Source organism: Gossypium hirsutum, chromosome A07, assembly GCF_007990345.1.
Source record: "Gossypium hirsutum isolate 1008001.06 chromosome A07, Gossypium_hirsutum_v2.1, whole genome shotgun sequence".
Taxonomy (NCBI): domain Eukaryota; kingdom Viridiplantae; phylum Streptophyta; class Magnoliopsida; order Malvales; family Malvaceae; genus Gossypium; species Gossypium hirsutum.
Window position 1 is genome coordinate 67585683 of NC_053430.1, and position 72089 is coordinate 67657771.

Below are 72089 nucleotides of genomic sequence, written 5' to 3' on the forward strand. Positions count from 1 at the left end.
GATGAGTGAAGACTCGAACATGAGTGTTGTTGTTGCAGGCGAGGAGGCTTCTTCGTCGGGGAAAGGGAGAGGGAGAGGTAAAGGGCGAGGACGAGGACGAGGGAGGAGGGGCTTGGATATTGATCTCAATCAGCCCAAAACCAGTTTTTTGTTGGATCTAAATGAACCTCCACCACCAGAGCAGGATGATGATGATGACTATGACGATGATGATGATGATGGTGCTGCTGCAGATGAGGACGATAAAAATTAAATGCATGACTTTTCGTGGTGTTGCAAAACAAATGTGATCGCTGCTAGTTATTTTCTTTTCTTTTTAATTTTAATAAGTGTCTGCAATTTCGTCAATTCGCTATATGATGCAAAATCAAAGTTTAGAGTCTGAATTTCGTGTTATCCAATGTTAATTTTCTTTTTCCTCCGGACAACATTAATAATCTTGCAACAACGTTTTTTCATTTTGGTCCTTTGCTAATGCATGAATGAGAAATGTATCTTTCTTGCAAGGAGTTGCTTATATGTGTGTTTATATACTATAAAAAATCAAATTGGCTTGCCAGCTTTGTTAAAGTGGGTAGATATTGAGTACTCTGATTATTTATTAGAATTGGTATGTGTTTGTAGCAAGTTGAATGTGTTGTTTGGCTAGCCTGACCTTTAATGCCTAGATTTAAGTATATATATATGTTGGGGATCGACCTGATTAAACAACAAACAAGTAAAAATAGTTGAAGAATTTGAGAAATTGAACATACAAATTTAACGTGAAAAAACCCCTCTAAAGAGGATAAAAAACTGCGGGCAAAGATAATGACAAAAGAACGAAAAGTATAAAAAATAAAGATAAAAAACTAAACCCCGAGAACAAAGAACCCTCAAATCAAAATGTAAACATGGGTGTATTTTTGAAGGTTGTAAACGAGCTTATTTATAGGCTAAATTCATAGGTCAAATAATAATAATATAATCTAGACTAATCAGAGTTTGATTGAAACAAATAAATAGAGTTTAATTAGAAGATTACTTCTCAAATTTAACTGAAATAGAAGTCATACTTAACAAATCTCCACCTTGACTCATATTTCCATAACGCCATCTTTGCCAAAGCCAGCTATGGGCTATCTTGAACTATGCAGGGAATTATCTGAGTCGAATCTGTGCTTAGAAACTAGAAGACTTCTAGCCTTCGACTTGTACACTGTCAAATCAAAACTAACTCGGGTCTAATTTTCACGAATATAGTGCCTTAACTTTTCAAAACCTGCATCCAAGAGAGAACCTCTCTTCAACGAAATAATCATACATTTTTCCCTCATGTGACCAAGTTGCCTCCGCTCCAAACGAGTTGACTTCGACTCCATAATGGACGAGGGACGTCCGATTTCACCGGTCACTGTAAAACCTTCCAAAATATAAAGACTACCAGTTTTTTTACATTTTAACAAAATGAGAGCTCCATGAGATACTTTAATGTTGTTCGAATCGATGTTCATTCTACATCCTTTCAAGTCTAAAATACTCAAGGAGATGAGATTCTTTCATAAATCAAGTACATACCTGACATCTGAGAGTGTCCTAATCGTCCCATCATGCATCCTAATTTTAACAGTACCAATACAAATTACCTGACTGGATGAATCGTTTCCTATGCACACAACTCCACCTTCAACTAAATTGTATGTGGAGAACAATTCTCTATTGGGACACATGTAGAAAGAATATCCCGAATCTAGGATCCACTCGAACGTAAGCTTGGAGTTATCCCTTGTTGAAACTAACAAGAAATCATCACCGCTTTCATCGACCAAATTAGCACTAGCTACATCTTCCTCGTTACTCTCAGCAACTCTTTTATTTCGCAGTTTATAACAATCTGCTTTGACATTACCTAACTTTTTACAATAGCGGCACCTTTTGTCTCGTTTGTTTGATGTTACCAAAACGAAAGCTTGCCTATCTGCCTTGCTATCTAAACCAAACTCATTGTCGAGTTTGTCTTTATTCAACAAATGACCCTTCACATTTTCGAATGAGAGTTTGTCTCTACCATAAATTAAGGTCTCCCTGAAAGACTTGTGTAAAGAGGGTAAAGAGCACAATAATAGCATAGTCTGATCTTCATCATCAATCTAAACCTCAACGTTCTTTAAATTATTTAAAAGAGTAATGAATTGACTGATGTGATCTCTAAGAAGCTCACATTCGTTCATGCAAAACGTAAATATACGTTGTTTCAACACTAAACGGTTAGCCAAAGACTTAGTTGCATAAAGAGTTTCTAACTTTTTCCACAATGCAGATTAGGTCTTCTCCATCAATTCCTCCTACAATACCATATTTGTGAGGCACAACTAGATTGCAGATAAGGCCTTTTCATCAAGCTCTTCTCATTCTGTTTGATTTAGATTCTCATGCTTTTTCCCAGTAACAACCTTTTTTAAGCCAGTTTGAACTAGAATTGCCATCATCCGAACTTGCCACAAATTAAAATTCATCTCACCATCAGACTTTTCAATTTCAAACCTTGTTGCTATCATCTCTAAATGGGCTGATCTATAAAAATTAAACTAGCTCTGATACCACTTGTTGGGGATCGATCCATTAAACAACGAACAAGTAAAAATAATGGAAGAAATTAAGAAATTGAATACGCAAATTTAACGTGAAAATCCCCTCCAAAGAGGATAAAAAACCACAGGCAAAAATAATTTTACTATAATGGCAAAAGAACGAAGAGTACAAAAGATGGAGATAAAAAACTAAACCCCGAAAACAAAAAACCCTCAAAACATAAGCATAAAATCTCTAAATGTATTATGAGTTCTAATCTCTAATAGATGTATTTTCTAAGGTTGTAAAAGAGTCTATTTATAGGCTAAATTCATGGGTCAAATAATAATAAAATAATCTAGACTAATCAGAGTTTGTTTGATACAAATAAACAGAGTTTAACTAGAAGATTATTTCTCAAATTTTACTAAAATAGGAGTCATACTAAATAATATATATAGGTCTCATTTGGATTTTAGTTAATCCAGATGAAATAGATTGTTTTTTCCTTTCAATCCTTATATCTTTTATTTAGTTTTGGGTGACAACATTTCAACACAATTACTTCATCATTGTAATTACTTCTTATTTTTGATTGAAGTCATTAAGTTGAGTCAACAATAATAAAAATACATTTGTCGTTGATACCTTAATACTTAAATGTAATAATTTTTAAAATCTAAATATCATTACTATGTACGTTCAAATTTTAGCTTGATCACTTCATTTCATGTCTAATTTTTCATTAAATTCCTTGAATTCTATCAATAATCAAATCACTTTTGCTGTTTATATATGTATAATACTTACATGCCATCTTTTTATTTGAATATCCTTACTTTGTTTATTCATAGCTCGGCGTGTTATTCCATCGCACCTTTTAATTTTTGTTGAATTCATTAAGTCCAATAAATAATTTGAAACTTTTATCGTTTGTACCTTCAGTTATTATAACACTGACATGTGATCTTTGTTGCCTAAATATCTTTACTTTATGCATTCAAATTTCAACGCGATTACTCTATCACACCTCTTATTTGTTATTGAATTCATTGAGTCGAATCAATAATCAGATAACTTTTATCGTTTATATCTTCATTTATATAACACTTACATGTGATTTTTTTATCTAAGTATTTTTGTCATTTATACCTTAATTTATTATAACATTTACATGTGATCATTGAGTCACATCAATAATCAGATAACTTTTATCGTTTATATCTTCATTTATTATAACACTTATGTGTGATTTTTTTATCTGAACATTATTTTTGTTTATACCTTAATTTCTTATAACATTTATATGTGATATTTTTACCTAATTATCCTTACTTTATGCATTCACATTTATTGTCGGAGCAATCTACAATTTCATTTGCACATATAATAAACAAGTTATACAAGTTATAAGGTTTCAAAATTTAATAAATGCATTATTAAGTAAATTACAGGTTATAAACGAGCTTATGAAAGCTCTTATGAAACACTGATGTTAATTGAAGGACTAAAACGTAAAGTTTTTCAAAATGCAGAGGTGATGTTGCGACCATGAGCGAGACATGTCAGGACTATTATTTTTGGTGCCCTAAATATAGTACATTCATTTGTACATTTGTAATTTTTTCAAACAATTTGGTTATTAAAATTATTCATAAATTACATTAATATCATTTGTATGATGTCCTCACATGGTTTTTGTATGTAAAGAAAAATAGAAGCAAATATTAGCTCACTGGTTGGCTAATGTTTAACTAATACTAAGCGGTATTACGTCACCAAATTGTAATACGGAAACACCCTCGACCGATAGGTCAATGTTGGTTATGTGAGGCAGAGGTTCATATGTCATGTATCACGGATATGGATCCAGAGCATTGTCCAAGTCGTTAACGTCAAACCCGCAAGGTCCTGGCTCTGTTGGAACCAGCTTTGACTCGAAAAATAATGCCACCTTCGAACCATCAAGTCTGTACTGCTGGATTGGCTAAGGGTCTGACTCCTCTCCGTCAAATGCATTCGTTGTCCCTTGTTCCTCACATGTATCTTCTTCATCGGTCACATCTTTTTCCTTATCTACATCTTTTTCCTCAGCCGCATATTCTTCCTCATCTGTGCCTTCATTGTCCCCTTCTAATAAGGGGTTCGATGTACCCTCATCAGTCCTTGTGGAAAGAAGTAAGTCATTGGTTCTTCTATAACCCATATGCCGCTAAAATCTGCACTAGTTTAGTGTCTTGTGTACGTCGATGAACCCCCAATATAAGTGCTTTCAGCCCATGGCAGCGAGCCTACATAGAAGTTAAAATCAAACGCACTAATTGAATGTCGAGCCCGAATGTCAAGATTAGGGTTATGCTCATACCCTGGCTAATACTGGCTCCTGAATTTTAGATTCATGCAGGAGACTGACAAGTGTCTACCCATAGATGTTTCGTGGATATCATAGTAGGAGATTTATAACAAGCTAGTGAATCCAATGCACAACCGTATAATGGGACTTTCTACTTCAACTCCAGTTCCAACATTCGCCGCAATGGTGGCCAAAGATGGGCTAAATCCATCAACCTCAGCAAACTCGACATATAACTCAATTATAACATTTCCGCTTGAGACATGCGATGATATAACCATCTTGAGCTGGAGATCATCATTCACTTCAAATAGGTCATACCTATAGTGATCAATGGAAGCAAGATATCTACATTGCAACCTCGAAATTCTTCCCTGGGTTGATCCTCCGACTTTTTTCCTAATTCTAGTTTGTATCTCACACAATTGAATGGTATGATTGAACATCAATTCCATGGACTGTGCTCCTACAAATGCCACCCCGACCTCTATATTACATATTTGATTGTTGTAGTAAATAATGGATTTCACTTGTTGACTCATTTCAATATAGGTCACGAATTAGATTAATACCAAAAAAAATATTAGAGGGTTGTTAGAAGAAGTACACACAAGTTTCGAGACTCAACAGTTCAATTTTTTATATTAATTTGTTGCGTATCTAAGTTATGTAAAGTATGTGTCGTTAATAGGAAAATAAGCCAATGAGAGAGGGAATACATGCATCAATATTCGTTTATGAATACACGCATTCGCCGAACAAGGATAATGAAATGCAAAGTATTATTCGAAAGTGTGTTCCTGAATTTATATAATTTCATCAAAATAGTGCTTCCAATAGTATTTGGCGCCTCAAAACATGCATCAATTATACAAAAATGTTCTCTGGGGTAACTGCTTTTAATTTTCAGTAGAAAAAATGTTAGAGAAAGCTCACCCAGTTGGGTGTGTTTTCTCTAGCATTTTTCTTTAAAAGTACATGCCTGTCCAATTTTTCAACTGTTTTTAAGCACGTTTTGAATATATTCCTAAAAGACGCTAGTCATGCAACGCGTTTTGGGCTGCGGGAAATTTTTACTTTGAAATCCAACCCTTCCTCTACGCCTAAAAAAGAGGTCTTCCACTTCATGCTTCATTGTTCCTCAAAAATCTTCTCCCACAGCCTCTTCATCTTTCATCTATAAACACTTCTTGGTGTTAAAAATTATGTCGCTAAAATTTTTTTGTTGATGTTTGAGGTATTATTGAGTCATTGATGATGTGACATTGCTTCGAGCCACACACATTTCATATATCATGCTAAGATGGGACCATTACCTCTGAAGTCTATCCTAGGAAAGTCGAGTTACGAGGTGATTTTGCTTTGTACGGTCACGAGTGATAGTATATGTAGAGGTCTCAACCGATGGTAGTTATGCAATCATAGATTGAGGTATAATGGGGAAGCCAGTTGCTGGTAGTTATGCGGCCATGAATTCAAACTTTTTGAAAAACTGAAAATGTTGCCTTATAAATAACATACGGAAGTTTGAGGGCATAATCATAAGGGAAATTTATGGGTCTTCTTGCTATAATCGACATAATTTTTTTCTTCATCTCTAAGCAACCAATATCTTTAACCTTCCTTCTTATCCAAAGTCGACACCATTGTGGACGCAAGACTCTTAGGCTTGAAGCGACTATTTCGGTGGAGTAAAGGTAATGCTCCTTTCGGGCTGACAGTGGTTTCCATTATTAAACAACTCATTAATAACTACAACCGCTATCGTTGCGACTCGAGTTTGACATCTACTTTCATCAAAACATCTGCTCGCCCTCTGAGAGTCCTCTTGTGTCCACCAAGGTGTCAACCTTCGGATAATAATGAAAGGTTAAAGATATCGACTACGTGGAAATAAAGGAAAAAATTATGTTTATTACACCGGAAATCCATCCGCTTTTCCCTATGATTATGGTCTCAATCTTTTGTATGGTATATATAAGGCATCATTTGTGGGGTATCCAAAAAGCTTGAACTTGTGACCGTGTAACGACCATCAACTGGCCCCTGATTATACTTGAACCCGTGATCGCATCACGGTCACTGACTGGGACCTCCACTTGGACTTCGACCCCTGATCTTATCTAGCACAATCACCTCGAAACCATATTTCCCCAAAATGGGTTTCTGATGTGATAGTTCTATCCTGCCACGACATATGAAATGTATGTGTTATAAGACGCATTATCACATCCCCAACTCCTCAAAACTACCTTTGAAATTTTCTGGTTTCAATCGAAAACTCCAAACCTTTTTTAAGAAACTCTAAACTCAAAAACCTTAAACCTAAAAGTATTAAAATCTTAAACCTAAAAACATTAAAAACCCTAACCTTAGGAGAGAGAAACAGAAAGCACGTCCAACTGGATGCACTTTCCATTTCTTTCTCTAAAAACAACCTACTTCCCTAAATTTAAAAAACCAGCTTATAAACCTAATTTAAAAAACGACATAATTACCTAATTTAGTCGAAGATATGAGATGATAACTTCCAAACTCAGGATGCAATAATGGTCTCATCATCTTGTATATGTCTAATGGCTGTGGCTGTGCTTGAATTGGGAATACTTGAAAGAAATATATAATTGAAATTAGTCCGACTTCATTTTGTTGCCATTGGTTTTTCTTTTTAATTGTCATTTTGTTGCATTTGCATTGGTATTGGTTATCCCTAAAACCACGAAAACAGGATAAGCTCATCTCACCTATGGCCTTCAAACTTTATATATTATTTTCTTTTTATTGCATTTTCACTTTTGTCAATTAATTTAAATTTTAAGGCAGACAAAACGGGTATATTAATCACAACACAAACAGATTCACTCTATCTCCTATTTCTCTCCTCATGGATCCTTACAAGGTACAAACTACTAACTTTATCCATTTGTTAAGCTTGCTATTGTTGTTGTTACTCCACTTTTTGGCACTTTTTGGTGGATTATATCTAACAAAATTACCCCTTCTTCATTGCTGAATCTCATTTTCCTTTGTTTCTATGTCTTCTAATTTTGCTAGGAACATTTATCTCAGTGGTTGAAACTTTAGAACAAAATTATTGACTTACGTTTTATATAATAGTGAATTGTGTTCTAGTTTTCATTACTCGTACCAGATCGACCTGCCTTGGAGGTAAGATTGGATTAGTATTTGTCTTTTTGAGGTTGTATTGTGTATCAATTTACGAACAAAGTCCACTAGTTTATCTTCTATAATCATTATTTATCTTCTTATAAGAGCTATTTTTTGACGCAGCATCGTCCTTCAAGTGCCTTTAATTCCCCATTCTGGACCACCAATTCTGGTGCACCAGTTTGGAACAATAACTCATCGCTCACTGTCGGAGCAAGAGGTAATTAATATGATACTTGGTGTGTGCCTATATCATGTTTGTTCATTGTAGCATTTTTCACAAAACCTGGAGGTGCTAATTTTGATAGAGAACGCATTCCAGAACGTGTAGTTCATGCTAGAGGAGCAAGTGCAAAAGGGTTCTTTGAGGTCACTCATGACATATCTCATCTCACATGTGCTGATTTCCTTCGTGGTCCTGGAGTCCAGACACCACTTATTGTTAGATTTTCCACTGTTATCCATGAACGTGGTAGTCCCTAAACTCTGCGAGACCCTTGAGGTTTCGCCGTGAAATTCTACACTCGAGAGGTAATATTGGACCTTACAGCAGCATATTAACATTGTTAGTTTTTTTTATCCATGCTTGTTCTTCTTGAACCAGGGTAATTTTGATCTAGTAGGGAACAATTTCCCAGTGTTTTTCATCCGTGATGGAATGAAGTTCCCTGATATGGTGCATGCCCTTAAACCGAGCCCGAAGTCCCATATTCAGGAAAACTGGAGAATTCTGGACTTCTTCTCGCACCATCCGGAAAGCTTGCATATGTTCACCTTCCTGTTTGATGATATAGGTATTCTCCAGGATTACAGGCACATGGATGGCTCTGGGGTTCATACCTATACACTAATCAACAAGACTGGGAAGGAACATTATGTTAAGTTCCATTGGAAACCTACTTGTGGGGTTAAAAACCTGTTGGAGGATGAGGCCATAACAGTTGGTGGAGCTAATCACAGCCATGCCACACAAGATCTCTCTGACTCCATTGCAGCAGGGAACTATCCTGAGTGGAAGCTCTTCATTCAGGTGATGGATCCCGCTGACGAGGATAGGTTTGATTTTGACCCGCTTGATGTAACTAAGACCTGGCCGGAAGACATCTTGCCATTGCAGCCGGTGGGTCAAATGGTTCTAAGCAAAAACATAGATAACTTCTTTGCTGAGAACGAGCAGTTAGCCTTCTGCCCTTCCATCATTGTCCCCGGTATATATTAATCGGATGATAAGTTGCTCCAAACAAGGATCTTCTCCTATTCCGACACTCAGAGGCACCACCTAGGACCCAATTATCTGCAGCTTCCAGCAAATGCTCCTAAATGTGTTTATCACAATAATCACCATGAAGGTTTTATGAATTTCATGCACAGAGATGAGGAGGTAGTTATGACATGTTAAGTCCATGATGGGCAACCATTTAATTGATGCATTGTGGCCTTTGATTTTTTTTTTTCTCTTTAGGTGAACTACTTCTCTTCAAGGTTTGATCCAGCGCGCCATGCTGAGAAGTACCCTATCCCTACTGCCATTTGTAGCGGCAAGAGAGACAAGGTTTGGTTCTTGTGTGTGTGGGTGATGTTGATAATAATCAGTTTATGGTTTCTCAACTATTGTATTGTCACAGTGCATTATTGAGAAGGAGAACAACTTTAAGCAGCCCGGGGAAAGATACAGATCCTTTGCACCAGACAGGTCTTCTTTTTTATTTGGAGAGGAAATGTGAAATTGCTTCATTTCTTTATACATTCATTGACATGTAGATTATAATGCCATTTTGGTTGTGTCTCAGGCAAGAACGCTTTGTTAAACGCTGGATTGAGGCCTTGTCTGATCCAAGGGTCACATATGAGATCCGCAGCATTTGGGTCTCATACTGGTCGCAGGTGGGACTCTCATCCTTCGATCTTTTTATTATTTTATACAAACACCCACAACATGCTAATTATCTTTCGCCTTCATAATAATCATGATAATCGTCTTTGTGTGGCTACAGACTGACAAATCTTTGGGTCAGAAACTGAGTTGTCGCCTCAGTGTGAGACCAAGTTATTGATGAAAAGGGGAGTCCCAAAATGTGATGCATTTGCAAGTAGTGAACTAGTTCTGTATCCCCTGAATAAGAACACAAAATAATATAGCAATTATTCACGTCGAGAGTGTAATAAGACGCATCACTATGTTACTGTATTTATGCATTCTCAAGGATTCGAGAGAACCGCAGACCATCACCTCTTCGAAATGCTAATATTGGAAGTGCCAACCATTTCATTTACAGTAATTCCACAGGATGCGAAAGTGTTAAATACTTAAATAACCTCATAACTGCCCCTGCTACTCTTTTTCATACTTCGCGGGGAAATTGTTTTTTTTACTGTTACATCAGACCTGTATAAGTAGCAAAAAATCCGACCAAAATACAACTAGTAAAAGATTGATACAACACATGTTTATACATGGGAAACCAAGTCAAAATCCGTAAACCACAATGTCCTCTCAAATCCCTTTCCTTTTTTCTTCACCACTTCAAATACATCATTTGATAACGGCATCCTCCAATCACTTAACCACAGTCTTGGAAAAGGACCTGGATTGTTAGATGCTCCATTAGGTAGAGATTATATTCCATTCAGTAAATCTTTATGTCTCCGGAGAAGCATCACCATCAACCTCAGGATTCTCTAAGGATGTCTCCGGAAAGAATTCTTCCTCAGGGTAAATCTCCTGAAATATCTATCATATTCCACAACCAGTAATACATTCCAATCAGCAATAAGAAATGTTAAAACATCTGTAATTCAGTACAGTTAACGTTTCAATTAACTTCGATGCTACATTTGGTTGGAGTATTATTTTTTTCACATGTTTTAGTCATTAGTTAGCTATAAACTAATTACAATTGGTAACTTTTAGCCACTCATATGACTTGTTTATAGCAAAGAGAAGGAAAACTTTTCACTTACATTGAAGAGGACTTTTTTTACTCATCTTTCTAATTGCATGTTTAAATTTGTACTAATTCTTCTTTATTTTATGTCTAACTATTTTAGAACATATGTGTTAAATATGCTTTTTACTCATGTAATTACACTAGTAACCAAATGTAGCATGAGTGAATCTGAAATTTCATCCCAAAGAACAAAGATCGCACATAAAAAGATCAAATAAAGCAACCCCAACAGGATAATTGTATGTGTAGAGATTGTGCCAGAAGAATTATAAACATTGCACACTCATATAGAATATAATTTTAAATTTCATGAACATTAGCAAACTGAGTACCTTAAAAGTCGTATCTATGAGATCATTGTAGTTCAGTTTACCATCTGGCATGGGAGTTGAACAGATAAAATCAACTTGACCCTGAAAACAAAATATATTTCTGTTGAAAAGGGCACTACAATCAACACAGCACATTAACAAAACTCCCAAGTCCTAACAACTGTTAGGCAGATCGTATCATCCCTCTAAAACCATGTCCCAAGTCTTAAAAGATTTCTGGAAAAGGTAACATGATTATTCTTTAAAAAAAATGAAGAAGAAGAAGCACAACAAAAGGCCCAAAGTCACAATACCAAAATATTAGTAACTAAGAAGATACACATAAGAAAAGCGACCATAAGAAACATACCAAAGTTAGCTCCTGACTATACAACGCACTCCAAAGTAGAGTAGGTTTTTCTTCTCCAGAATCACTTGGACCTCCAGAACTACTTTCTGAAGTCTCATCTTGAACTGCACTACCAATTTCTGCAGTCTCACTTTGAACTGCAGCATTACTTTCAGAATCTAGAGGAACTGTAAGAAGCGTGTTCATGACTGCATGAATTAACTTCTTTCCTTGATCATCATCATTACATAATGCTGAGATATATAACACAAACCTGAATAGAACAGGGAGAAATACTTACATTCATGACTTAAGCAAATAGACTCAAATTACTCCCTCCTATGTATTATGCATAAGAACAGAAAACATCAACCGATAAAAATAATTATAATGGTGAAGTTTCTCTATTCACTTAATTATCAATAAAACCATAAAATTGAGCTTTTAATGTCTGAAAGACAATACAACTAAATGCTAGGTAAACAGTTTCTCACAGAATTCAAAGGTGACCACAGGAAAAGCAGCTCAACAAGGAAGTGAAAAGATAACAGTTGATAAAATTCATCAACGTAAAAACAAACAGAGAGAAGATAAAACCAATCCTCTTCAGAAACTAAATGGAACTTACATGCCTGGCAGACAAACAGCCAAATTGCTAGCTATTTGGAGAAGTCTGATTGAAGTAACCTGTTCAGGAAACAATGCTAGGAGGAAGCAAAAAAAAAGAAGTTACTAGTTTTTCTTTGTTTCTTATCTTCAACAAAAGCAAAAGAAACCAATCTTACATCTTGGAGGATATACAACCAAAAAGTTCGATATATCAGGCTTCAAAGAAGTCTTTGTGATGCATATTCCCCTTGCTATCTTTCCTTTATCATCCTTCAGACTGAAAAAGGGAAGCTTTTCTTTAAGTGGAAGTGGCGGGGATGATCCTAATGGTAATGTTACCTTAAAGGTTGGATCAAGGATCAGTTTCTGGCTGAATATATCCTGACCTGAAGCTAATCTAACACCTTTATAACACCCGGTATCCTGAGAAGTTTTCAAGGGAAAAACATGAAGTTCTTTTACCTTAACGTCATTAACAGTCTGATTAGAATAACAAATATCTAGCATAATTTAGTCTGGCTTATGCTTCCATACCTTGTCTACAAGCAATGCAGTAACCGGCATACGCAATACCTGTGTCATGTTTATTCAAATGGATTAGCATAATTTTATGCTAAAACATAATAATCTCATGTAAAGTCAGGTTGTTGGTCACACAGTTAATGCTAGGAACTACTCTATTGCTGTTTGGTGTTGGGTATCTCAAAGATGTCAAATGCCTTCAACCAACTCATAGAGGAGGTGAATATGACTGAGGAGAACTATATCAGATAAACTCCTTTTATGTCTATCCAATTAGGACATAGGAGGATATTTGTGAACTGTAGTTGCCATTGGGTACTCTGAAATGATAGGTAACTCAAGGCACCATCCACTGTTACTTTCTTCTGGAGTTTATCCACAGATAAACATCAATTTAAGGAAATCATTAGCAGAAATAGTAGACAACTTAGCATTTAAATATCAAGCAACTGAATCCACTCATTTTACATAAAAGCAGTTGGTAAAAAATATATCAGGCCAAATAGATGTAAACACAAAATCAGGTTAACATGTAATGATATATATAAAACCTACAACGGTAGGAAATACATCAATAACTGCATTCAAAATTATCAAAGAAAATAATTCTCTCCTCGTCAGAACTTACATAAAGGCAACCTTTGACAGCAGCACGACGGCAAAAAGCTTGTGATAGTTCTCCTTGCCCATAGATAGGATATAAGAAAGCCCCAGATGCATTTTGAAACCTAAAGACAATAAATAATTTCATTGAACATAAATATAGACCACAATTTGATATAATAAGTTTCTTCTCAAATTTCAACATGATGTTGAAAATTTTTGAACTTTAGTTGAAGACTTGACTTGAAAAATAAACAGAAACAATAAAAGTTAACCTGCCAATAGATGCATTATACAAAGCCAACTGATCGATCCCATCTTTTGTCTTGAGCAAATCTCTACAAACTCCTGTATCTTCTTGATCATAATCCGCCATTGCTATAGCATACAATATAAACCTGTAAAGACAAGAAAAAAAAATCAAAAGCGATTGAGAATCACGCCTACGACTGAATCAATGAGGAGGCAACTAGAGATGGGAAAATTAAAATAAAATAAAAAACGAAAAAAGTTGTGACTAACAGACGATTTAATTTTGGGCGGCAATCCCATTTTATTCAAGAAGTCAACAAACGGACTCTGCAAATCTTCTTCGGAAATCTTGACGTCTTGTTCGCCAGCCAAGTGTCCCTGCACCAGCTTGAAGAACCTCATTAACTTGTTCTTCTCCACGAGTCCCAGGCTCTTGTCTTTGAATATGGCAGCTCTGGAATCCGGCACACTCCAGAGGTTGCCCTTGTTGTCCCCAACGAAAGTGGCGTCAACACTCTTGAACTCCATGTACTGGTTGGTTCCAGTTCTTAGTAGCAATTCAATGGATTTGTCGGCGCAAAACAAAACCCTAGGTCCAGCCACATCGAGGTTGAACTTTCTAGAGTGTTGATCAAGGTTAGGAGAAAAAGTGGAGATATCGATAGAGGAATAGAGAGGACGAGTAGCAAATTCCAAGAGAGAAAATTCGTTAGGGTCGTCGGAAGAAGGTGAGCGAGGTGGTGATGGTGAGGTCGAGTGGGAGGAGAGAAAGGAGGGGAGATCGGCAAGAGGGAGAGAGGAGAAGTGGGAACCATAGAAGGGATTGGGATCCAGGTGAAGGACGGATTTAGAGGCGGTAGAGGCGGCGGCGGCTATGATGGATTCGGGAAGGCCGGTGCCTATGACGATGAGGTCGAAGGTGGTTGGATCAATTGGGGGATAGGGTGGGATGTCGTCCATGGCGAAGCAAAGGTAGAAAATTCGCTACAACCTGAGCAAATGAAAATGGAAGCTCCGAATTATCAAAAAGAAAATGAAAAAATTTGTTTAATTTAGGGTAAACTGGGTATCAACTAGAGGTGTGCACTGCCGGGTCGGGCCGGTTCAGGCCGGGCCGGGTTCAGGCCGGGGCGGGTTCAGGCCGGTACGAGCTGGGTTTAGGCAGAGTTCAACTAAAAATTTAGACTGTTTGCAAGGCCCGAGCCCGGCCCGAAAAATGAGACTAAAATTTTACCCAAGCCCAGCTCGAATAAAAATGTTAAAATCCAGGCCCGACCCGACCTAACCCGTCTATATTAATTTTTATATTATTTTTTATATAATTTTAAAATATATAAACCATCAAAAATACTAAAAACATCAAATAAATATTTCTTAACAAATTGAAAATAAATTTTAAAAAATATGTATAATTAAATAACACTAAAATAGGTACAACTTAATAAGCAAATGTTTCTAAAATAATAACAAAATTAACAAATCTAATAAAAAATTAACAATAAAATAAGTTTTATACAATATCTAAATAATAACAACAAAATAATAGCAACATAATAGTAAAATAGTAGCAAAATAGGGAGAAAATAATAAAAAAATAATATTAAAAAAATTATCATGTAGTGAATTCGGGCCGGGCTCGGGCCAAAAATGCCTTACTCGAGGCCCAGCCCGTTTTTTAAACGGTTTTTTTTTTACCTAAGCCTATTTTTCGGGCCTATATTTTTACTCAAAATCTCTCACATTTCGAGCGGGCCTTCGGGCCGGGCCACCATGCACACCTCTAGTATCAACTAAAAATTTTTATTAAAATTTGAATATCCCTTCCTTAAAATTGATTAAGGAAAATCTATTTTAATTGGTATAATAATATATTTAATATTTAATACTTATTTCATATCAATTTGCATTTAATTTTACATAATTTCATAAATTTAACTCTTTATATTTATAACTTTTATCAACTTGATCTTTAAATTTTCTAACCAAAGCATTTTACTTTTAGAATAAATACATCCCACATCTATTAATTATTTTATTTATAGTTAAATTATCAAATTCAATATATAACCCTCTTTTGTGTATATTTAAAAAGTTAATGTCAGAAAATACGAATCTTAAAAATATAATATATAATAAAATTTTATAAATAATAATTTTCCTCTTATTGGTATGATTTTAGTTTTTAATTAATTAATTTAGTAAATAATTTGACATTAAATGATATCATTATGATACTTATTGGTTATTGTGGATTTAAAAATTAAAAATCAATAAACACATAATCAACTCTTAATCCATTTATAAAATTAGAAAAAAAAAGCATTATCAATGTAATAAAAGGAAATTAAATTAATTCTTTCACATTTTTTCTTATAAAAAATTAAATTTTCATAATTTTTTTCTTATATAATTATTAATTTAAACAATTAAATTTTTTAAAGTCATATTTTTAACTCTATATTTAATTTTCAATTTCAAGTTCCAACTTCGAAGACTATTTCTATATATCTTAAAGGAGATATCATATTGTTAACAACAATGGCAAATCTAAAGTGTTTTTTTTTTGAAGTTTTTTTTTCCATTTTCTTTAGCTAAAATGTTATTAATCAAAGGGTTATAAAGTACAATATTTAGAAGAAAACTAATAATAAAAAAAAAGAAAGAAAAGGAAATAAAAGATAAATTCATTGGTGTTAGAAATTAGCTCAGAAAACAGCTCGTTAGTTGAAAGAAATTTTTTTTTCTTTTTTGAGTTTTACAAATTTATGGACGTGCAATGTCTCTGTTTTAAAAGCTGAAAACTTTTACTAGGAAGTTTAAGAATCAAATTGATAGAATTTGTAAATATCAATGGTTAAATTTGTTAAATTATTTAGAATTATAATCAAATTGGTAGAATATATAAGTATTGAGGATTAAATGTGTTATTATACAAGTTATAAAAGACTTTCCATTATCAATTTAACAAGTGACCTAAACATGAAAGAATTCAAACATTAATGGCTAAATTAAAAATTTTAAAGTTGGGTGATCGATTGTATAGTTTACCCTTTAATTTACATTTATCATATAGCGGTGATCCTAATTTCATTTATATCGTTTTTTTTAAGTAGATGAGAGGGAAAAAGTTTTTAGGGATATTGGTTAGGGATTTGGTGTCAACTAATATTTGATTTCAACCAGTGTCTTTGGTAGTATTATCCAAATTGAATCATATTGAAAATTGATTGAGTTACTGATTTGAAGAGTGATAAAAATGAATTAACCCTTAAATCAAAATATATTAGACAAAAAACAGTTGAATTGATATTAAATTGGTTGAACCAAAATTTAGAAAAAAAATTAATATTTTTTGAATTTTAATGTTATTTGTTTGAACCGAATGGATGATCAATGGTCTAACTGATTCAACCATATATACAATTCCAAAAACATTAGTCTTTTGTTATTACAGCATGAGTTTAATTTGCTCATTGTGACTAATTTGAAATGTTATTACTTCTCATCTACAATGTTTAATTTGGTATGAAAAGTAAGTTGTGATAATAGAATGTCAATAACGGCAATGTATTGCAAAGAAAAAGAAGAAAAATAGAACAAACAGATATCTGAATGATACAAAATGAGAGACGACTACATCTATTTATAGGATTCTAGTCAAAGTCAAATAGAAGTAATGCGGTAAAATTAAAATATCTTATTCTAATCAATATCAAATAGAGGTAGTATACTTCTATATAGATTTCACTCGTGCAGCCTATATCGCGGGAGCCAGACCCCAACCCAATATCTTACTTATTGGAGATCTACAATAAGTCACGACCTTCGGCCTCATAGATCCCCTAACTTACCATTTGTATTTTATTTTAACAAAAATTTAGGTCATATATATTTAACAGAACTTTATTAAGGTAAAATTTTATAGAGAGTATAGTACAACAACACCCTATTAGTCTAGTCACGAAAAATAGAATTAACATTATTAGGTGGAGTACAAACATGCAATAAATTAAAATATAAACATTTGCAGTCAGAGGCAAGGAAAATTCCTTCCTAATTGGGCAAGTGAGTTTGCACGTCAATTTCCCTCCCTAAATGTGTGCTTCGTCATGTTTTGCTTAAATCTTTTCAAGAAAGTCATGCAATCATAAATTAGATTACAGAGACAAAGGTTAGTACCTTACAGCAGAAATAAGAGAAATGATTATGGTGATTTTCCGAATGTGCTAAAGCCTTGAGTCGGAGTATTATTTTTTACATATGTTTTAGTATATGGGTTACTAATAAATTAATTTAATTGATAATATTTAATCACTTCAATGATTTATTGAAAATTTTTCATTTATTTTGAAGAGATTTTATCTTTTATGAGAGCTATTACTTATCTTTCTAATTTTAATTTTAATTTTTTTTAAATATTTTTTATTTTATATCTAACTATTGTAATATACATGTAATAAATAATTTTTTTCTCGTATTATTACACTAGTAACTAAATGAGGCATAATGTGTAATGATAACAAAAAAGCACCTAACTTAAAAATGTTGATAATGATAATGAAAATTTTAGAAGTTTTAACAACAATAATAATAGAAAAAAGAACATAGTACTTAATAAGTAAAAAAAAAAAAAGATGAACATGTTGTAAATACATTAAATGGATGTATATAACCTTTAAGCATTTATGAAAGTAATGAGTTAAACCTCCCATTCATTATTAAAGATGCTGTTATGAAGCAGATAAATAAGTTTCATTTATTTGTGTTGCATTGAATGTCAATGGCTTATATATAGAACTCTTTTGTAAATGAAAAGAAGATACGATAAAATTCTTTATTTACTTTTAGTGTTATTTTCCTTTGATTATTTTATAAGACATTATCAGCACGAACTTCTAAGAGTTTATAATGAAGTTCACGTTATTTCGACTTTATATAATTTGCCTGTATAACTCCCGTTAAACTATATACAGTATACATATTTTTATAATTCTTTTATTTTATTTTCTAGATAAAATATTTACTTTGAATAACATTTACACAATTATTTTTACAACTCACATCTAATAATAATTATTATATATATATGTTTTTTTTATTAAAAAAATTTCAATTAATGTAACTTGCGTTAAGTTATTATGATGACTATTCCTCTCTATGCCAATATTTGACATACATATTATTATTTAACAAATTTAGTATATATAATTGAATTATTTTACGATTGAAAATGCTTATTATTTTACTAATATTTTTTTTTATTTTGATTCAAGTGATTATAATGTCAAATCTTGGCAAACTTGAATTTGCGGCCTTGGACATCTCAAGCAAGAATTATTTGTCATGGGTGTTAGATGCTGAAATTTACCTAGATGCTAAAGGTCTAGTGTAACGACCTAATAGTCAAGGGTGTCAAAAAGTGCATTCCCGAGACTCTGTTCCCGTAAATCAAACTCGTAAATATTTATTAAAAATATTTATAAAGTTAGTTGTGTAGTTAAATAGGTTTTGGTTAAGTGAATTTGCAGGAATTAAGAGTAATTAAATATAAGGACTAAATTGTCTATAGGGTGAAATTTAAATTATAGATTAAAAAAATATTAAAAGGGCTAAAGAAGAATTTAAACCTTATTTCAACAAGTGGATAGTATTAGTGATTACGTGTGTAAATTTAATATACATATGTGTATATTAATAAAATATGTTTACGTATATATATTATATTATTATAATAATAAGTAAATGAATAAAAAAAGCCAAGAAGGCTAAACGAAACAGGAATAAAAAAAAAGGGAAAGAAAGAAAGGAGAAAGAATCGAAGTTTCCAAGTTTAATTGGTTAATCAATTTAGTCTATTTTTTTGTAATTTTTATATTTTTGGAATTTTAGTGTTAAATATTACCTGACTCATGTCAAAATTTTAGAAATTATTGAGTTTTTAAGTGTTGCTAATGTTAAATAATTTTAGTATTAGGGATTAAATCGATATATTTTTAAGCTAGAAGTGAAAAAGGATTAAATTGTAGAATAAATTGTAAATTTTGAATAATAGGGACTAAATTATGAAAATTTGAAATTTATGGATTTAAGTGAAAATGGGGAGTTAAATTTAATTTAAAGTGAAATTTGTGTGAAAATATAGGATTAATTGTAAGGAAATAAAGTTAGTCTCGATTTAGAGACTAAATTGAAAATTAGGCAAATATTGAGTAAAATTTGAAATATTCAATATGAAATTGAATTGTATTGTATTGATGAATTTTAATTGTTTTAATTTCGTAGCTAACATCGTACCTGAATCCTAGACCAAAAAGGGGAAAGATAAAGTTGACGTCGAATAGATCAGAATTTCTGGTTTGTATTTTTATAATTCGAATCTAGTTATTAATTGTTGTATTTTGATTTAATGCTTATGGTAAGTGGTTGAGGTGAGTATTTGGCATTTTGATATTGAATTGAATTAAAGTTGATGGAAATTGAAAGAATTGGTATATATATTATGATTGTATTGATTATTTAAACTGAATTGGATTCATGTGTATATTTGACTGTATAAAAAAATTTATATTGGATATTGGTTGTTTTTGAAATATGAAATTAAACCCTATTAACTGTATCAGGCTGAGTCAGATATAGATGGCATGCCATAGGATTGAAAGAGTTCAGAGATTTCTTCCACTTCGAGTTGATGAGGCACTGGGTGCCATTTTAATTTGTTCAACCGATGAGACACTAGGTGTCAGTTTATTACTTCGGATTTATTCGATGAGACACTGGTGTTAATTTACTACTTTGAATTATCCGATAAGGCATTGGGTGCCAAATTGGTGTGTTGGTTTGATCCGTGTATTTGTCCGAGTCGTGTTAATAGGGGTAAACATATAATTAAAGTTTTATAATTGATATTGAAATGGCATGGTATGAGAAATGGAATTGAGATAGTGAACTGAAAATAAAATATGAAATATGTTGTAAATACATGGAATACATGAGTTATATACTTATGAATTGAATGTGGAATGAATAGTGCAATTGTTTAAATGATATGTGAACAAATTATGGAAAGCTATTATATAAAGCGAGTGATTAAAATTGAGTATGGTATATTATGATGTATTCATGAATTGAGTAATGTATGGCTAATGCTATAACATCCCGAAATAGGGCTTAGTCAGAACAGTAGTTTCGGAACCACAAATCTGAGGTCAAGAAATTATTTTAATATTATTTTATGTGTTATAGCATGATTATATAAGTGCATGAAAATTTTGGTGAATTAATTTTAACGTTTGAGTGCTTAATTGCGAAAAAATGACTAAATCGCATAAAGGGCAAAAGTTTTGTTTTAATAGTCAAAGGTGTCAAATTACTAGAGAACCTTAATTGGGGGTCTTTAAAGTAAAGTTAGGCCATTAAATAAGTGATGGCCAGTCAAAGGGGGAGATAAAGAGTTGAAAAGTCAAAATTTGGTATGGTTGGTATTTGATGACATAAGCAAACACTAATAAAATAAAACAAAAGTAGCCACCCTTCTTCTCCAGAAAATACCAGCAAAAATAAGGGCTTGAAAGCTGGAAATTTTAGCAAACTCTTCACCCTCACAAGTAAGTGATTTAGATGCTTATTTTTTATAATATTCGTACTTTTGGAACCCTTGTAGCTTAATTTAGCTAATGAGGGGACTTTTTTTCAAAATGATTGAAAGTCTAGGGTTTTACCATGAGAATATTCATGTTGTTTACTGCATTTTTATGGAAGAAAATAAATCTTAGTTGTGAAATAAACAACTTTTGTGAAAGGTGTTAGCATGAAAACATCTAAAAGTATCATTTTATAAAGTTTGTAAAATAGAGAGTAAATATGTGTAATAATTGAAATCTTGAGTTGCTATAGTTATGAAAATAGTTGGGCTAGGCTTAAAGAGTAAGAAAATTGAATAAAAATCATTTTACGAGCCTAGGGGCAAAAGCATAATTTTGGCAAAGTTTAGGGGGAAAATTTTAAATTTGCCAAAATATGATTTTTGGGTCAACTTGAATAATGTGAGTCCTAAATGGGCTATATTTGAAATGATAGATCAAGAAAATCAAGAGTCAGGCTTAAATCGAAAAAATACAAGGTTATGGACTAATGGTAAAATTGTCGTTTTCGTATTCGAGGTAAGTTCGTATGACTAAATAAGTATGTTATCCATGTTATTGTTAATTTACTTGAATCTATCTTGCTTCGATTATATTGAATTATATGTTGATGATATTGAGTATGATGAAAGTGATGCCAAAAGTTAATAACATTCACGTGATGGTAGAATACATTAGAAATTCAATGGAATATGATATCCCATAGAAACGAGTAAGTCGTATGTAAATAATATAACTACATCGTTATTACACGTATTTGAATAGATATAGCATAAATTGCTTGATTGTGGAAATGATTATGTATGATAAGAATTGATGTAGATGAACCTCCCGGTTGAACCTTAGGAATAAACAGATATTTATGCCATGACATTTGGGCGATATGTGTGTGCTAGTGTAAGACATGTCTAGGACATGCATCAACCACATTATGACATGTCAATGTAAGACATGTCTGGGATATGCATCGGCATTGAGACGAGAGCCAATGTAAGACATGTCTGGGACATGCATTAGCTACGAGATGTGTCAGTATAAGACCATCGGCACGGATATGTGAGAGCTAGTGTAAGACCATGTCTGGGACATGGCGTCAGCCTCAATTTCGATAGTCAGTGTAAGACCATATCTAGGACATGGCATCGAATTGATAGATGAGCCACTGTAAGACCATGTTTGGGACATGGCATCGGCATTATACCCTATGTTTAAAAGCTTAGTGAATATTCGATAGCTTTCCGAATGGTTCAACAGTGAGAGTTACGGTTTAAGCTAAATGAGAAAGGTTATGACCATATTGTGAGTGGTACAGGTACTTACATGAAATTGATGAGATGTGAATTCAATTCATGTTTATGATTAGTAAGGAATGAATACGAGCATGTTGAGTAACACAGGTATGTATGCCAAGCTCATGAGAAATGATTTCAGTTTATGATGCACATTTAGTGAAGATGTAAATAGGTAATTCATGCTTATGAGAATGATTTTATGATGATCTTATGATTATAGGTCTATACTTATGATGTATGAATATGTAACCTTACCAATGTGGTGAAAATGAATTAATATGGTATGATAAACGTTGTATTGTTAATTTACACTAAAACAATTTTGGACAGCAGCCATAGTCCGGCTTTAAAAATCCACCAAATATTGTGGAAATTGAGTAAGAGGCTGAATAAAATATGAAATTAAAGCCTAATGAGTCTAGTTTCACATGGAAGAAATGGTGTAAGCAAAAGAGTTTCATATTATGAAATATTTTAATTGTTGTGAGACAGAGTTAGAATGAGCCCTATTCTGATTTGAGAAAATCATTGAAAATTGTAAAAAAAAAAGTTATGAGTTATAATTTATATGCTTAATGAGTCTATTTTCAAGAGAAATAGACGGGAACATCATCCGAGTCCCGTATTATGAGATAATTAATTTTAAGTGAAGAGGGGTTAGAACTGTCAGACAGCGAAAAAGGGTAAATTTAAGGAATAAACTGTACTAATTGGCTGAACCAAAAATTTTGAAAATTTTATGGTAAGAAGATATGTGAGTCTAGTTTTAAGGAAAATTAGCAGAACTTAATTTGGAGTTTCGTAGCTCTAGATATAAATAATTTAGTGACTGTGACTCGAGAAAATAGCTTGACTGGAACATGAGTGAAAATGCAAATAGGGTTGTATTACCATGAGAAGCAAGTTGATAAATTGCTTATTATTTTCATACGGTCTTACTAAGCTATAAAGCTTACTCCCTTCATTTCCTTTCCTTTAGTGTTTTCATGTTAGCTCGGGGTCGAAGATTGCCGGAGGCAGCATCACACTATCAAGTCGCTATATTTGGAATAATGAAGCATATATTAGAAATTTCAAGTGAATGACATGTATATGGATCTAGTTGATTGACATGTATTATTTTACTTTGGCCAAATGTGTTGGCTTATATTGAGTTATATGTATATGGTCATGAGATGTGGCTCATATTGATTATGGCTAGTAAGTCTAGCTATTCATGTCATGTCTAATGTTTATAATGTGATTATATTTATTTGCCATGCATGGTTAGTAATATGACATGTGTGTTGGATGTATGCTCTATGACCAACTGAGGTGCTCATAGCCATATAGTAATTGCACATTATAAACACAAGGTTATAATGATTGAACATGAGTGCTTGATGAATAAGTTGGTAACTATAGTATAATGATAAAAGTGGTCATCAAAATGACAAATCTTATGAATGTGAAATAAGGAGTCTAGACTTAGTATTGAATGAGTAGATGCATTACTTGTAAGAAGACATGTTAATGTTAAGGATGTGTCTTAATAAAGAGTGTTTAATCACTAAAATGATGTCATGATTTGCAATTTTGATGTGCATAAGGTTGTAAAAGATTATGGGTAACATGAAGGCTTGGAAAATAGCCTAAGTGCTGGCCACACGGGCTGAGACACGACCGTGTGTCTCAACCGTGTAAGGGACACGGCCTGGAGACACGGGCATGTGGCCCGGCCGTGTGGTTCGATATGCATGCTGACGTCTTAAACAGAGAGTTACACAGCTTGAGGACACGGGCGTGCCAAAGGCACACGGGTGTGTTCCTATGTCCACACAGGCGTGTGACCCTGTTTCATGAGAAAAATTTTTAAGTTTTCTTGAAACTTCTTAAAGTTCTCGGTTTAGTCCCGAATCGATTCCGATGAATGTTTTGGGCTTAATAGACCCAAATAAAGGATGACATGCATGTGTTTTAAAGGTTTTGAATTAAAAGAGATTTTATGGCTCGGTTTTTGCATAAATGTGTATTTAAGTCTGATAATGCCTCGTACCCTGTTCCAGCGTCAGACATGGGTAAGGGGTGTTACAAATGCCATTGTATGAATAAATGTGGTTTTAAAAATTCAATTCTGCCTATCATTAATATGTGCATATTATATTGTTTTGTCTTTAATTATTCGGATTATAGAAATACCACTGAGTTTTATTCAGTGTACGATTTTGTTTTCTATGTGCAGGTTAGGTACTTAACTTTTTTATCATTGATTTAGCATTCAACAACGATCCCAAACTCAAATATGGTGTTGTCTATCTTTTGTGTCTGCATGTACCTAGCGTGGCTAAATAATAATTATTTTGTGAATTTATTGTAAATGAGATTATAAGTTTAATATTGGTTGGCATATACCTATAAGCACGTGTTTGTGTTTTGAAGCCTTATTATAGTATGTTAATTGATGTTTAGGTGTTCATGATTTAGGAAAAAATGGATTGAAATTGGTATGTTTATAAATTTGGATTAAATTGATGCTTTGATGATATAATTGTGGTAGCAATGAGGGTACATTGGTTAGATACCTAGAACGATTGTTTTGACATGTTTTGGATGTGCTTGATTGTGTTAGAATTGGTTAAATGAATGATTTTTGAGTTGCTTAATGTCCAAGCTTACAAGGAATGGTAAACTTATTGTTTAAGGTACATTTTTGAGTCCACACGACTAACACACGGGCATGTAAGACCATTTCGAAAGGGCATACGGTCTTGGACAGGGGCGTTTTGCTTGACTGTGTGTCCCTATTTCGAATGCCCACATGGTCCAAGACACGGGTGTGTCTCCTAGCCGTGTGAGTCACACGGCCTAGTCACACGACCGTATGAACCCTGCAGCTTTGAAAATTTTTAATATATTTCAAAAAATTCCCTAAGTTTCCGAATTAGTTCCGACTTGTTTCTAATGCGTATTTTAGGCCTCGATGGCTCAAATTAGGGACAATATGTATGAGTTTGATTGGTTCTGATCTTAATATTATATGATATGAATGTTTGAAATTTTTTATCTATTTGATCTGTAAACTCTAGTAATGCTCCGTAACCCTATTCTGGCGACAGATATGGGTTAGGGGTGTTACATCTAAGAAATACTATATTAGCAAACAAAGAAGCATCTAATCAAGACAAGGCAAAAGCAATGATTTTCATCCGTCATCATCTACATGAAGGATTAAGAGCGGAATATTTCACTGTGAAAGACCCTCTGAAGTTGTGGAAAAATTTGAAAGAACGATTTGACCATCAGAAAATAATGATTCTCCCTAAAGCTCAAAATAATTGGATGCACTTATGGTTGCAAGATTTTAAGACTGTAAGTAAATACAATTTAGAACTTTTCAAAATTAGTTCTCAACTAAAATTATGTGGAGAAAACATAACTGATGAGGACTTGTTAGAGAAAACATTTTCAACCTTTCATACTACTAATGTGCTCAAGCAGCAATACCGTGAAAAAGGTTTTAAAAGGTATTTTGAATTGATTTCATATCTTTTGGCGGCTGAATAGAATAATGAGCTTTTGATGAAAAATCATGGAATTCGTCCCACTGATTCTGTACTATTCCCTGAAATGAATGTAGTAGTACATAATAATTATGAAAATAGAAAATATAGAGGTCGCGACCATGGTCGTGAACATAGTGGGGGACGTGGTTGAAGACGTATTAGTAATCGTTATCATGGGGGTCATAACAATGATACTTCTAACCAACAAAAAAAGAATAACAATGAAAAACAAGAAAGAAGTGGTCAAAGTAATCCTTCAAATATTGTTGAGAATATATGCAACCAATGTGGTATGAAGGGGCATTGGTCACGTACCTATCGTACGTTTAAGCATTTAGTGAAACTTTATCAATCATCCATTAAAAAGAAGGGAAAGCATATAGAGACAAATTTTATATCCTAAAATGATAAAATTGAGGCAAAAGATGAAGATATTCACTATAATTCTAAAACTGACCATGCCTGCGAAAGTGATAAATTCAATGACCTTAATAATATAACTCACCTAGATGTGGCAGATTTCTTTGAGAATCATTAGAAAAATTGATGTTATTTTGACATTTTTATGTTGTTTTAAGTATGCTTTATTTTCTTGCTAAAAAATAATTTATATATTTAATAAATATTTGCAATGTTTCTCATATTATATTTTGTTTGTTTTTATGAAGAATATGAATATTCAACAAAATTTCGATGGACCCAAAATCAATGGAGACATGTGTCTTGCAGATAATGCTATAACACATACAATACTCAAAATATTTTTTCATTTGACAATAAGTAATGCCCATGTTAATACAATATCAGGTAGTTCAAAACTTATTAAAGGCTCCGGGAGAGCTATTATATTATTACCTAAAGATACAAAATTTGTCATTGATGATGCTTTATATTCCACTAAGTCTCAAAGAAATTTATTGAGTTTTAAAGATATTCGTCTTAATGGATATCATATTGAGACTATGCATAAGAAAAATATTGAATATCTATATATTACAAAAGTTGAATGTGGAAATAATATGTTTTGGAAATGTTACTTACTTTTTCATCAGGTTTATATTATACACATATTAGTGCAATTGAGTTACATGTTACTACAAACAAGAAGTTTGTAGAACCACATACTTTTACTATATGGATGACCGGTTAGGCTATCCTTGTAACAGCCCAATTTTCAGTGGTGTCGAAAACAGTTGTTCAAGACCACTAAATCCAATGAGTGAGTTTTAAAATTTTATTATTTATTATTTATGGGTCAAGTGTGATTTTAGAAAGATTTTTGGATTAGTTGTTTGTGTTTTAAAAGAATTTATTAGGTTAAGTGGTTTCGAAAACGAGGTATCGAGACCTTAATTTCATAAACCGAGCTGTAAATATTTTTATAAATATTTACGGAGTGTTATTAAGTTATTATTAAAGTTTTGTTAAAAAATTTAATGTTTTGATAGTTAATTAAATAAAAAGGACTAAATTGAAAAAGGTACAAAACTTGCTAGAAATAGTGATTAAATGGCTTAAATAGTAACTAGGAATGACTTAATGAGTAATTTAACCTAAGTGAAGAAGCTGAAATGACATAAGTGTAGAAAAGATGAAGAAATAATGTGAACTAAGGATAAAATTGGAAATTTTGCAAAATTAAACAAATAAAATAGCAATTAAAGGAATATCTAGACATTTCTTCATATTTCTTTAGCAAAAAACACCATAGAAGGTCTCTAAAAGCTGCTTTTTCATATTTTTCTACAAGTGAGTTCAATTCTTGCTCTTTTCTTGAAATTTTTATGTTTCTAAGATTTTTACAATTAGGTCCAATTTTCTATTTCATTAGTTTTTGCTTTTATGGGTAATTTTGAAAGTTACCATTGATGAGCACTAGATTTTTATGATCAATTAACATAGAATTTAAGTTTTAATTTTGTTATATGATGATTTTATCAAGTAATTTTAATAGAAATTTATTTTAGGATCAAATTATAAAAAAGATTAAAACTTAGGGTTTTGTATTAAATTCTATTTATCAAATGCTGTGTAATAGCGTAGAATATTTAGATAAAATGTTAATTGCAAAAAATTAGCTTATTTGATGGGCTAATTAGTGAGGGACTAAATTGTAAAAACTGTAAAAGTTAGGGTAATTGTGCAATTTCAAAAATTAAGAGTTATAAATTGTGAAATGAATTAGAATTGAAATATGTACTAATGAATGAATAATTTTATATTTTAGATCAAGAGCCCGTAGATTAACGAGAAAAAAAAATTAGCAGAATAGTCCCTAACTACCACAAACTTACAATTTAACTCAGGTAAGTTCGTATTGTTAAATTTTAATGTTATATGCTAATTGATGAATGGTATTTTGCATTTATTTGTAACATTTGTTGAAAATAAAATTATGTGTTAAAATGATGAAATTGAATCAAGTATTGAAAGGGAACAAAACGCAGGTTTGAGTACAGTCGTTCAGTGCAAAAGAGGAATTGATGGTAAAGTACCCAAGTAAATCGAGGTTTAGCATTTGTTGTGAATTCTCGTATTTTCTTTTTGTTTAGCTCTCATTAGTTTCAGTCAACTCATATGAGTTTCAGATTAACCCTTATGGGTTTCCGTTCAGCTCCTATGAGCTTTCGTTTAACCCTTATGGGTTCCCGTTTAGCACTTATGTGCTTCAGTGTAGCCTTCGGGCTTCTGTTTACGATGTACTCAAATCCGTAAAACATTCTCTGATTTGACAAGGATTGGTAAGTGTCATATAGAATTAATGTGGAAGAATTTTAGTTATTATTAATGTTGAGCTCAAATAAGTGAATTCATGGAGTGAAGTTGTGATTGGTAGGAATAATATATTGAATGGTTTACTTAAACGAATTGTCATTATATGTTCGGTAAGATTTATATTAAAGCCAACGAACTTACTGAGCTTTGTTAATGTAATAGCCCAAATTTCAGCGATGTCGGAAATAGTGGCTCGAGACCACCAAATCCAAAAAATGAACTCATAGATTATATTATTTAATATTTATGAGCCAAATGTAGCTTTTAAAAGATTTTTGAAATAGTAAATTGTGTTTTATAAAGATTTATTTGGTTAAGAAATTGAAAAAAAAAAGTATCGAGATCTCGGTGTTATAAACCGAGCCATAAATATTTTTATAAATATTTACGGAGTGTGAATAAGGTAGTATTTAAATTTCATTAGAAAATTTTGACGTTTGGGTGATTAATTAAATAAAAAGGACCTAAAATGCAAATAAGCCCAAAGAAGATATTTTGGGCGACAATAGCAGAGAAAAATCAGGAAATGGGTGAAATAAGGGTAAAATTGGAAAATTGCCAAAATTAGCTAAATAAAAATGGGACCAAATTGGTATATCTAGAATTCTCTTCATTTATTTTCATTTTCATCAGCTGAAAAACAGCCATGGAAGAGGGTTCAAGCTGGTTTTCATACTCTAACTTCATGTAAGTTTAATTCTAGCTTTCTTCTTGAAATTTCTAAGATTTTGGACTTTTACAATTGGGTCCAACTTAATATGTCATTAGTTTTTGATTTCATGGCTAATTTTTAAAGTTCCTATGGATGAGTACTGGAAGCATATAATGAATAAATATAGAATTGAATTTTTAATTTTGATATATGATAATTTTATCAAGTAAAATAGATGGAAATTGATTTTAGGACCTAATTATGAAAGAGTTCGAAATTAAGGTCTAGTGCTAAAGTTTTGATTTTCAGGGGTTATGAAGTAGTTTAAAATGATAGACTAAAGTATTAATTGAGAAAAAAATTAGCCCAATTGAGGGGTTAATTGAGAAAGGACTGAATTGTATGAACTGTGAAATTTGAGGTAAAATGGAAATCAACATTTTGCATTAAAACTGTTTTGGACAGCAGCAGTAGTCTAACTTTGAAAAATCACAAAAAATTGTAGAAATCGAATTAGAGGATGAATAAAATATGAAATTAAAGCTTATTGGGTCTAATTTCTTATAGACAAAACGATGTAAGCAATGAAATTGTAAATCATGAGATATAATAAATTTTATGAGACAATATCAGAATAATTTCGGATTCTCCTGTTCTGAATTTGGAAAATCATAAAAAAATTAAGAAAAATAATTAATGGCTTAAATTTATATGTTTAGAATTATAATTGAGTCTATTTTCAATAGAAACCAACGGGAACATTATTCAAATCCTGTTTGAGGGGATAATTAATTTTTAGCGAAGAATGGTCGGAACTGTGAGACAGCAGAATAGGAGTGATTTTAAAGAATAAACTGTACTTATTGGTTAAACCAAAAATTCTGAAAATTTTATGGTAAGAAGATACATGAGTCTAGTTTCAGGGAAAACTAGCAGATCTTAATTCGGAGTTCTGTAGCTCAAGATAAAAATAACTTAGTGACTATGACACAGATGGACAGCTTGAATATTCATATAAGTAAATAGTAAAAATTATAGATAATGTTACTTACAAGTGTGTTATATACATTAAGGATGTGAAATGGAGAGGAGGAGCAGGAAAATATGTGAGTGATTTATGCATAAATTGATCACATGCTCGATTATATTTAGTAAATGTTAAACTTTGTTGAAATGAAAAATGTTATAAATTCATGTTTGAATTAAATGTTATATATATGTGTGACAGCCCAAAATTGACCCTAGTCAGGAAGTGGTTTCGGGACCACAAAACCGAGTCATACTAATAATTAGCCATCATATTTGATGCTTATTATATGTATATATGCATGTGTGAAAATTTCATGCTTGAATTTTGTTAATTGTAAGTGAATTTTATTAAATAGGACTTATGTGAGAAAATTTAGAAATGTGCTAGGCAAATGTGAAGTGGCCTATTAATGCATGTTATGAAAATGATGGGTTTGCATGTCAAATTACCCAAAATTTGAGCTAGTGGCTGGCCATGCTATGGGTGGAAACATGTTGGGAACATGTTGGCTTAGTGTGTTATGTTAGAAAGAATAAATAAAAGGGTTAGTAATTAAGTAATGAAAAGGGAGGGGTGATGAAAACAAAGTTGTCTCATCCATCCCCCCCATTTGCCGTAACTAGACAAAAAAAAAGAGAAAGAGTGTGTTCATCTTCTTCTCCATCTTGCCAAAACCGAAACAAAAAGGAAAGAAATAGGGAAGTTTTCATTAAGGCAATTCGGCAACCCTTTTTCTAGTGGGAGGTGAGTTTTGAAATGTTGGTTTTAACTTCCTTTGTATGTTGAGCTAATGGTTGAAATGCATTTCGGCAATGTCATGAAAAATCAAACTTTTATGGTGGTTTGGGCATTAAGCCGTATATCAAGAGGTTAGGAGTAGAGGTTGTTTCATGTTGTATTGAATAAGTAGAGATTATTATGAGGTTGAAATTTGTGGAATTTTAGTTAAGTAATGCTTGGTACATTCGGCCATATGGGTTAATGGAATGTTCATTTTATTTGTTAATTTCTTTTATGAGAAATGGGTAATTGTTAAAGCCGAATGAGTTATGGAAGTTTTTATAAATGTATGAAGTTCAAGGTGCAAAATTTTAGTCTTGATGTTATGGATAATTCGGTTGAGATATGGGGAGAGGGAGTTGTCATTTAGGTTAAGATCAAAGGGATGAGCAATAGGCATTAAAAGGTGAAATGTGTGAAACTTAAAGTGTGAAAATCTATATGTAATTACATAGGAAATGTTAAAAAAACTAACATGGTATATTCGGCCATGTAGAGTACATCCTAGAGACATTATATTTAATTCCCTACAATCGACTAAATGGGTGATTAGTAAGAGTGATTGCCGAATATACTAACATACATATGCATGTGTAATTGGATTGTAAATATTTAGCAAGGCGGTTAAACTAGTTGATTTATTGATTAAGCTCAAGGAGTTAAAGGAGGAGAATCAAGCAAAGGCAAAGAAAAGATCATCGAGTAGCCGAGTTGGAACCGTCTTACCCAACACAAAGTAAGTCATTAAGCATATAGTTTGTATTAATTTAAATGGTCATAACGTCTATGTAATGATGCTGAATGGAATGATAAATATATATATACATGTATGTATGTGGTGATGAAAGTGTCGAATGAGAAGAAAAGAGGTGAGATGTATTGAGTTGTTGATCTCGGCACTAAGTGTGCGGGTATAAACATTTATGATCATGAGATTGGCGCTAAGTGTGCGGGTTTAAATTGTACAGCACTAAGTGTGCGAGTTATATAGCACTAAGTGTGCGAGTTTGATTACATAGCACTAAGTGTACGAGTTGATTATATAGCACTGAGTGTGCGGACTTAATATATACTTTTGAATCACTATGGATACTAAGTGTGCGACATTATTGAGTTGATCACGGACAGCGGATCGGGTAAGTACCTTGAGTTCGTGACTAATAGGCGTTATGTTTATATTTGAAGTTGAGCTTGGTAAGTTTGAACCTATGTGACAATTATAATTGAAGTCACGTACATAAGATTTATCGTGGAATAGGTGAAAGGTCGTTTAGTTGTATGATTGTAACGAAAATAAAATGATGTATGAAAATGCCTCGAATATCCTATTGATTAGTATATGGAATGTGAATGCATGACTTGGTATGAGATTGAACCGATAGGTTTGAGGAACTATGGTATGGTTCGGTATGGATGGAGTAACTAGCCTCGTTCCATTTTGCTTCCTCTTGTGATAATGTTATTAATGGATGGTAGTGCATTGCTTATGACTTACTGAGTTATATACTCACTCGGTGTTTCCTTGTCACCTATTTTAGGTTTCTTGGACTCGTCTCTTTTTGCGTGATCGGGCCGTCATTGGAGTCATCACACCGGCTAGCAAGTTTTGGTACTTTCTTCTTAGTCGGCTTAGGAGAACATTTCGGCATGTATAGGCTATTATGTTGTGTTTGAACTTTGGTATGTAAACTTTTAGCCATGCGAAAATGGCATAAATGTTCGGTTGGGTTTGGTTTCATAACGTTAGGTCGTAAATCTTGATAATTCGACCTTTTTATGCCATATGTCATGGTTGATTATTTTTGGTGTTAAAATTCATGATATGGCAATAGTGTAGTAGGGAGATGTTTGACAATGATTAGCCTTTGGCATGGCTAGTCATGATCATAATTGGTGATATGTATGATGAATTACTAGTTAGATCAAGGAGAAATCACGAAATGGGCATAGTTGCTTTCGTAACAGATGCTGGCAGCAGCAGTGACGTGAGATTGAAAAATCACTAAAAATAGTAGGAGTGGAATTAATTGATGAATAAATTATGTAATCGAAGCTCGATGAGTCTATTTTCATATAGAAGTAACGAAACGATCATATGGACAGTATGTTAAGAGATATTCAGGTTCTCGTGAGACAGGGCCAGAACGGTTTCTGGATTCCCTGTTCCGACTTTGGAAATTCATTATAAATTAACCAGAGATAATTAGGAGTCATGCCATATACGTACAGATTCCTCTCTGAGTCTAGTTTCTATAGAAACAAACGACATCAGTATTGAAGCTCTGTGCAGGGAGATATCCAAGTCGTAATGCACAAAGGTCAGTGTAGTTCATCCCTGTAACATGGGAGACTTTGACTAATAAACTGTACTAATTGGCCCAACCAAAAATTCTACAAAAATTCTACCATATAGGTATATGAGTCTAGTTCCAGAGAAAATTTACGGAACTGGATTTCGAGTTTAAGAACTCAAGATATGATTTTTAAAGCGACTAGTACGCAGATTGGCAGCTTGTCTGGGAAATGTCAAATAAGTGGTTTGAAGTCTGTTAGCACCTCGTGTTCGACTCCGGCGACGGTCTCGGGTTCGGGGTGTTACACTATGTTAAAGATTAATTTGAATATTTGATATTGCCTAATAAATGAATATCTGATATTGCTTAGTAAATGTCAAGCCAAATATAAAAATAATATGTTATGAGTAGAATATGTGTGAAAAAATGTGGTAAGTATTTTCATGATTATTGTTGAGCTCATTCACATAAATCTGTCATTTGAAATTGTGTTAGACAGGAAGAAATAGTGAATGGCATGCTTATGTATGGTTATATGTATTTATCTGAAACATAAGAAAATGATGGTTATATATTTGATATACGGAGACATGAGACTACGATAAATGAACATGGAATATATTTTATAAATGTGTTCGTTCATAATTATAGAATTGTGCAACTCAAGTGTACTATTTGTATAAAGATAGTATTTCAAATGACTTGATGGGTAAAGCTCCAATGTGAGATAGTCTGAAATTAAGACAATTTGTTATGAAAGCATTTTTAAAATACATAGATGTGATTGTTATAAGTTATGTGAATAAATGATGTGTAAAAAGTATATGCATATGAGAAATTTAGGCTCCGTTTGTTTGCCAGTAAAATGATTTCCGAAAAATGATTTCTGGAAAATAATTTACTTTTCTGGAAATGATTTGCTTTTTTGGTGTTTGGATGAATCTATGTAAAATATTTTCTGTTGTTTGGCAGATAACCTGAAAATATTTTCCGGAAAAGTTATTTTTACATATATTAATAAATTTATATATATTAATAAATTTATATTTTAAATTTTTTTAATAAATTTATATTTTAAATTGTTTTTACATATATTTCAATGATTTATTTATAAATAAATAAATCAAGTTAAATATATAATAATACTCAATTATTAAGCTAGAATATTAACCGTCATAAATTGAAAACAACCAAAGTCAAATAAATTATTTGTAATTGTGATATAAAAAAGAAAAACAAGGATTGAATAATTATAAATTAACTTCCAAACCACAATTAATACTAGAAATTAATAATATTATCCAAATGCATAATTAGTAGTACACTACATAATAACAACAATATTGTCCAAGTGTATAATTAAGAGGAAAGGATAAAGCCTGCCTTTAAAATAGATCATGACGATGGAGCTTTCTCTTTCAGGGATTTTTTAACTACATTCAACAGTAATGGCATTAACTTCTGGTTAGTGACAATGATGCCTGTGTCCCATATCAAGATGCTTTCCCTTGGAAAAATCCAAGGGCTGCCATGCAGCATCTATAACCACACCCCCAGCTTCTGCAAACCATGAATTGCAAATAGGTGAAAGGGCAGAAAAATAAACCAATGTCAGGCAACTAATCCTTAGCACTTTGAAAGAAAGCCAATGATGGAGTGAAATTGGTCCATACCAGTTACAACAATACACCTAGCAGCATGATCCCATATTTTCTCTCGATACCCTTTGTAAGGAAAACGCAGATATATGGCTCTATCTCCTCTGGACAGGGCACCATATTTTTGCCTGACTGTCAATTCTAACCGGCAGTGCTATGACACCAAGTTTCTGTTTACATCTCAACATTTTCAGTGCATTATCCAAGTGCTGGTCTATATGTGTCTCTGTGTGTGTGTGTGTAGAGAAAGAAAGAGGGGGTGTACTTAGGCATCAAACTAGATAAATCATGCATGGAGTGTGCTGCTTCATATGGCTCAAAGAATTATGCTTCTTCAGGATTTTCAACAACACTTACTTGCACCTGGAACCCATAAAATTGTACAAGTTGCAAATACGTACTCAGATTAATAACAATAAATTATAATAAATTATAAAATCATTATATCCTTCACTACCGAAGAACCATCAAGTGGCTGCATATAAGTCCCACCACCAACTTCAGCAAAGAAAAGGCAGCCAACTTCTTTTACACCAAATTGTAAAGAAATCCATATATAACATATATCAAAACCAAGACAGACTTGTGGTTTATCTTGCATGAAGTACTGTTTAGGTAGCCCACTTTTTTTGCTCTCCAATCAATCCTTCTATACTAAATAACAAAAGATTGGAAGCAAATCTAAACATCTCCCTGCAGCAGTCATGGCTGGGTTAAAGACCGAAAATAAAAGTTACTACCTCATGTTGGATAAGGCATATCATAAACAACAAGCACTCAGTGGATATCAATCATTATTATAGCAGACACCAACTTCTTTATGACTAAAGTAAAATCACTTATGTTAAATATAAAGTTTCAGAGCTCACCCTTTAGTACCATCTATAGGATCTAAAACCCAATATCGACCTTGGCAACCACCTTCAGATATGCTACTGTCAATGGCCTTGAGAACGTCTTCTGTGGATAAAGTAATATTGTATGATCCATCACTAGTTAAAGAATCGTTCACAAGTTTTGTAATGCGCTTTATTATTTCCTGGGCACCATCTTTGCGAAGATCTTTAGAATCCTAAAGAGAAACCAAACATTATTTAGAAGGAAAGAAGGATTCTATAATGTTAAAAAGAAAGATGGCTGATGGATGCTGCTGAAACTATTATTCACAAGTACAGAGATTCACCTCCTTGGCAACTAATGAGAATTCAGCATGAAGTTCCTGCTGCAGCACAAAACTAACCACTGCCTGTGAGCCTGATGACAATTTTAGAATATAAAAATGTCAAGGCAACATGTTAGTAATAAGTTTAGGATTCTTTTCTGCCACCCTTTAGTTGAAAGATGACGAGACCAAGAACAGTATATATTACTTAAACCAGAAACTTTTAGGGATAAACAATGTAAAAATAAAAGACAAAAGAGCATTGCATCTAATAGAAACTTTTGCTTAATGCAGGAAGGAAAACATCATTCAACTTTGTAAATTCCCTAGTATAACAAATTGTGAAAAGAAGGAAAAACTAAATTCCTAGTAACATGCTAGCAAGAAGGAAGAAGCAAGTAAATCATCAGGGTAAAAAAATGGGAACCCATTTCAAATCCAAGATGCATATTTCTTAAAGGGGATTAAAAGACTGGTAATGTTGGGTGAAAGAACCAAAGAGGAAGTAGCAGTTTAGAAACAAACCATAATCAGCTACTGTTAGAGGAGTTTTATCAGTTTCGGATTGAACATCTGATTGCAGCAAAGCCTTTTGTACATTCTGCAAATTAAAACAAACACCCAAAACCCAAATTCAGCTTCTATATATATACTCAGCTTGACACGATGAAATATATCACGACCAAACCAATGATAAAATCATCTGTATATTTTCCTTTTGAAATTACAGAACAATAATGCCTTCATTAATCTAAATTGCAACATTGATGCATTTGACATGCCAAACCGAATAAATTGACTAAATAACAGAGTTTTCAACTGCATGATATTAGTGTCAATAAATCATGGGATGGTTTTCACAATGTAACATTCTTACATCTATTCATTCAATAAAACATGACAGAACATAAGTAAATTTGTTTGCTCCTGACCCAATCTCAACAAAAAACAAAATGAAGCCAACATTGGTCCCCTAAAAAGATCCACAATCTTCAACTACAACATGGACAAAATCCTAAGATAAACAAATGATAAAATGCTCAGTACAAAAACATGCAACTTGTTTAATTTTTCTAATGCGAATAGTGCATATAAGCTACCACTTTGTTAGCTTACAATTATCCAGCATATAATTGATGGTAATTTATATCCATTAAAAGAGAACCTAATAACGAAATAAGCAATGAAACCAACCCCCTAAAAGGAAAATCCCCAAAAAATTGATAACATTATTAACACTGTTCAAATTAGATTAAAAAGGGTATTAAGCTGATAATCATAATTGAAACAAAAAATTATCCTATAATGCAACATTAAAAGGAAAAGCTGAAACTAGGAAAAGAGAAATAGATCAAGAAAATGGGGAAAAAAACACAATGATGACCTGATAAAAGACTTGCCATTGAGATGATTTTCCTCAGGAGAAGGCTTTTTGTCAAGATCAACATTAAGCTTTGAAGCATAAAGGCCTTCGCTTCCACCATGGAAGAAGAAAGAATTAGAACAGCGAAAAAAGCTTTGGTTTTGATATTCATGGATGGAAGCACCCACTTGGTTTATGGTAAAACATCTGGAATATATTAATACTACAAATGTGAGTTTGTGAAAATACCCATTTCCAATCAGATCATAAGATAAACAAATGAATTCTCTGTTGTTGCCCATCAAAAACCATCATTGATGAAGTATGGTAATTGTCAATGAAAAGCCTAATAGAAGAAGTAGGAGGAAAGTACCTGGAAGGAGAATAAGGAAGATGAAGAACGGCGCAAGGGGGAAAGACTGGTGAGAGTTGGAAAATGTAAAAATCTGTAAGACATTTTTCCTAAAAGCATAGGCATTTTACCCGTGACTTTGAAAACATTTTCCCCATGTAAAAAGTTTTTAGTCAAACAAACACCAGAAAATCAGGGGAAAATAAACACACCCTTAATGAAAGTTGAGCCCATACACGTTCTTTGATATTTATATGAATTATGTGACTAACAATGTGATAAGAATAGGTATTAGGGCTCATGATCAATTCGAATAATTATGCTTTACATAATTATGTTGAATATAGAAAAGCGGTAAGTTAATTACCATGTTATACGAATTTATTAAATATTACATGTTTACTTTGTTTTACTTTTTCCCCTAATTAATAATGATTCAATAAGCTTCGGTAATGCCTCGTACCCTGCTCTGATAATGGACACGGGTAGGTGGTGTTACATTTATTGGTATCAGAGCTATGGTTTAGTCGGTTCTCGGACCGAACGTAGCATATGTGAAGTCTAGAAATACATGCCATTATATAACCTGTGATAATGTGATATCTTCCGACTCTGATGTGATTTGTTTTACTTAAAGATAGAGATGTTTTTCCAACTGAGCTAATTCCAATAATGTTGAAAATGATACTCAAATGTATTAGTAAAAGTTCATTATGATGAGTCGAAACTCATGAAGGTATGAATAAATGTTATACTTAAATTTATGTATATAGTAAGTAAAATTTTAAGGTAAGTATCAATATTGAATTGACTTTGTATGGATATATGTGATTGATGTGGAAATAGAATATTGTATATATGTTATATTTGAAAATTTTATTAATTGAGAATGTGATGAAATTGATATGAATATGTGATTAATACGAAATTTGAATATTTGTTATTGAAAAATGAATTGAATTATATTGAATTGAGAATATATGTGATTAATTGAAATGTATATTGATTAGAAACTGGAAAGTGAATCGAATACCCTATTAACTAGTCGGGCTGAGTTGGATATAGTTGGCATGCCATAGGATTGGAAGTGTTCAGGGATACTTCGACCTTGAGTCGATGAGGCACTATAAGTGTCGTACTGTTACTTCGACTTTGAGTCGATGAGGCACATTGTGTGCCGTGCTGTTACTGTTACTTTGGTTTAATCCGATGAGGTACTGAGTACCGTACTGTTACTGTTTTACTTCAGCAAAGCCGATGAGGCACTGAGTGTCATAATGGTGTGTTGGTTGGATCCGTGTATCTGCCAAAGTTCGAGTCTTGTTAATAGGGATAAATATGAATATTAAGTGAAATTGAAATGAGAATTGAATTCCCTATTAACTTGTCGGGCTAGTCAGATATACTTGGCATGCCATAGGATTTGGAAGAGTACGGGATATATCGGCTTTGCCGATCAAGCACTTTATGTGTCATATATCAGGCACTTTATGTGTCGTATTTTAGGCACCTCGTGTGTCATTTTAGGCACTTATGTGTCGTATACTAATCATGTACTATGTACCATTTTAGGCACAATGTGCCGTACTACTGTGTTTGGTTGGATCCGTGTATCCATCTGAGTCCAAGTTATGTTAATAGGGTTGAATAAATAAAATGAGAAAATCGAATGAATTTGATCGATTGAACTATTGAAAGTATGAAAAAGTGGAATTATGAATTGAAATGTGAATTGAAATTGAGATATAAGATTGAAAGCTTGAACCAAAGGTTCATGAATTGATTAAAGATAATATAGATGATATGTGATGCCCTTTGATGGAAAACTATTGTTGAGATATGAAATTAAATATAAATTAACACATATGACTTATAATGTTACATGTTTGATGTCTATTATTTATTATAGTTTTTATAATTTGAATTATTGTAATACCACTGAGTATAGACATACCCAGCATACGGTTGTATTACTATAATTCAAATTATTTATTATTAAATGTTAAATTTAAATTATGTGCATGGTAAGTGAAGTATGAGGTAAGTGTTAGTGTTGAATTGAATGGAAATTGAATTGAGTGATGGATAAATATTAGTATTGAAATCTATATTGATGAGAAAGTGAAATTAAATTGAGTTGCCAATGAATTGAAACTGAAATTGGAATTGGATAGTGATATATGACATACATGATAAGAATTATTAGTAAATTACGAATGACTAGTGAATTTTGAAATATATTACATGTATTAAAAATAGAGAAATATAAATATACGGATTATTGGTACAAGGATTAAATTGTAAAGTATTTAAATGTATGAAATTCAATTTTAATGCTCAAGTAGACAGAATTTAGAACTACTAGAATATTAGTGGCATGCCATTAGGGAACTCTAGCGAGCTTTTTGATTATTAGCACATTAGTGCTCTCCGTTTAGCACATCTGTGCTATCTGTATAACACTTTAGTGCTATCTGTTTAATAGTGAATGATAATACGCCTTTATATTAGTTCCGTATACTCTAAGTGTTCTGTTTAGTCTAGTGGGCCTCTGTTAAAAAGGTAAACAATTTTCGTTACAAGGTAAAATATTATCTTTGATTTGTGTTTAACAGATTGAATTAAAAATAAATTGTGAAATGAAAGAATAGAGAATGGATTAGTAAGTAAAAATGATTATGACAATTTTTTGAGGATTATTCAGAATATGCAATGTTACTGTTAAGAAAGAAGTTATTCATGAGTAATCGATTTATTCAGGTATGGTATCTACAAAACGAATTTACTGGAAATTTCTTCTAAATTAGTTCTTTTAGTGAGCTGTATAATGTAGAATTATTGATGATTTTAGTAGTCAGTTGCATAGTGGTAAAATGGAAAAGATATCTGACTGCAACTGTTATGATTATATATCTTACAACGATCTTTTCTGGGTATTCTACATGATTTGTATATATATAGAAATCTATGTAATTGTTCATTTTCAAATGTGATTACTATTTTATAGAAAGGTCGGCTGATCATGATGTTAAATGGAATTGTTGAAAGTCTGATTAAAGTATGAGCGGCACTGCTTATCTCTTCTATGATTTTCTAATAAATTATACTTGAGAGAAGATTTGATAAAAGATTCATATGATGTTGTTTTCTACTTTTATTGATTGAAACTCTGAATTGTAAATATAATATAATATATATTCGAGAAAGATATTTATTAGTCGGAGACCATTACATTTACTGTTATAACTCTTGATTCGAATATGGAAGTTTAGTAATATGAATCACAGATTGTGGATATCATGTTATTGCATTGGTTGTTATTGGGACTATTTTTAGTCTTTTCTTTTTTGTTTGAGAAGTACTATTGATATTGAATTATTATTTTATTTCTAAGGTTGAGACGTTGACCTTATTATGGTACTATGGTTTCAATTGGTATGATGGTTACAACTTCGGAAAATTTAAAGCTTCGGTGTTAATAATTGATAATTATACTAATGATACAGTTATTACAGAAAGATGTAAGATTTGAATGGTTTAGTAAATGTTAGCAAAATTTTGACCAGATAAAAGTTCTGTTGATCGAAGCATCAGTTCTAGTTTAGCCTAAATCGGGTAAGAAAGTTGTGATTTACAGTGATATATCATTGAGTGGGTAAACTGTGTTTTGATGCAGTAAGACAAAGTAATAGTTTACACTTTTAAACAATTAAAAATCATATGAAAAGAATTACTTGATATATGAGTTAGAAGTGGCAGTTAATGTTTTAGCTTTGAAAATTGATGATACTATTAGTTAGTAAAAAATATTTGAACCTCTCCTCTGAAGGAATTTTCGAGGACGAAAATTCCAAAAGGGGGGAGAGTTGTAATAGCCCAAATTTCAGCGATGTCAGAAATAAAGGTTCAAGACCACCAAATCTGAAAAAAGAACTCATAGATTATATTATTTAATATTTATGAGCCAAATGTAGCTTTTAAAAGGTTTTTGAAATAGTAAATTATGTTTTATAAAGATTTATTTGGTCAAGAAATTGAAAAAAAAAGGTATCAAGATCTCAGTGTTATAAACCGAGCCATAAATATTTACGGAGTGCCAATAAGGTAGTAGTAAAATTTCATTAGAAAATTTTGACGTTTGGGTGATTAATTACATAAAAAGGACCTAAAGTGCAAATAAGCTCAAAGAAGATATTTTGGGCGGCAATAACAGAGAAAAATCAGGAAATTGGTGAAATAAGGGCAAAATTGGAAAATTGCCAAAATTAGCTAAATAAAAATGGGACCAAATTAGTATATCTTTAATTATCTTCATTTCTCTTCATTTTCATCAGCTGAAAAACAACCATGGAAGAGGGTTCAAGCTGGTTTTCATACTCTAGCTTCATATAAGTTTAATTATTGCTTTCTCTTTGAAATTTCTAAGATTCTGGACTTTACAATTGGGTCAAACTTAATATGTCATTAGTTTTTTATTCCATGGCTAATTTTTAAAGTTTCTATGGATGAGTGCTGGAAGCATATGATGAATGAATATAAAATTAAATTTTTAATTTTGATATATGATGATTTTATCAAGTAAAATTGATGGAAATTGATTTTAGGACCTAATTATGAAAGAGTTCGGAATTAAGGTCTAGTGCTAAAGTTTTGATTTTTAGGGGTTATGAAGTAGTTTAAAATGATAGAATAAAGTATTAATTAGCGCAATTGAGCGGTTAATTGAGAAAGGACTGAATTGTATGAACTATGAAATTTGGGGTAAAATGGAAATCAACATTTTGCATTAAAACTGTTTTAGACAGCAGCAGTAGTCTAACTTTGAAAAATCACCAAAAATTGTAGAAATCGAATTAGAGGATGAATGGAATATGAAATTAAATATTATTGGGTCTAGTTTCTTATAGATGAAACGATGTAAGCAATAGAATTGTAAATCATGAGATATAATAAATTTTTTGAGATAAGGTCAGAATAATTTCGGGTTCCCCTATTCTAACTTTGGAAAATTATAAAAATTTTAAAAAAAATAATTAGTTTCTTAAATTTATATTTTTATAATTCTGAATGAGTATATTTTCAAGAGAAACAAACGAGAACATTATTCAAATCTCGTACGAGGAGATAATTAATTTTTAGTGAAGAAGGGCGGAACTGTTAGATAGCAGAACATGGGTGAATTTAAAAAATAAACTGTACTTATCAGTTAAACCAAAAATTTTGAAAATTTTATGGTAAGAAGATACGTGAGTCTAGTTTCAGGGAAAACTAGCAGATCTTAATTCAGAGTTCTGTAGCTCAAGATAAAAATAATTTAGTGACTATGACACAGATGGACAGCTTGAATATTCATATAAGTAAATAGTAAAAATTATAAATAATGTTACTTACAAGTTTGTTATATACATTAAGTATGTGGAGTGGAGAGGAGGAGCAGGAAAATATGTGAGTGACTTATGCATAAATTGATCACATACTCGATTATATTTGGTAAATGTTAAACTTTGTTGAAATGAAAAATGTTATAAATTCATGTTTGAATTAAATGTTATATATGTTAAAGAATAATTTGAATATTTGATATTGCCTAATAAATGAATATCTAATATTGCTTAGTAAATATCAAGCCAAATATAAAAATAATATGTTATGAGTGGAATATGTGTGAAAGAATGTGGTAAGTATTTTCATGGTTATTATTGAGCTCATTCACATGAATCTGTCATTTGAAATTGTGTTAGACAGGAAGAAATAGTGAATGGCATGCTTATGTATGGTTATATGTATTTATCTGAAACATAAGAAAATGATGGTTATATATTTGATATATGGAGACATGAGACTACGATATAAGAACATGGAATATATTTTATAAATGTGTTCGTTCATAATTATAGAATTGTGCAACTCAAGTGTACTATTTGTATAAATATAGTATTTTAAATGATTTGATGGGTAAATCTCCAATGTGTGACAGTCTGAAATTAAGACAAATTGTTATGAAAGCGTATTTAAAATACATAGATATGATTGTTATAAGTTATGTGAATAAATGATGTGTAAAAGTATATGCATATGAGAAATTTAATGGAAGTTGAAGCCATACATGTTTCTTGATATTTATATGAATTATGTGACTAGGTATTAGGGCTCATGATCAATTTGAATAATTATGCTTTGCATAATTATGTTGAATATAGAGAAGCGATAAGTTAATTACCATGTTATATGAATTTATTAAATATTACATGTTTACTTTGTTTTACTTTGTTTTACTTTTTCCCCTAATTAATAATGATTCGATAAGCTCCGGTAATGCCTCGTACCCTGTTCCGATGACGGATACAGGTAGGGGGTGTTAGAATTAAGCCTAATGCATTATTTAATGTTCTTTGTAGATCTTCAAAAAGTTCGAATGATCAGATCAACACATCAGTCACACTATCCAGATTGCTCCAGTAGATTTTGTTATGCACTTTATGGTTTATATGGCTTGTATAGGGTTGGATTGGAAAAGTGCTAAATTTGAATTATGGTTGTGAATGACTTATATATAAATATATATTTGTATGCATGTATTTAGTAGTAGATTTTGGTAAATCAATGAATGAATTTATTTTGGTAAGTTTAGCCAATTGAGTCTTGTGATGATATATATTATGTTTAAAACATAATTTTTGGTTTGTGTTGATTGTTTGATTGGGGCTATCTGATGTATTAAAATGTTATGTGTAAGTTTAAATAAAACAGGGTAAGAAAAGTGGCCTTAAAATGGCCTATTTTCATCAACACGAGCAGAGACACGGACGTGTGTCCCAGATGTGTGTCACATGGGCGTGTGGTCTGGTCGTGTGTCTCCTACACCTTAAAATTTCAAAACAGAATGCCCAGGTTTTTACACACAACCTAGCACATAGGCGTGTGACCCCTTCACTTTGCACACGGCCTAGCACACAAGCGTGTGATTGGCCATGTGACTTAAGTCAGAGAGTTATACAGGTAAGGACACGGGCTGTAGCACGGCCGTGTGTCTCACATCGAATGCTCACATGGCCTAAGGCACAGGTGTGTCTCTTGGCCATATGAGCCACACAACCAACCACACGGGCGTGTGTCCCCTACTCCTAAGAAAAAAATTTAAATTTTGCGAAAATTTTTCTGAGTATCCGGTTTAGTCTCAAGTCATTTCTAAGGTGCATATTGGGCCTCGATGGCCCATCTAAGGAACAATATGAATGTTATATGACTATTTTTTATATAAATAATAAAAATTGTGAAATGTCTGTAATTTATCCGTAAAATTCGGTAATGCCTCATAATCCTGTTCCGACGAAGGATAAGGGTTATAGGTGTTACAATCCTGGATCTATTATGATACGAAGAATCATCGAGAATTCAATTGGACACCCATTAAAAAATCAAATTATTCTTGAATTTAAGGATTTATCTTGTGTTGCTTGTTCTCAAGGAAAATTGATTATTAGACCATTACCAGTTAAAGTTGGGAGTGAATCTCCCACATTTCTAGAACGTATTCAAAGTGATATATGTGGGTCCATTCATATATTTTATGGTATTGATAGATGCATTTAGTAGGTGATCACTTGTGTGTCTATTATCGACTCGCAACCTAGCATTTACGAAACTACTTGCTCAAATAATTCGATTAAGAGCACAATTTCTAGATTATGTAATCAAAACTATTCGTCTTAATAACGTTTTTGAGTTTACATCCCATGCTTTTAATGATTAATGTATGTCAATTGGAATAAAAGTTGAACATCCTGTAACTCATGTTCACACATAAAACGGTTTAGCTGAATCATTTATCAAACGTCTCCAACTAATAGCTCGGTCATCACTTATGAGAACAAAACTCCCTGTTACATCTTGTGGATATGCTATTTTCATGTAGAAGCACTTGTGCGCTTAAGGCCAACAAGTTATAATAAGTACTCCCTATTACAATTGGATTTTAGTCAAAAGCCAAATATTTCTCATTTTAGAATTTTTGGATGTGCAGCATATGTTCCAATTGCTCCATCACAACGCACAAAGATGAGTCTTCAAAGGAGGTTGGGAATATATGTTGGTTATGAATCTCCTTCTATAATTAAATATGTTGAACCATTATGTAACACCCCTCGCCCGTATCCCTCACCGGAACAGGGTTCGAGGTGTTACCCGACTTAAACTCAGTCAATCACACAAAAACCGTGTTGAAAAATTTCAATCAATTTAAAACTTTTCTTTTCACATGCAATCTATCCCATATATGAGCTTACGAGGTCCAAAACATTAAAACCCTATACATGCCATAGACTCGAAATACTAGGATTTACTTACACCGATAACGTGAGCTCGACAGTGTGATAATATCTCCTGTGAACTCCAACCCGAGCAGGTAACTGAAGTCAACAATCTATAAAATAGAGAAATGTAACAACGGAGTAAGCTTTCATAAGCTTAGTAAGTCTTAAGCAATGCAAACAAATAAACGCAATTATACTTCGATTATTTAATTTCTTAAGAGGCCAAATTCTAGGGATATTGCCATCTGGCCGAATATACACAAGCACATAATGCACGTTCAGCATTCTTATCACACTTAATCTGAATCCATATAACATATTTTTATCAAATACCCTCACATACTTTCACACCCTGACCAGGTGTATCATGATCATAGGTATAGTTTTAACATTTATTCACGTACATATCACATTACTCCCTTATGATTCACTTCAAATCAAACTCACATATGAGTACATACTGCGTACCTGGCCCACTTTACGTATTAAATGTATTCATTTGACAATCTAGCACAAGGTACCTTAGTCATAGGCTTTTCTCAAATCACCGGCATTTCGCCTGCTAGGCTCGAGGCCCGATATCATTTCACCGGCTTTACAGCCTGCTAGGCTCGAAAGCCCGAATAGTATCTTACCGACATTATAGTCTGCTAAGCTCAAAGGCCCGAATAATCAAATCAACAAGTTCCATATAACATATTCATATCAATTGAGTACTAACATCATTCGAACGTATATATAATTATACATCTCAAACACTTTTTTTTCATCTCATTTTCACACTTAACATTTGATAGCTTATGCATAACATTTCACTCACATTCATTTCAAACTTATCATTCGATTATAAAAGCACATTGCATATTTACCAACATGTTATACTTGCCATTAGGCCATATAAGCATGATACAATACACTATCATTTCATCTTTAACATTCGGCTAAACCCTTATCTTACAAGGAACACCGAATTCACAAAACATATCATTTCACCGGTATTACGCCTGCTAGGCACGAAGGCCTGAATACACATCACCGGCATGAAGCCTGCTAGGCACGAAGGCCCGAATACACATCACCGGCACGAAGCCTGCTAGGCACGAAGGCCCGAATACATATCACCGGCACGAAGACTGCTAGGCACGAAGGCCCGAATTCACATCACCGGCACGAAGCCTGCTAGGCACGAAGGCCCGAATATAATACCAGCACTAGGCCTGCGGGATTTATCCCGGATATAATACCAGCACGAAGCCTGCGGGATTTAACCCGGATATTTTACCAGCACGAAGCCTGCGGGTCTTTAAGCCCGGATACACATCAAATATCATGCATATTTAATTATATATTAACACATCTCATTCAACATATCACATTTCCATTTCACCATTCAAACTTAACCCATAGTGACCATTCGACTATAAGTCATATACATAAATTATTTATCGCGCAACTTAGTTCAAGTAGAACCAAAAGGTCACGATTCATCTAATATATACATATTGCTCATTGATTCACACAAAACCTTTCAAATTAGCAATTATAAGATGGTTCCGCACATAGCCCATCCTTATCGATAATTTACGATGGTTTTACCCTTACTCACATATATGTCATAGGCATTTTTACCTATGCTTTTCAATTCACAATCATGATTCAATTCCAATCGATTTAACATGCCTAAGTACATATCGCATACCTGAATAATTTACTTTACAGAACGAATCCACATATCGTAGTAGCCCATAGTCTTATAGCACCACACTTTTAATGGTTTACCTCATCGAAGTTCACATTTAATCACTTTAGTGCCAAGCCATATTCGGCTATCACAAAGGACTAATAATAATAATTTTATACACATCATGGTTTCCTTTAGGTATTTAATAATCACAAATCGTGATATCTCCACCAGCACATATACGGCATAGTTTATTCATTGTAACACTCATTTAGTGCATCAAATTTCGAAATCCAATTCAACTTAAGCATAATAGCCATAATGGGCTTATAGCCTTAAATCATTACATATTCGGCACATTAACTAAATAAAATTTACATTCCCTTTACCATATTAATTTAACTCTTGGGCATATAAAAAGGAATCAAGCTTAAACACTTACTCAAATGTTGCCGAATGATTACAACGGCTATTCGATTTTGCCCCTCTATGCTCTATGCTCTTTTCTTTTATCTGAATTTGCCCCTCTATGCTCTTGAGCTTAAAATTTAAAGATTTTAAACTAGTCATTATTCGACTATTCAAGCATCACTTTCAAAATATAATATATATATTCAACTTTTACACCTACTGATCATAGTAAGCTTATAAGAAATCAATAAGTAACTCATTGACAAATTTTTGTCAATGTTTACCACATAATCATAATTTCACTGCAAGTTGTCTTCCTGAGCAACAGTCACTAAATCATTTATAACTGGAGCTACTCCAAATCAAGTTCTGTTAATTTTATATGAAAATAGACCCATATATCTTTTACCCATAAAATTTTCAGAATTTTTGGTTTGGCAAATCAATACCAGATTTTTCTTAAAGTTTCCCTTATTTCACTGTTTGACTAATCTGACCACTCTTCACTACGAATCAAATTTCTCATTGTACAAAATTCAAAATATGTTCTCGTTTATTTTATTTGAAACTAGTCTCATTAAGGAGTCTAAGAATGTAAACTTCATCTTATAACCATTTTTTGTACAATTTATAATGATTTTATAAAAACAGAACAGAGGATCTAGAAGTCATTCTGACCCTGTCCCACATCACTTCAAATATCTCATTATCGGAAATTATTTTGCTTACACGGTTTCTTTTATAAGAAACTAGACTCATTAAGCTTTAATTACATAATTTATTCAGCTTCTAACTCATCTTCCACAATTTATGGTGATTTTCCAAAATCACGTTACTGCTGCTGTCCCAAGCAGATTTATTACCAATTCACTCTTTCACACATACCTTGCATGCATGTTATTTAAACATGCATATCACAAATCAATCATCACATACCTATAACTTCACTTAAGCATAATCTTTCTTTCATCATTTTAAAGCACAACATTACTCAATATTATCCAAGTTCACATTCGGCCATAATACACACAACATGTTAGCCGATTTTCCCCTTAGCATCTAAGGTACATGCATGCTCATTTGCTTGGCCCAACTTCATCTATTCTCCATTTTTCATCAAAAGAACATGAAACAACAACCATTTCTCTCATTTCCATTCATGACCGAATGCTCACAACACAACCAAATATCAAAAATATGCTTCATGTGTTAAGGTAGAAACAAGAAAAACCTATGAACATCAAAATAGAAGCAAAGCACCATGAACTTACCTTGAATTTTCTTCCCCAAGTGACCGAACATTCAAGAGCTCTTTTCCTCTCCTTTCTCTTCCATTTTCGGCTACCATGAACAAGGATGGACAAAACTTTTCCTTCACTTCCTTTTGTTACTCTTATTATTCTAATTACTCAACAATTTATGACACAAAATGGCATATAATATTTGTGCCATACTCATGCCATAATTTCAATAAAAAAATTTGCACATGTTGTCTACCACCAACATGATGGCCGGCCACTACATGTAAAATGGGAGGTCTAACATGCAAATCCTCCTATTTTACACTACAAATTATTTGGCCACTACAATTTGGCCTATAGCATTTTCAAAAATTTTCACATAGGTCCTATTTCATAATTTTACTCTCAAATGACAAAATCAAAGCATGAAATTTTCACACATGCACTTTCACATATAATAAACACAGAATATAACATTTAATTATTTTTGTGACTCGGTTTTGTGATCCCGAAACCACTTTCCGACTAGGGCCAAATTAGGGCTGTCACACATTAATTTAAGGATTATTTATTGTACAATTTATTGACTGACATTTTGATGAAACAATACTCCCAGCATTAGTGGGAGAGAAAATACAACTGGTAAAAGAAATTATATGGAATGGATCGTCATTATCTCTATTAGATCCTCGCACAAGTCAATGTGAACAAGAAATTCAAAGGATCATACATTTGCAAAACATCGCCAATCAACTGCCAGATTTATTTACTGACTTAAAGAGAATTACAAAATCTCACATACCAGCTGAAAATGTTCCAATACGAATTGATATCCCAATAGGGCAAATTGTTAGTGCAAAAGAAAGTAATCCATGCCCGAAGCATGGAAGGTCAATCGGTTCCAAAAATAAAAATCCTCGTAAAAGAAAATGAGCAATTATTCAATATGGTAAATATTATGGAGGCAAGTGTCCAAGAAGAGGCCAAATATATAACTAATAAAAAAAACTTTAGTAGAAGTACAGGTACCTAAAAATGGTGATAACGAAGAGATCTCAATAAGTTATGTTGTTTCAAGAAAAAGATGGAATCGAAAAAATATAGTTGCCGACAACAATTTTGCTTATAATGTTGCTACTGAAATAGCAAAAGAAAATGAGGATCCTGAGCTTAAATCTATTGAGGAATGTAGAAATAGAAAAGATTGGTCAAAATGGAAAGACGTAATTCAAGAAAATTAAATTCACTTTCTAAACGTGAGGTTTTTGGACCTATAGTCCAAACACCTAAATATGTAAAGCTGATAGGATATAAATGGATATTTATGCGAAAACAAAATGATAAAAATGAAGACGTAACATATAAAGCATGACTTGTAGCACAAGGATTTTCGCAAAGGTTCGACATTGATTATGAAGAGACATATTCTCCTGTGGTGGATGCAATCACATTTAGATACCTTATTAGTCTGACAGTACGTGAAACTTGATATGCATCTCTAATGGATGTTGTTACAGCTTATTTGTATGGTACACTTAATAGTGAAATTTATATGAAAATCCCAGAAATATTTAAAGTCCCCGAATGATATAGAGTTTCTTAGAAAAATTACTCAATCAGATTAAAGAAAAAATTATATGTATTAAAACAATCTAGACTTATGTGGTACAATCGTCTTAGTGAATATTTGTTAAAAGAAGGTTATAAAAACGATTCAATCTGCCTATGTGTTTTTATAAAAATGTATAGATCAAATTTTATGATAATTGTTATTTATGTTTATGATCTAAATATTATTGGAATTCTTGAAGAGCTTCAAAATGCAATAAGTTATTTAAAGAAAGAATTTGAGATGAAGATCTTAGAAAAACAAATTTTTGTCTTGGCTTGCAGATTGAGCATTTAAAATATGGAATTCATGTCCATCAATCAACTTATACGAAAAAGATCTCAAAGAAATTTTATATAGATAAAGCACATCCATTGAGTACCCCGATGGTTGTACGATCGTTAGGTGTGCATAAAGATCAATTTCGTCATTGTGAGAATGATGAAGAGTTTCTTGGTCCTGAAGTACCATATCTAAGTGTCACAGGAGCATTGATGTATCTTGAAAACAACACAATACCTGATATAACCTTTTTTGTAAACTTGTTAGTAATATTTAGTTCTTCTCCAACACGTAGACATTGAAATAAAATTAAACATGTATTTAGACATCTCAGAGGGGACCATTGATATGGGGTTATTTTATTCAAATGATTCAAAATCCCTATTAGTTAGTTATGTCGATGCTGGATATTTATCGAATCCACATGAAGGTCGATCTCAAATGGGATATTTATTTACATGTGGAGGTACTGCCATATCATGGCGTTTGACAAAGCAGACATTAGCTGCTGCCTCTTCAAATCATGCTAAAATAATTGCAATGCATGAGGTAAGCCAATAGTGTGTTTGGCTAAGGTTATTAACCCAACATATCCAGAAGATATGTAATTTGCCTTTATAGGAAAATATGTCAACTATCTTATATGAAGATAACATAGCATGTATAACTCAATTAAATGGTGGTTATATCAAAGGTGACAGAATGAAACATATTTTACCAAAATTATTCTTTATTAATGATCTTGAAAAGAAATGTGATATAGAAGTTTAACAAATTCGTTTTAGTGATAATTTAGCAGATCTTTTTACTAAGGTATTGCCAACTTCAATGTTTGAAAGAATACCACATAAGATTGGAATGCGTCAACTAAAAGATGTAATGTGATATTGCCATTAGGTAGAGTAAAAAACACGTTGGATTCTTTTCCTTTAACCAAGTTCTTGTTCCATTGGGTTTTCCTGGTAAAGGTTTTTAACGATACAACTTGTAACAGGAGATTGTGTACTATTTTTCCTTCATTAGGTTTTTATCCTATAGGGTTTTTCCTAGTAAAGGTTTTAATGAGACACATTTTTATTTAAAAGACATCTAAGGGGGAGTATTATGTCTATAACCTTTAAACATTTATGAAAGTAATGAGTTAAAACCTCCCTTTTTTTATTAAAGATGCTTAATGTACGTGTTAATGAAGCAGTTAAATAAGCTTTATTTGTTTATGTTGCATTGAATGTCAATGGTTTATATATAGAACTTTTTTGTAAATGAAAAAAAGATATGAGAAAATTCTCTGTTTACTTTTTAAGTGTTCTTTTACTTTGATTGTTTTATAACAGAACACTTTAAGTTTTGGAAGTTTTAACAATAATAAATAAGTAATAAAGTTGTGAGAAGTTGATGTTGAAATTAGATTTAAAATTTACCTTTTAATTTTATTTAATTATGGAATCAGTAAAAATACAATAAAAGATATATTTAGAATTTAGAAGTAACGAGTTTTATTTTGGGTTTTAAGTGGGTTTATATATTGAATTTGTATGTTTAAAAAATATTGAGCTTTCTTTTTAAAAAATTTAAACAAAATTTTTGAATTTTTTCAATATTCAATGGAATAAAACAAAATTAAACTGAATTAATATGGTTCAATGATATCATCTAATTGAAATTAAATTAAACTATAACAAACTTTAACCAAACTGAATTATCGATATTATTTTAATACCTAGACAAAAAATTATTAGGTTTCTACTAGCTACATAAAATTATAACTATATACTAATGTTTGAAGATAGATTAAAGGTAAAAAAAGAAATGTAGATATAGCGGAGAATGTGAACATGCTTTTAACTTTATTCATGTCAAACAAAAAATGAAAAACTATGAATAAATTAACCTTAAACCAAACAATCAAAGCAAATGTGGTGACAAAAAATCCCATACATGAAATCATATTCAAATATTAAAAGAATTAAAAAGGAAATCAGATTAGTTATTTATCAATATAATAAGCGCGGCTTGAATGATGAATAAATTAGTGAGAACCAAATTGTTTTTTTAAAGATAATGAAAATAAAAAATATATATTATTTCTTTTTCAATTTTATTAAAAATATATTTTAACTAATTATTTTATTTTTAATTTTTAAATTTATATTTTTTGTCAAGTCACCTTAAAATAGACTGAAAAATCAACATTTGTTACTTTTTCTGACGTGGCATCCATGCGGATTGCCATGTAGATGTCAACATTTAATTATTTTTTAAAATTTTAAAATATTAAAAAAGTATTTTTTATAAATTTTATATTTTAAATATTTTAATAATTTTTAATTTTAAAAAATATTTTTATATTTTTTTTGAATTTTTAAATTTTAAAAATTAATTAAATATTGATGTGTTATCAACGTGGCAATCAATGTGTATGCAACATCAGCAAAGTTAAAAATCATTAAAATTTTCATTTATTTTGGAATGATTTGACAAAAAAATATAAATTTAAGGACTAAAAAAATAAAAAAATAAATGGAAGGATAAAATATTTTTTTAATGAAGTTGAAGGGTCAAATAAGTTATTATATCATAAAAAGAGGTTAAAAATCTAAAAGACTCCGGGTAAATTATGAAACTAAAAAAATTATTGTTTTCATATTTTTCATTTCTTTCGAAAGAAAATTTATTAAAAAAAATGAAAAAATGTTTTTCTCTCCTCTATTTTTCACATTTTTTCTTTTTCATTTTCCAAAAATCATATTAAATTTTTTTAACGGAACATGTTTTTTTTTCCATTATTTTCTATCAAAAATGAATTTTTTTCCCATTATTTTCTATAAAAAATGAAAGTGAAAACTTCTTAAAACGAGAGCAACACATAAATTTTGAGTTTTTTAACTTTATTCTCACAAAATGAAATTTGTTTTATAACATTGGGATATTACTTGATAAAACACCAAAGAAATTTATATAAATATATATATTTAAAAAATTTAAGTTTTCAAGTAAATAAAAAACAATCAATAACTCTTGTAAAGTATTTTTTATATAAAGATCTTTCTGATCCTCAATTTTGAAATTGAAAAAAATAGTCCTTCTAAAAAATTAGAACAATTTAATCACTATCAATTTTGAAACTGAGTAATTAAGGACAATTAATCAGACTGTTTATATTTTTTGTCAATTATGCATAAATTTGATTGATATAATAATAAATTTAGCCCTAAATGTTTGCATATTTTGTTAATCTAGTCTTGGTTCTAAAAAATTCAACAAAATTTAGTTTCAACATTTACACATTTGCAAAATTATTGCGAGCTAAATTTATTGAATCATGATCAAATTGATAGAATGTATAAACCATATGAGCTAAATTTGTTATTATACCGGTCAAATTTATGTGAAATTGATAAAAAAACATTAACATTGTGATTAATTGTCCTTAGTAGTTCACTTTTAAAATTGATTTAGATTAAATTATTTTAATTTTTTGATAGAAATCAATTTGCTCAATATCAAAATTAAAAAAGATTAGAATGTCTTTTCACCAAAATAAATCTTTATACAACATTTTAAAGTTTTTTTCATTTAAAGAAAATTTCCATCATAAAAAATAAAAACAAAATTCTATTCAATTTGAACAATCACCTTTTTTTTTTCTTTAAATTGTGAATAAAAACCGTTGAAATACCATAATTCAAATCGGTTTTTAATTTCTTAAAATTTTTTTCTCAGCCCTACATGTCACAGTGAATCGATAGAATATCCATTATTTTTTAATTAAAAAAAATCTAAAATTGATATCCAAAAAAATCACCCAAAAGCAACTTCAAAATTAAATCAAAACGCCGAGCATCGACAAGCAAATCTGCTAATCCGAGCTTTTGTACTCAACATCGACCAGGCCGTAATGAATGATCCCAATTTAAACAAAAGCTGAACAACCAATACGGCCAAGACACAAGGATCAATGACGTGGCAGGGAATATTGACCCTTTTTGAAATCCCGCCCAAGGGCAGGCTTCAATTTTCCCGATTCGATTTTTTTTTATTTATTTATCTTTTTTAAGCACCAAAAACGTCAAAACCCTTTTAGCCAAAAGCCCATTCCCGCACTAAACCACGCCAAAAGAGAACTCTCTCAACACACTCATTCGCCTCTTTATTTCACAAACCAAAGCCCTATCTCTCGAGGTAACTCACGGCGCCGACTCAGTCTCTATCACCCTGGTTTTCACCGGCACCTAAGGATTTCTAAGTCGCTTTTTCCCTTTTTTCTTGCAGGATTCACCATGAAAGGCGGTCAAACAAAGTCCGATTCGATGCAGGCTGGAAACAAGTGAGTTTTGCGCTATTCTGTTCCACTAGTTTTGTATTTTGCTTCACAAGTATTGATATATCAATCATAAGAAACATACGATCCGCTGAGTTCGTGACTGAAGGAATGTTTGTTTCGTCTTTGTTGATAGACTGAAAGGCAAAGGCGCAGGCGCCGGAAAACGTGCGAAGAAAGCCGCCAAGGATCCAAACAAACCGAAGAGGCCTGCCAGTGCTTTCTTCGTTTTCATGTATGCTATATTTTATTTGGAGAACTCATAATGACTAACTCTTTTTTTTCCGCGTCTCTGATTCTTTTTTCTTATTATTCACTTTGTGGTTGAATGATCAAATAAGGGAGGAGTTCAGGAAACAGTACAAAGAGGCGAATCCTGATAACAGATCCGTGTCTGCTGTAAGTCATCATTGTCAATGCAGACCGCTAACGTCTCTTTAGTTTTCTTTTCCCTCTTTTTAATCATTAGTATTTGTGGTTTGGATTTTTGAAGATCTTATTCGTTATTAAAATTTTGATATTCAGGTTGGCAAAGCTGGTGGAGAAAAATGGAAAAGCATGACAGATGCTGTGAGTACTTTTTGTTACCTATTTTGGTGCAAATCTTATAACAGTAATACTAAGGCTATATTTTACCTTCTTGTGCTTCATTGAATTTTATTTGGCAGAGGATTTTTCTAATTGTCATTTGGAATTTCAGGAGAAAGCTCCTTACGTTCAGAAGGCAGAGAAGCGCAAAAGTGAATACAATAAGAAGATGCAGGCATATAATCTGAAGCTGGTAAATAATAGTAATAATAATTTGTACATTATTGCTTGTTATTAGTTTGTCGTAGATCTAATTGTATTGGTTTGACTTATGTAGGCTGGCGGAGGAAACGATGATGAATCTGACAAGTCAAAGTCTGAAGTAAATGACGAGGATGAAGAGGATGAGGTTAGTTCAAATTCAAATACTAACTTGATCTGAAGGGAAAACCCTCGTGTGATTTTGTCTATTGATTTCTTTTGTATCATTGCAGGATGAGGATGAAGACTAGAACTAATTTGCAGAAGTGGTTAGATTGATTCAGGAATTGTTTTGCTACTTGGAGATGAACAGTTGACTTGATATTAATATCCGACAATCGTACTTTTAGATTAGGTAAGAGATGGATATAACCGGGTTAGATGCAGCAGTAACTTTTTTCATGGATATTGTACTTAAATTTCTCTTAAAGATGAATGACTAAGGTTTTTTTTTTTTTCTTCTTTTTGTGTGTGTGGTTATGCTTATCGCTTTCTGAAGTGGTAGTGGTTTTGCGTGATATGGTTTTATCTGTTTGATATGTTCTTTTGACAATGTTCACACGACTAATTGTTTTGATGTGAAAATCTGATATTTTTTGCTGTTGTTTGGGTTGGATTAGCTATATTCATGTTTTGTTTTCTTTAGGAGGATATCAGAAGGTAGGTTTGCTTTCCACCCATTTTTCCTTAAAAAGTAAAAGTTTATTCATGCTTATCAACCTTTTTTGTGCCACCTTTTGCCCCACTGGTGTGGACATAGTGTTGGTAAAACATTGTAGTCGTGGAGTTGAATTCCTGTATTATTTATATGTAAATATTTGCATCAAACAAAAAATAAAATTCACAGGAAAGGAAAATGTAGGGCTAATTAGCTTCCAATAAAAAAAAAGGCTTTCTAGGGGGTGGGCTAGGGTTTTGAAGTTTTAATTCTTTAATTTCCTTGTATTGGGATTGGACTTTGGAATGGTCGATTTCAGATCAAGGCCGTACATGAATTGGAAAATTGAAAATCTTGCAAAGGAAGAAATCAGAGTCAATCATTGGAATAAAAAATTGTCATCTCTTGGTTTCTGTTTTGCTCGTACAGTGTCGCTGTACAGTAGCTTCTGTTTCCCGTTTGGGCCAAGGAGTTACACCAAATTCTTCGCTCGTGGTTTAAGCACAAAAATGGAAAACTCAATAAGCTAATTTATTCGTTTTGTCTTTTTCTTCAAAATTTTTAAAGTAAATTGAAATGGAATTAACTATTTCTATACCTTTATGTGGGGTTTTTTTACTGAAATAAGTTTTTAAAAAAAATTATATGCCAAAATAGGTTGTGAGTTGAATTATTTATCAAAATAAGTTTTTTTTTCATTTGTGCTTATTTGACAAGCGCGATTTTTTTATATTAGAATATTTTTTTTGTTTTTTAAATAAGATATTATTTTTTATTTTCAAATTAGTATGACTTGTGTATAGATACGAATACAGGTTACGCCTATCTTTGAGGTGTGATTAGTTGAGCCTTTCTTAGAGGTATGATTAATCGTGTCTATCTCAGAGGCACAACTAATTGTGTCTATCTCAGATGCGCAAATGGTGGGGCTCATAGGAGCGTTTGTTGCTTAATTTTTCTCTATATATACCTTGAAAATTAAACGAGCATAGACACAAAATTTAGCAGAGCAACAGAAATAAAATTTAGTTGAATGAAAATAAGAAGATAAGGAGAAGAAAGAAAGAAATGAAAGCAAGGAGGATAAGGTATTTTAGTTTATTTCTTTTTAAGTAGAATGTAAAGTTTTGTTAGTAATTTTATTATTTGAAAGTTATTTTGTTAGGGTATTAATTTTGTTAGCTTTTGAATGAAAAATTTTGCATTAAAAATTTTATGTAATTTTTTTTTCTATTTGAAACTGTTTTTAGAATTTTAAAAAATTTTTAACAGATCTAGTATTGAAGATGGAAAATCAGTTTTTCGTATGTGTTTATTTTGATGAAAAAATTTTGACAACAACTGCGGGATGTATATTTGAATGTTGCAAACAAGTAATAATGAGATTTAATAGAAATATCTCGTTTGATGATATGAAGGAAGAAATTAGTGAAAAAATTTATAGACGTTGTGGGAGAAGGATCTCGAAACTTTTTTACAAGTTTCCAGTTTCGATGGATCCTATAAAATTCACCAAAATAGACTCGAAGCAACCAAAATGCATTGATTTAGTTATTTGCTGAGTTAGCTGGTGTGGAGGCAACTAAAGATCCCATTCCATTAGGTGAAGAAGATGGAGCACAAGAGCCTTGTATGTTGGTTCTGATATCGTACGTTAATAGTCAATAAACTATACACGGGATCAATATTGATCTTAATGTTGCACCCGAGACTAATGTGGTTGGTGATGATGTATACCATAGTAGTGATCCTTCTGATCACGAAGTCGATAGTGAGAGTGATCTCAACGTGGACGAGGTCTCGGATAATATTGACGACGAAGGCGTGAATGATGATGGAAACGTTAACGCATTTTCAATTGGGAACTAGATTCATCGTATTGTGATACACAATAATCCTGAGGCATACATGTCTCAGATAGACCCCGATGCGGCGCACGCAGCCGAGTTTCTGGAATACCCTGAAATACTACATGCTCACTAGATGGATGTATATTCTGATACTGATGAGTTGATTGTGGGCCAGAGATTCGAAAGTAAGGAAGAATGTGTATTTGTCATTAAGCGGTATAGCATGAATATATCAGTAGACTACAAAGTTGTAGAGTCTAAACTGACATTATATATTGGAGAGTGTTGGAGGTTGGTGGAAGGCTGTAATTGGGAGATACGAAAACTTGTTATGCCTCACACATGCACTTCAACACGTATGACAAAAGATTATCGAAAACTTAATTCCAAAACTATTTGTACATGCATTTTGCCAATTGTGAAAGACATGCCTACTATTAAAGTTTCAGTACTAATTGTCGAAATGCAGGCACGATTCCAGTATCGAGTATCATATCGAAAGACATGAATAGCTAAACAAATGGTAATGAAATAATTGTATAGAGATTTCGATACGTTGTACAATGAGTTATAGGATGGATAGCTGCTGTGAGGGAGTACGTGTCGGGGATTGTCATTGAGTTGCAGACACGACGACCTTATTATGGGTCGGATAACCAACTACAATCGAGAAAAAAAATTTCCATGGGATGTTCTGGACGTTTGATCCATGTGTGCGTGCATTTCCTCACTGCAAGCCGTTTGTGCAAGTAGATGAGACCTGGCTATATGGAAAATATACACAGATCCTACTTCTTGCGGTTGCTCAAGACGGTAACAGGAACGTGAGCATTTGCCATCGTCAATAAGGAGAACATGGAATCGTGAGAATTCTTCGTTACCAACCTACGGTGGTATGTTATTAGCAACAATAATATTTGCATAATCTCCGATAGAAGAAAATAATTAATTACCGCTATTAGGCGTTCCGGTGTGCCATGGAGATCTGTTTATTGCATCCGACACATCGTGTCTAACTTCTAGCTAGATTATAAAAATGCAGATTAGAAGAGACAAGTTGTGAGAATGGGTAAAGGATTACCTTATCTTTTCAATATAAGTTTTAATCTTTTAGGGCAAAATTGTAACTTATTTTTTCTTAATACATATGCAGCGCACGAGCTAGAGCCACACATTTTCAGTCAAAGAATGACTCGACTTGAGAGCGACATGGAGGGTCAAACGAACACATCTTTTCGATAGTGGTTGGGTACTATGGAGCCGTGGCAATGGGCTCAAAGTTTTGACGAGGGCTTTCGTTATGATTAAATAACCACAAACTTGGTAGAGGGGATCAACGCTGTGTTGTTAAAAACACGACATCTTTTAATTTCATCTGTCTTCTCAGCTACATACTACAGGTTGACTACCTTGATGCCAAGAATAGGTCAACAATAAGTCAACAATATGGAGGCGGGACATGTGTTTGTAGAAGATGTCAAGGATGCAATTGCTGTAAACCGTCAAATGGCGAGGTCGATGACTGTAGAAGTATATTTACGACATAATAAAACGTTTCGAGTTACAGAGACCACCGGTCGTCGACCCGATATACCATCTAGATCTTACAGAGTTAATCTTTGAAATAGACGACGCGATTGCAGGAGGTTTCAAACACTTTATTATCCATGTGCAAATGTTGTGGCAGCTTGTGCTAAAGTTTCGCCAACGTAGAACAATTTATCGATGAAGTGTACACCCGCGAACGCACGTTGCGTGCATGGGAGAACGAGATCCCTGTGTTTCCTGACCTATCTACTTGGGAGGTACATCCAACGACCTTTGAGCTTATCCCAGACAAAGGGTTACGTAGGAACCCGAAAGGTCGTCCGCAATCATCCAGAATCCATAACGAAATAGATATTAGGGAGAAATCCGACGAGAAGCTGTATGGCGTATGTGGATGAGCCGGTCATAATCGAAGTAAATGTTGGCTTCGAAACTACCATGTTGGACAATTGTCGCAATCGTCGTAATCGGGTAGAAATTGAAATATAGTTCATTACATGTTGAGAGGATTGAATCACAAATTTGTCTACAATTTGTTGTAATTAATCTAATTTGACTTACATAGTTAGTATAAAGTCTATTTATTTAAATTTCAAAATAAAATAAAAAACCATAAAATTGATAAATAAAATGGCAAAAAAGTCATTAAATAAATACAAAATTTACTATTTAAATTGCAAAATAAAAACTTAAATTTATAAATAAAATGCCAAAAAATTCATTACATAAATATGAAGTTATTTATATTACAAAACCCCCTAAAATTGATGGTTTGATGGTGTCGTTCTAGAGGTATATTTTTGTTGAACTCAACGTTCACGTTGCGGGCGATTACGGCGATCAACGTTCTCTTCATCCGTATGTAGGGGTGTGCAAAATATAGATGAAAAATCATATGTCTTAAACGCCATCGATGAACTTGAGCCGAGAGGAGTGGAGTACGGCGGTGGATACGGGCCCTGAGGTGGATACAAGCCAGGATAACTTGAGTATTGAGGGGTAATAGGCTTTAGCTCCGACTCTGGCTCTGGTCCATGATGTGGATCTAGAAGGGGTTGTCCAATTCATGTCGTATGTGGAGGGACTACCATCGACCGCCCACCAAATAAAAATGGTTTCCCTATCTCAAAGTACCACTGTATGTACTCTAACGAGGGCTGCAGATCAAAAGCACGATCCATCTGAGGTACCCTCCCTAATCGGTTATTCCACATCGTAATATATTCTTCATGCACTTCTCCCCAATCATTTCCATACGCCCCTTCCTGCTCATCCCATGGATCTTCCCCAATCGTACTGGCAATATCGGGATATATTGTATGCAACTGAACTGCCGGAGTATTCGATCGCCATGATACCACTCCACTATCTGAAAATTGATAACGGGTGCGCTAATGCACCATAGGTTTAAGTGGACATGGGCAGATGAGGGAATAACCGCCATAATTTCTGGAACAGAATACGACATCCAAATGAACCGCACAGTTAATAACATTGTTATATTAACGAGCGTCGAGTGAGATAAAATAATAAAATTAAGTTTATATTAGAAAAACTTACCCCCTCTCCAGCATGATTCTCAATCATCAGATGGTATATCAAAACCGTATATGACTTCCCGATACCCGGATTAGTGCTCCATCTACGAAAACAAATTGTTAGAACAATATAATCTAAGAAAAAGTCAACTAATTCTTATAACGAGTAAAAATTAATCATCTATTAACGAGTGAAAATATATATGATTGGTGACTAATGGATGCCAAGAATGACATCCGGTAAAGTGCCCACGATTGCAGCAGTATGAGGCATCCACCTATGTCTATCACAGAAGTATCTGTTGTCCGAAAGTTCATGATACAACATGGCTAACACTGCGGACCCCCAACTGTACGAACGAGTGTTATGCAAATTGGATAATAGGGGTAAGTACATTAAGTGGACCGTACTACCGTTTGCATCTGGCATGAGTACACCCCCTATAAGGTGCATAATGTAAGCTCAAACAGCCTGTATCACCTCTCATTCATTGGTAGTACTAAGCAAATGCTCAAAATTGGCCTTTAGCCATGAAAACCTCAAATTTGTAAATTTTCCCTCACTTGGCGAGCATCCAATTAATTCATAGCACTGGGTAGCCGAATGAAAGATCGAACTTACGCCCGTGACCACATTCCCGTCGATGGGAAGCCCGAGCTGTAGTGCAACATCTTCTAGAGTGATAGTGCACTCCCCGCACAGCAAATGAAATGTATGGGTCTCCGGACGCCATCGCTCAACTAAAGTAAAAATTAAGTCGTATCGCAGATCAAAAGTCCGGATCAATGCTGCTGATCCGAACCCGGCTAACTCCTAGTATGGTATTAGGTGTTCATCTGGCAGAAACCCTACACTATTAACACGGCCCCTCAATATGCGGTATGGGCCCTGATATTATTAAATTAGCAAAATAATAAATACTATATAATTTAATTCCGCAAATAACATGAGTATCAAATAAAAATTTTATTACCATCTCTTTAATAGTACTTCATATGTGATTATTATTAATCAAAGAACCCATTTGCTGCAAATCTGCAATTTAAAAAAATGAATTCATTTAATTTGTTTCAAAAAATACAATAAATTATTTCAAATTTTAGAAACAAAACACGGTAAATATCTAATAATTTCCCATAATTTACCTACAATAAAAAAATTATGTTAGATTACAATAATAATATAATTATAATTAATATAAACTATCTAAACATAAAAACATACGAAAAGAGTCTGTTATGATTAAACTTGGACAAATTGATATCCAAGTTGATATAAAAAAAAATTAAATGAGTTAACAACAACTATTAATATACAAATACTTAACAACAACTTAAAAAAAATTAAATAAGGTTAAACATCTGCTCAAGTTCATTTTCATTTTGAAATGACTTTTAATTTTTTTCTAAGCTTATATGTTTTTAAACCCACCAAATACTAAACTAAACGCAACAATTTATAACTTAATCCTAAATTACTAATAAATTAATTTTAAAATAATTACAAGCACAAAAATTAATAAACATAATTCTAAATTACTAACAAATTAATTTTAAAATTATTATAAAAAAACTACATTCATACAAAATATTAACCTAAAACCATAAACACTAAACATAAATAATTTATAAATAGTAATTAATAAAAAAAATTCACAATATCTTAATAAACTCTTTAAACCCCTATTTATGCCCCCGACAATATATTTGTGGCATGTGTTTGAGTTTAATGCTACACTAATCAGTGTTTAATCAAATTCACGGCTAATTCGGTTGTCTTTTCCTTATTTTAAGAAAAATAGGAGGTTAGGTATTTATATTTTTTGAATTATTTGAATCTGTTTAAAAATATACATCTATTTAATATCTGTAAATTATCCAAGACTTTAAATTCAATTTTAAATTAAATATTATTATTATTTTGATATTTAAATTCACAAAATAATCATTTTCAGTATATCTAATTTATTAAAATTCGAATTTAAATCCGCTAAAATTCTTTCTTTTCGCATGTATGCCTAGCTTTTTATTAGATATATAATTAGACAAATAATCATATACAAAAATAGTTTATATAAATTAAATACTAATCTTGAAGAAAATTATATTTTTCCAGACAAAATCGAAACCAAGGCAAAAACCAACAAAATAAAGAAAAATAAGGACTCAACTTATGCTTTTAAATTTTTAAAGAATATTATGTTTCTAAAGCTTTTTTATTCCTTAAATTTTCTAAAAAGATAGCTTTCTATTTTTTTTTCTATTAAAATGTAGATTTTTGTTCGATTTTGTTAAGAACATAATTATTTTTCAAGGTTAATTTCACATGTACTTGTTTTATGTAATGAATGTCCAATAAAAAAATTAGAAAGGGATGCGAAATAACCTTAGATTATCTCAAATATAAAATAATTTACTAAAATAATACATTACCTTTATTTCTTCTTTCTTTCTTCTTCTTCTTTTTTTCTTCTCCTTTCTCTCTTTTCTTTCTCTCTTCTGATGGGTAGTGTTTGGTTTGGGGACCATTGCAATCTGATTTCCCTTTGAAGGGACAGCACAATACAACAGCTGGAAATCTGATTTCCTTTGACGGGACAGCACAATACAGCAAGCAGCAGGGGGCCATGAGCAGGGAGGCATGCAGCAGCAGCAGGTGGCACGTCGGGGAACAGTCCATTTGCGCTTACCTGTCAAGTACGATCCATTTTCGGATATTTTTTAGCCGTATTTTGACCATTTATCTATATTTTTATATGTATATAAATTTAAATATTTTTAATAAAAATAAAAAAATAATATTTTATTTAAAAAAATAAAAAAACATGTTTTAATATAAAAAAAAGAGTCCGCCTGTCTGACAGGCGCTAATGAAGAAAACAACCCATTTTAATAAATAATTCAGCTGACAATTTATTTTGGTATACAATTTTTTTTAATTTATTTGAGTAAAAAACCCTTGACGTGTACATGATTGCGTTTTGGCTATCATTGCAAGGTTAAAATGGTGCGTTAAGAAGACATTTTGATTACCCAATGTGTATGGGTTGTGCAACATTAATTATAAAATTTGTTAGTTGGGCATGATTTCATTAAATTTAAATAAAGGTTAATTAGTGAATTAAGTCGAGAAAGAGACTTTGTTTATCTATCACATATATAAAAGAGGATACAAACAATCTCTATCCTCTAAACTTGATGTTTGTCACTTCTTTATTATCATTGATTTTAATCGGAAGTAAAGAAACGAAAAATGAAAGAAAGAGAGGCAGTTAGCACGTTGATACATTGTTTTTAAAAATATATGAATGGATTTTTTTAAAATATGTTTAAAATATTTTACAAGTGAATTTGGTACAAATCTTAAATTGAGTTGAATTTGTGTATCCATCATTTAAAATAAAAATAATTATTTAAATAACTAATTGCTTATGATAAAAACTTCTCTAAACTGAATTTCTTTATTTTAATGGTTGGGATAATGGGAAAAAACACCCTTGTACTTTAAAAAAATTTGTTAGTGTAATACTTGTAATTTTAAATTTTCAGATTTAGTACCTATACTTTTATTTTATCTAACCTTTTGATACTCTGGTCTAATAGTGTTAATTTTTGTCAACAATTAACACGTAGACCTCTAAAAGGGTGCCACATAGTAGTGTAAGCCAAATCTAAAAAACTAAATAGGCAAAAAGGAGGACTCGTAAATAAACTTTGTTTTTTTTTATTGGTAAAAAAATATTAAATAAAAGATTATCCTTTTATCCCAATAAAAAGTTTGTTTCCTTTTTTATTTATTTACTTTTCCATTTATTTTTTAGAGAATTTTCTTGATCTCTCTTCTATTTATTCACACTTTTTTTTAAAATTATAAATGTATAATTAATAAAATTAAATTTTATTTATTTATTTTTAAAATATTTGTTTATATTTTTTATAGCTTAAAAGAAAACATTGATACACAATTCATATTTTTAAATAAAGTTAATTTTAATAATTTTAAACTTTATATAATTTAGAAAAATCATCTTAAGTGAATCTGGACATATAGTTCTCCAAACTCATTTTGGACTTAACGTTTAAATAGTTTTTTTATTAATTTTAAAATTTTGAAATTTTAAAATATCTTTAAATTTTATTTGTAATTTTTATAAATTTTATTAGTGTTTTAAAATTTTAAATCTTTTTATAATGGTTTTAGAAAATAAATCTAAAATGAATGGTTGTTTAAGTTAATTTTAGTAATTTTTTTTAAAATTTTAATTATTTTTGTTGATATGACAACTAATATGTGATGCGGTTGTTGAGAGCACCAAAAATATCCTATTCCCTGTAAAATAACGAGAAAGAAATAGTAAAGGGGAAGTAGGGTCGAATCCTCAGAGACCGAATTATACGAATGCTTCTTTCTCGAAATCCTAGGCAGAATCGTGCCCAAGAAAACCTGCGTTCCTGGAAAAAATAAAAAAAAAAGAATTTAAGAATTGATTTTGGAAGCGAAAAATAAAATAAAAACAGAATTTAAAATTTACTGAAATTATGATTACGAAAATAATAAAAATAATAAAGAGAGTTTTAAAAGAAGAAATTCTTATGGGAAAGTTCCAGCCTCTGGTTGTCTCATTCCGCCTTGGGCTCAATCCTTGGCTTTTGGATGATCCTTCTTGACTTAAGTAAGCCAGTTACAGTGGAAGAGGACGCCTACGACCACCAGCTCCAAAGATTAGACTTACGATTTTTAGGGAACCTGACTCTAGCCAGTAATCTATGCTAGATCAACGCTTCTCAATGGTGAATCCCACGCCATTTTGTCTCTTTGGCTCGCCAACCTCTGACGCAGTAAGTTAACGAACCGATTATGCAATCTTTCCAGAACATACAAAGCGGCCGCCTTTGCATATGCTGAAAAGCTTACTTTTTAAGGGCCATGGACGGAAGCGTCAGCCCGGAATGCGGAGAAACGATAAATACTTGGTGAGAAGGCTAAGTACAGATTCTAGGCCTCAAGAACCCTTTTTGGGGAAATATTGACAACTTTTGGCTAGAAGGGTTTTAGTGACTCATGATAATGGTGGAAAAGAAAATAAATATAAAAATGAAAAAGGAAATTTTATTGAAAGAAAAAATGAAGAAACAAAAGCCTAGACTTTCAGGGGGAGAGTGTTTACAGAAAAAGATGCTCCCAAATAGAGTCACTTCACCCCCTATTTATAGTGCTAGAGAGATAGTCTAATTGAACTTAAATTCTAAAAAGATAAATACATTTAATTAAAGATAAACAAAGATAATTAAAATAAAATCCTAAATTTGAATAATCCTAATAGTTATATTAATATTAATTATCCTAATAAAATAAAATAAAATAGAGTCTTCCAAAATAAAATCTCTTCTATTTGCTTTTAAGTCCTTGTGCCTTCCATGTTCACACTTTTGGCGCCATATTTGTCCCACGTTGCATATTGGCCCATTTGATCTCCAAATTGACGCTTTTTCTCTTGAATTTACTTTTCGCCTCCAATTTAGTCCCTAAAAGATAAAAAGACATAAATAGCTCAAATTAGTAGGCTCAAGCTCAAAATAAACACATGATTAATATATAAAAACATGTCATTTTAGAGTATTATCAAATTCCCCCTACTTAGCCCATGCTTGCCCTCAAGTATGGTTCCTATCGACTGTGGAAGCTAGATTCTGCCATAAAAGAAATACCACTCCAAAGTTTCATAAAAATTACTTAAAAATGCATATGAAAAATAAATAGACCTCTGAGCTTACTTTAAGTAAAACAGAAAAAGTATTCCAATTAATTCACACAAAAATTAAGATCGACTTGAGTTATGCTATTTAGGTAAATTACCAAACCTACTAAGACACCTTAATTATTTCCTCCTTTAGTCCCCGAAGTGCAACTTTATTAGTACTTATTTTTTTCTTCTTTTTTTTTCTTTTTTTTAATTTTATTATTATTTATTTACTTAGGAATATATTAAACCTTTTGACGCGAAGAGAGATGACAACCCAAGCACCCCACCCCGGTTACTCAGCCCAACATACTCTTAAAATTATTTATTTCCGGTTAACGGAGTTTTACCCAACACGTCACACAACCTTTTGACGCGAAGTAGAATGACAACCCAAGCACCCTACCCCGGTTACTCAGTCAGTCACGATTTGAGCCATACTCATAACCTCGGCTAGCGGAGTTTTACTTGTCACGTCACACAACCTTTTGACGAGAAGTAGAATGACAACCCAAGCACCCTACCCCGGTTACTCAGTCAGTCACGATCTAAGCTGTACTCATAACCATGGAAAACTTTTATTAAAAATTAAACGATATTTAAAATTCTTGAGAACTCAGGAAAGAAAAAAATTTAAGTGTCAAAAATAAGTTTCAATAATCACCTAATAGCCATGAACATTAATTAAACATGCAATCATTTTAAGTGTTCACTTTATATTAAACTTGATCAATTTTACGAAAAGCAAGATAGAATTAACCCTATTAATCACAATTATTTTTAGCCTAATAAAAACAAAACAGTGGAGATGGCATCAATTATGGGAAAAATCATAACTTCCTTAGAAGGTAAGAATCATGCTTGTAGCTCAAACAGTAGGCAATTCCTGGTAAAATCTTGGGCATGAAAGAGGCAAGATATTCCAAAAAAAATAGAGAGCCAGCAACAATAGCAACAATCAAACCAGCAGCAATAACAAAAATTCAACAGTTAAAACAAAATGAATAACTTCCTCCCCCCTACTTAAAACACATAGTCCTCGATGTGAAAGTAAAAGGAAAACAAATAGGTGGAGAAAAAAAAGTTTAGAAAAACTCCAAGTTTAGAAAAACTCCCCATGTAGTTACCGTCGGTTGGCGCACATGGTAGAGAAGAAGATGGCGAAGCAGCAAGAGGTGGAGACGGGGTGGGTGACGTGTGCACTGGCGGTTTGGCTTCGGGTTCTCACCATGGTGGCTGAGAAATCGGTGGTGGGTGGTGGAGGAGAGAGGAGTCGGCGGTTATGGAGAAATTTGTGAAAAAAAAATGTAAGGTTCGGGGGTTTTATTTGCTAAAAAGGGGTGTTTGGCTGCAGATTTTGGGGATTCTAGGGCTGGAATAAGATTGTTTGGCTGTAGAAATATGGCATTCTGGGCTAGAATAGAACTGTTTTGGTACCATGGATAGGGTTGTTTTGGTGCACACTTTCTGTCTTTTTTTTTCTTCGTATTTTCGCTCCATTTCACCTAGATGGAAGAAGAGAAATTTATTAATATTTAACTAAAATAAAATAAAATAATAAATAAAAATAAAAAGAAAGATTGGGTAGCCTCCCAACAAGCACTTGTTTAACGTCGCTAGCTTGACGCCCTGAACGGTTTTATGGTGGTTCTAACTAAATTTTCTCGACCGTATAGGCCTGGAAATTCTCGTAAAATGGCTTCAGCCGTTAACCATTGACTGTGAACCACTTTCCTGATTATTCACACTCTATTTCAACTGCGCCATGCGTAAATACTTCAGTCACAATAAAAGGTCCTTGCCACCGAGATCGAAGCTTACCTGGGAATAGCTTTAATATGGAGTTATAAAGCAAAACTCTTTGTCCTACCGAGAAATGCTTCTGAACTATATTTTTGTCATGAAACAACTTTGTTTTGTCTTTATAAATTCGAGCATTCTTGTAGGCATCATTGCGAATTTCCTTCAATTCTTGAATGTCCAATTTCCTTGCCTTCCCTGCGGGCTCTAACTCCATGTTACATTGTCGAATAGCCCAATAAGCTTTATGCTCCAATTCTACTGGTAGATGACATGCTTTTCCAAAAACAAGGCAATACGGGGTCATGCCAATTGGTCCCTTATATGCCGTCCGATAGGCCCAAAGCTCGTCATTGAGCTGAAGACTCCAATCCTTACGGTTGGGTCAAACCGTTTTTTTCAAAATTGACTTGATCTCCTTGTTTGAAACCTCTGCTAGGCTGTTCATTTGGGGATGGTAGGCTGTTGCTATACGATTATGAACCCCATATTTTGATAATAGTGCCTCCATGACCTTGTTGCAAAAGTGGGTACCACGATCATTGATCAAAGCTCGAGGTGTTCCAAACCTAGAAAAAATAGTTCGTTTCAGAAACTCCACAACAGTTTTAGCGTTATCATTACGAGTAGGCTTTGCTTTTATCCACTTAGAAACATAGTCTACTACAAGAAGTATATATACGTTTCCAAACGAAGAAATAAAGGGGCCCAAGAAATCAATGCCCCATACATCAAAAATCTCACATACATGAATCGGGGATAGGGGCATTTGATTTCGTTTAGTGATATTACCTGTATGTTGGCATTTATCGCAAGACTTACAGAAGTTAAACGCGTCGCGAAAGATTGTAGGCCAATATAACCCACACTCCAATACCTTATGAGCTGTCCGCTTAGGGCCAAAGTGGCCTCTACAAGCTTCTGTGTGACAAAAAGTAATGATAGAGGTTACCTCGGTTTCTGGAACACATCGTTGTATTATCTTATCTGAGCAATGTTTCCACAAGTATGGATCGTCCCATATGTAATTCCGAGCTTCGCGTCTAAGCTTGTTTTTTACGGATGGAGCTAACTTAGTGGGCAACGATCCCGTGGTTAAGAGATTAACTATGTCTGTATACCATGGATAGTAAGCCTCGATTGAGAATAAGCTTTCGTCGGGGAACTCATCCTTTCTGGGATCATCATCAAACGGAGCTTTTATCCTACTCAAGTGGTCGGCCATCAGGTTTTCACACCCCTTTTTGTCACGAATCTCAATGTCAAATTCTTGGAGTAGCAAAATCCACCTAATGAGCCTTGGCTTTGCTTCCTTCTTTGCGATCAAGTACCTAAGAGCTGCATGGTCAGAAAAAATAATCACCTTAGATCCTAGTAAATATGATCGAAATTTATCTAAAGCAAACACAATAGCTAAAAGTTCTTTTTCTGTGGTTGTGTAGTTACTTTGTGCAGCATCTAGGGTCTTTGAGGCGTAACAGATGACATGAGACTCTTTCACTATCTTTTGTTCCAATACGGCTCCCACGCTGCGTTCGCTTGCATCGCACATAATTTTAAAGGGATAGTTCCAGTCTGGTGCTTGTACTATAGGGGCGGTTACCAACTTTTGCTTCAGTGTATCAAAAGCCTCATTGCATTTTGGGTTAAACTCAAATTTCTTGTCTTTCTGCAACAACTCGCACAATGGTTTAGCTATTTTTGAGAAGTTTTTTTATAAAACGCTTGTAAAATCCTGCATGACCAAGACAAGAACGTATCTCTCTAACAGTAGAGGGATATGGCAAATAATTTATAATGTCAATTTTTACCTTATCAACCTCAATTCCCTTAGATGAGACTATATGACCTAGAATCAAACCTTTGTCTACCATAAAATGACACTTTTCATAGTTTAAGATGAGATTAAATTCTATGCACCTGTTCAAAATTATCGTAAGATTTTCAAGGCATTCAGTAAAATAGTTTCCATACACGGTAAAATCATCCATAAAAACTTCAATAATTTTTTCTACATATTCAGAAAATATACTCATCATGCATCTCTGAAAGGTAGCTGGTGCATTGCAAAGTCCAAATGGCATCCTCCTGTACGCAAATATG

At 32.5% G+C, this 72089-nt stretch overlaps 4 protein-coding genes, 1 long non-coding RNA gene and 2 pseudogenes across 9 annotated transcripts in view; 3 read left to right on the plus strand and 4 right to left on the minus strand.

Moving 5' to 3' along the window:
• LOC107956375 (transcription regulatory protein SNF2) overlaps window positions 1-253 on the plus strand; it is a 771-nt gene extending 518 nt beyond the window's left edge. Inside the window, exon 1 of the mRNA XM_016892063.1 lies at window positions 1-253. This exon is cut by the window's left edge and continues 518 nt beyond it. Within this exon, the coding sequence (XP_016747552.1) occupies window positions 1-253 (253 nt within the window).
• Window positions 254-7513: 7260 nt separating this feature from the next.
• On the plus strand, window positions 7514-10259 carry LOC107955622 (catalase isozyme 2-like; annotated as a pseudogene).
• Window positions 10260-10370: 111 nt separating this feature from the next.
• On the minus strand, window positions 10371-14714 carry LOC107886662 (rab escort protein 1). Its single transcript, XM_016810707.2, has 9 exons — window positions 13940-14714; window positions 13689-13811; window positions 13439-13538; window positions 12823-12861; window positions 12465-12711; window positions 12308-12383; window positions 11701-11953; window positions 11352-11432; window positions 10371-10802 (listed from the first exon to the last, which is right to left on the minus strand). The coding sequence occupies exons 1-9, from the start codon at window positions 14623-14625 to the stop codon at window positions 10710-10712; spliced, it is 1698 nt and encodes a 565-aa protein (XP_016666196.1). The 5' UTR covers window positions 14626-14714; the 3' UTR covers window positions 10371-10709.
• A 20179-nt stretch (window positions 14715-34893) lies between these two features.
• Window positions 34894-35516, minus strand: LOC107956376 (SAL1 phosphatase-like; annotated as a pseudogene).
• Window positions 35517-35593: 77 nt separating this feature from the next.
• On the minus strand, window positions 35594-38407 carry LOC107888506 (SAL1 phosphatase-like). 5 transcript variants are annotated; one of them, XM_041117955.1, is made up of 7 exons: window positions 38227-38407; window positions 38103-38141; window positions 37891-37959; window positions 37016-37091; window positions 36512-36582; window positions 36198-36400; window positions 35855-36036 (listed from the first exon to the last, which is right to left on the minus strand). In XM_041117955.1, the coding sequence occupies exons 3-7, from the start codon at window positions 37951-37953 to the stop codon at window positions 35940-35942; spliced, it is 510 nt and encodes a 169-aa protein (XP_040973889.1). In that variant the 5' UTR covers window positions 37954-37959; window positions 38103-38141; window positions 38227-38407; the 3' UTR covers window positions 35855-35939. The 5 variants fall into 5 exon arrangements, with proteins under 5 accessions (XP_040973887.1, XP_040973889.1, XP_040973884.1 ...); XM_041117953.1 differs by lacking the exons at window positions 35855-36036; window positions 38103-38141 and adding an exon at window positions 35594-35691; XM_041117950.1 differs by lacking the exon at window positions 38103-38141.
• A 17352-nt stretch (window positions 38408-55759) lies between these two features.
• On the plus strand, window positions 55760-57310 carry LOC107955623 (HMG1/2-like protein). Its single transcript, XM_016891420.2, has 8 exons — window positions 55760-55923; window positions 56014-56068; window positions 56199-56297; window positions 56404-56461; window positions 56588-56632; window positions 56763-56843; window positions 56928-56999; window positions 57085-57310. The coding sequence occupies exons 2-8, from the start codon at window positions 56022-56024 to the stop codon at window positions 57100-57102; spliced, it is 420 nt and encodes a 139-aa protein (XP_016746909.1). The 5' UTR covers window positions 55760-55923; window positions 56014-56021; the 3' UTR covers window positions 57103-57310.
• Window positions 57311-61623: 4313 nt separating this feature from the next.
• LOC107956904 (uncharacterized) lies at window positions 61624-63483 on the minus strand. The gene is made up of 3 exons (XR_001700304.1): window positions 63420-63483; window positions 62468-62549; window positions 61624-62356 (listed from the first exon to the last, which is right to left on the minus strand). It is a non-coding gene; the product is annotated as an uncharacterized lncRNA (long non-coding RNA).
• Between the last annotated feature and the right edge of the window lie 8606 nt (window positions 63484-72089).

Bases quoted from the DNA above. Each gene is read 5' to 3' on its own strand.
- LOC107886662 (XM_016810707.2), bottom strand. From the start codon at position 14,625: ATGGACGACATCCCACCCTATCCCCCAATTGATCCAACCACCTTCGAC. The intron at 12,384-12,464 runs GTAAGATTGGTT...GCTTCCTCCTAG, and splicing joins GGTTGTATATCCTCCAAGAT to CATTGTTTCCTGAACAGGTT. The intron at 11,433-11,700 runs GTATGTTTCTTA...TTTTGTTTTCAG, and splicing joins ATAGTCAGGAGCTAACTTTG to GGTCAAGTTGATTTTATCTG.
- LOC107888506 (XM_041117950.1), bottom strand. From the start codon at position 38,331: ATGCCTATGCTTTTAGGAAAAATGTCTTACAGATTTTTACATTTTCCA. The intron at 37,960-38,226 runs GTACTTTCCTCC...GTGGAAGCGAAG, and splicing joins CTTCCTTATTCTCCTTCCAG to GCCTTTATGCTTCAAAGCTT. The intron at 37,092-37,890 runs GCAAGTCTTTTA...TTTAATTTGCAG, and splicing joins TGAGGAAAATCATCTCAATG to AATGTACAAAAGGCTTTGCT.
- LOC107955623 (XM_016891420.2), top strand. From the start codon at position 56,022: ATGAAAGGCGGTCAAACAAAGTCCGATTCGATGCAGGCTGGAAACAA. The intron at 56,069-56,198 runs GTGAGTTTTGCG...CTTTGTTGATAG, and splicing joins TCGATGCAGGCTGGAAACAA to ACTGAAAGGCAAAGGCGCAG. The intron at 56,844-56,927 runs GTAAATAATAGT...TGACTTATGTAG, and splicing joins AGGCATATAATCTGAAGCTG to GCTGGCGGAGGAAACGATGA.